The sequence below is a fragment of the Oreochromis aureus genome, linkage group 2 (genome assembly GCF_013358895.1).
Source record: "Oreochromis aureus strain Israel breed Guangdong linkage group 2, ZZ_aureus, whole genome shotgun sequence".
NCBI classification, from domain to species: domain Eukaryota; kingdom Metazoa; phylum Chordata; class Actinopteri; order Cichliformes; family Cichlidae; genus Oreochromis; species Oreochromis aureus.
This window is the reverse complement of record NC_052943.1, coordinates 21,186,129-21,245,194: the sequence shown is the minus strand read 5'-3', so window position 1 is coordinate 21,245,194 and position 59,066 is coordinate 21,186,129. Positions and strand designations below refer to the sequence as shown.

At 38.3% G+C, this 59,066-nt stretch overlaps 2 protein-coding genes and 2 long non-coding RNA genes across 6 annotated transcripts; 3 read left to right on the top strand and 1 right to left on the bottom strand.

Moving 5' to 3' along the window:
- Positions 1-35,905: 35,905 nt before the first annotated feature.
- LOC120432878 lies at positions 35,906-37,937 on the top strand. The gene is made up of 6 exons (XM_039598216.1): positions 35,906-35,920; positions 36,015-36,341; positions 36,946-37,299; positions 37,425-37,562; positions 37,660-37,718; positions 37,803-37,937. The coding sequence occupies exons 2-6, from the start codon at positions 36,020-36,022 to the stop codon at positions 37,935-37,937; spliced, it is 1,008 nt and encodes a 335-aa protein (XP_039454150.1). The 5' UTR covers positions 35,906-35,920; positions 36,015-36,019.
- A 4,284-nt stretch (positions 37,938-42,221) lies between these two features.
- LOC116325048 lies at positions 42,222-43,310 on the top strand. Its single transcript, XM_039598212.1, has 3 exons — positions 42,222-42,326; positions 42,595-42,924; positions 43,039-43,310. Exons 1-3 carry the CDS (start codon positions 42,284-42,286, stop codon positions 43,308-43,310), a joined length of 645 nt encoding a protein of 214 aa, XP_039454146.1. The 5' UTR covers positions 42,222-42,283.
- Positions 43,311-44,929: 1,619 nt separating this feature from the next.
- LOC120443085 lies at positions 44,930-47,578 on the top strand. Its single transcript, XR_005615120.1, has 3 exons — positions 44,930-44,997; positions 45,742-45,899; positions 46,887-47,578. It is a non-coding gene; the product is annotated as an uncharacterized LOC120443085 (long non-coding RNA).
- A 2,303-nt stretch (positions 47,579-49,881) lies between these two features.
- Positions 49,882-52,196, bottom strand: LOC120443081. Of its 3 annotated transcripts, XR_005615119.1 has the most exons (8): positions 51,946-52,196; positions 51,734-51,847; positions 51,374-51,579; positions 51,137-51,259; positions 50,677-50,812; positions 50,335-50,521; positions 50,129-50,230; positions 49,882-49,986 (listed from the first exon to the last, which is right to left on the bottom strand). It is a non-coding gene; the product is annotated as an uncharacterized LOC120443081 (long non-coding RNA). The 3 variants fall into 3 exon arrangements; XR_005615117.1 differs by lacking the exons at positions 51,734-51,847; positions 51,946-52,196 and having other exon boundaries at positions 51,374-51,727; XR_005615118.1 differs by lacking the exons at positions 51,734-51,847; positions 51,946-52,196 and having other exon boundaries at positions 50,335-50,518; positions 51,374-51,727.
- Between the last annotated feature and the right edge of the window lie 6,870 nt (positions 52,197-59,066).

Genomic DNA, 59,066 nt, shown 5'->3' with positions numbered 1-59,066 from the left:
ACTAAAATGAATAAGACAGAGCAGGAAAATACAGAAAAACACAAGTCAAACAAGAGGAAAACAAAAGAAGAGAAGAGTTGACGCAAGTACATCTCAAGTAAAGAATTCACACCAGTCTTTTTTGTGGTTTCCGTTTTTGAGCTTATGTTTTTGTCTTTCAGCTTTCACTGCATGCATGCACCTCGCTGTTGGTGAACACTTCACTTCAACATGTTTGTGCTAGATGTCTGTGTTAGCACTAGCCTCTAGTCTTGGTTAACATTGTTAAACCTTAAAGTAATTTTATCTGTTAGTTTTACTATTTGAAAAAATGTGATTTAGGGACACATGTTTAGGTTAAGCAGGTAACCATGTGCAACAAGGCAAAATGCAGCCTGAGGTCCCTTGTTAGATAGAAAGTGCTTAAGCATAGAAAAAAGTCCTTTCATTAACGGGTGAAAGAGGCATGTTTAATAAAGCTGTTGGAGTGCTCCAATAGAAAAGTGCTACATAAGAATCAGTCCATATCATCATCCTCTCTCTCTCTCTCTTCTTTCCTGTCTCATCTTCTCATCTGCATAACTGTCCTCTGAGCCTAAATCATTTCCTATGTATGACTGAACATAGGAAATGATTTAAGAGTAAAAATCTAGATTATAGGGTGGAGTAAGTGTTTACATTAAGACATCAAAATTCAAAATTTAGACTTTCTGGTGGTCTAGCTGATGCTTGGATTACCAACATCAGCAAGGCGCTTCCTCTAAGCACAATGGGACTCTACCTAAACCATTATTAATGGTAATCAATTCAGGAAAAAGACGTGCACGGGAAATAATTCGTCATCCTTACCATCAGTGACACCATGAAATCCATCCGTAAACCTACAAGAAACCCATACATCAAATATAAATAAAATATGAAGAAATCTATCCTAGGTGCTATGAAACTGACACTGATGCATGTTAGAAATTAATGACCAAAAAACCGCCATGTTAAATAACCTCCTACACACCTTATATTTGGTTTATAAAATCTCATAGAAAGAAAATCTAAACAATGTATTATACACTCTATTACATAACCAATTCATTATCAATACCCATTATATTAATGATTAAAAAAATGAATCTGTGTTATCATTAAAAGCTCAGGGATTTTAAATATATAAGCCATAATATTGTCTATCCATATACTGTCAGCATCAATCTTTTTTTTTTTTTTAAATAAAGCAACAGCGATCTGTTTCTATTCTTCAGAAAAGAGTAGCCTCAAAGCACTGTGTAAAAGTGCACAACAGTGTAGGAAACAGAAAGCCAGAGTGTGCAGCTAACCTAGTAAACAAAGTTGTGGTTGACCATTCCTCAGCTTCCGAGCAAACACTGAGTGTAATTACTCAGAACAAGTGTGACCTGTAACACAGAATGCTCAAGGTTCATAAAGACGATGATGTACTTTATGTTCTCTACTTGAGATTGTGGGTCGGGTGGTTACAAATTGTGATACATGAAGCTAACTCTCAGCGGTCTTAAAGAAACTCCAGAGTCTCACAAATCCATCAAACAAATCATTCTAGCATGGTCTATTTTTTGCCTCTGTATCAAATGGATTTGAACTCATTCTGTGATACTTGCTGCTAACATAGCCACGAACCGATTTACTGTCACTTTTTGGTGATCTTTGCAAGTACAAACATGTATAATGAGCATACAAATTAATTGTTTAAAAAATGTTGAAAGTAAACTGTTTTGAATGTTATGCATTTATTGATTTGGACAGTAACTTGGAAATAATGAAGTTGCATGCAGCTGCAGTGTTGACCACACCTGTGGTTGTTTTTGTGTCTTAAGTTAACAATCAAACATTTGTGAACTCATATTTTAAGAGTAATATCGGGTTAAAGAGTAGAGGTGGGAAAAAATGACTGTAAAATGAATGAAACCAGTATACATGTTTAAACATTTACCTTGTCTGTATTCTGTGTGGACTTATATATGATATAAAAAGGATTAGGGTACCCTCTAGTGGTAGCAGCATCATCAGCCATGTGGAATGCATATGTGCAAAAAGGGGAATGATAGGATATCCATTTTAACCATTTTTTATATTTTCAATAAGTGGTTATGTGATAGCATAAAATCAATTTGGTTTAGAATTAATAAACAGTGAGATTAATAGTGCCACTAAAGTCAAAGCTGAGTGTTACATATATCATGGATATTGTTTACTGTAAAAATAGTGGCAAATGATATCAGCAAACTTGCTGAATAAGGTGAAAGAAATAAAAAAATAATAATATAGACAACTGTTAACCTTTCAATCATTTTAAAAACCTTATTTTCATGCAGTCAAAGTGAGTGTCGGTTGAGGTGTTGCTTATCTTCAGAGGGTGTTATGTCTAGAGAGAGGGAGGGGAATTCACACAGGACACAAGTAGAGAACTGTGTGAGAGCGTTAGCAGTTTGTGTGTGTGTTGTCATGGTCTGGGCAATGACAAATACTGTTTCCTTAGTTCAAAAACACCTTGAAGAACATAGCCATGATTATGTATATTTTTAAAGATATATATACTCTTTATTGATTGTATTCATTATTTACACATAACTTGTGTGTGTGTGCATGTGTTGGCACAAAAGAGATAGAGAGAGAGAGGCACTGGGGTACTCCATCGTGTACTGACTAGACCGCAGATGTGTGAAACTTAGCTAGCATGCTAACATGATCATGTCGCACAATAGTGATATATTTGTTTTTACTGTATACATTTTCTAATTAGCATAAACTTACTTCCTGTGTCTTAGGGGACCTAAAACCTAGCACCAAGATGTTGTTATCATTGTGCTCATAACCTGCTTGTTGAGACCATCTTTTCTTCTTCCCTTTATTCACAACCTGTTTATTAAAACAATTTTCAATGAACCACTGTTAATAGATATACATGTGGAAAATGTGCTAAATTGAGGTGGAGAACCTTTGCTGTCAGAAATACTCAGTATAAAGTCCTGAGTAAACTTGCCCTTGATTTAGGTCAGAAATGTTTACAGTCCACTGGGAGTTTAAACATTTTATCATTTACTCAAACTGAAACTGAACTATGATCAGCAAATATTTGGATCAGTCAGTGTACCTACTGCCTTCTTTCCTGTTAATATAACCCTTTCACCAAACATTGTAAAGCATTATACAAGCAGAAGAGGGTGTTTGTTTGTTGTTCCCACAGATGGTTTAGTACTCAGGCCATGTTGATTTTGAATGGCTTTATTAAATGTAAATGTTGTCAATTTGTGATTTGTTCATTTAGGTTAAGCATTTCAGATTCCACCCCACAGAAACAGCCTGACTGATATTTTGGGACGTAATCAATGTTCAAATTGTTTTCTTCAGGGTTTTCTTCAAGGTACAATATATTAAATACAATACATTGCTTTATCGTTACTGTCTCAGAGTGTCCTTTCAAAGGTATGTTTAGTTGGGTAAGAAACCAAATTTGCTCAACCATTTGAAATTAAACTACACATCTGAACATGACTTATGTTTGCCTGTATTGTTTAATACATACCTGACTACACACCCTTCATGCAAAAATCCTTCATTCTTCTTTCATTCACACTTTAATTTTATTTCATTTATCTTTGAAAACAATAGTCTGATATATAATAAAAGTTGTACCAGTCTCGAGGGGTTTGGTGTAATTGTAGAGCACCCCAAAAGTGAAAAAAGTACATTGTTTCCTTCTTTTCCCTTTGCCCAACTGAACTATTTTATCTAGAAATCCCTCCCCTTGTATTGCTGAGCCAAGAAATCAAAGTTCAAAATGAGTTCTATAAATGATTCAGCAGGGAAGAGACTTGACACTGATCACCGTCACTGTGCTCCAGGTACGAGTAAGTTATATTTCTGTGATGTAGTATTGATATTGTAACATTTTTAAATCTTTTTTTACTGTTTTATATTCCATTGAAGCTTCACAAGCTTAACAAAGGAACGGGAGAACTGAGCAACCTGACAACGTTTCTGATTTAAACTCGGAAGGTTGGTTTGTTTTTTCCTTTTTTTTTTCTATTTAATTTTGGTCTGCCTTTATGCAACATAAATTAATTATGACTTTATTAAAAAATGTACTTTTCCACAGTGAGTATATATCTAGAAAAACTCTCCAGGAGTTTTATTTGTTGATATGTGTGAGCACTCTACATTTTAATAAAACAACAACAAAAATATGAACAATATCCAGTCAATATACAACTAAATTGAGGAAATGTATGCATTTACTCAGTGCTCATGTCAGGTGCCACACATTGTCTAATTTTATTTTTTTTTTTACATTTTCTTCAGCAGGGAGCCATGAGGATCCAGTTTGCATTTGTGCTGCTGCTTTCTGCCACTGTACTCTGTCAGAATGTTGAGCGTTACCAGAAGTTTATAAATCAGCATATTTATCAGCAGATGAGAGTTGGCATGTGTACTAGCGAGATAGCTAAGAGACGCATTAAAACCAACAACAATGAGTGTAAGGAGACCAATACCTTTATCAGAGCTACCACAGGTCTAGTGACACCCATTTGTAACGATGCAGGAGAGCCATATGGTGATATGACCAAAAGCACAAAACCTTTTGACATTGTTGTCTGTAAACTAAAATCGGCAAGGCCAGGCTACTGTGAGTACCGTGGGAAATCTTACACCAGGAAAATTGCTATTAGATGTGAACAAGGCTTACCTGTGCACTTTGACAGAGACATTGTGAACTTTGAATAAATATTGTCTCTGCACTTCAGTGTCTTGCTCAATAAAAGTACCTAACAAACAATAAAGCTGTATGGTGTGTTGCATTAAAGTTGCTAGGTTGTGACTGCAATGTCACGTATCCTCACACAGTGTTATGGGATTATTGCGATTGATCTTTCACATGTTTTATCATGTGTCAACAAAGAGGAGTACTGGGAAGAAGGGCCATGTTTTAGCAAAAAAAAAAAAAAAATCTTTTAAATTAAATAAATCTTACCAGCTCTGAAAATAAAAGTTAAAGTGATTTCAAAAATAAATAAATCAGCAAATTAAAAAAAAATATATACGGAAAAACACAAGGTGCCAATGGTATGCAAACAGCTAGCCCTCCAATGTCCCAATATGGACTTTGACACAACACTGCATTAAACTATATAGAGTCTGGACTGTCTGATTGTTGGGATTTTCTAAATATTAATGTATAGTTACAATATGAAGCACCTAGGACTTCACTCCTCTGGACAGAGATCTTGGATGTTGTTCCTGGGATCTGTCAGAGCCACTCTCCCACTTTAGGAATCACTGGCCTGGGTGCTTCGATTATCATGGGGACAACCGTTGCCTTCACTCTCCACATTTGCTCTGGCTCTTCTCTTAGTCCTTGGTATATCTCAAGCATGGGCGACATGGGGCATTGCCCAAGGTGGGATCATGGTGGGGGCGGCATCATGGGCGTTGACAAAAAAGTTGCTCGCACCCATGCTGCTCCTACATCATGCCAGCTAGTGATGGTAAATGCTATTATTTTTATTGAATCAAGTTTGAATAAGTCACCCACCATAATAAATCAGGTTTTATGAGTCATTTGAGTCACTGAGTCCATTGCCCAGAGAGTGCAAAGAATTTGCAAAATAATTTGCAAAAAAACACACAGAGCCACTTTGCATGCCTCATACTTGAAGGGTGTGCACTTCCCACACAGCTTTCACTTCCTGCGCCCCTTTGTGGCTTTGTTTTGACCAGGTACTGCTTCAACAATGGCAACTGGGATGTGTTGGTAGCTCTTCTGGGCTGGTTGTGAGGACAGCCTACAGAGCTCAGCGATCAGCTGTTCCTGGAAATCGTGATGTGTCATTGACTGCTGCTCCAGTCAGCCACAGAGCTCCTTGCTGACCAAATATCTGTTTGTGACAACAATGTCAATAAAGTGATGCAGCACTGTCACATACCACTTCCTGCTCTTTCACCATGAAGAATAGGAGCCAATCAGCTGGTCTCCTATAAAGCGGTTGTAGTCTTTTACAGCTGATGGCACTGGCACCTTAACCCTTCAACCTTTTCAGAGTGTCCCCTGAGAAAGCACTGTGCTGAGTTGAGCACACACTCATCTACCTTGAGTCCATCCACTTGATAAAAATGAGAGGCCCTCTGATCCATCTGATGATCCCTCATGGAGATTTTTTTGTCAGGGCGTTAAGTTTGGTTTTTGGGACTCCAACTCATGTGTTCCGAAATGTCCAAAATGCTCCAAACCCCAGATCATGATTGTGGTGAAAAAGTGCTGGGCTTGTATAAAAGTTATCACAATAAATATGATATTTTACCAGGTAGTTTTAGTTGTTTATGATTGCCATCACAGCATCAAATGACAGCCCCTTTCCAGTTACCAGAGTTGACCTCCCTGTATAAGTCCACTGTGTAGCCTGTGTTGTCAGACAGCACAAAAAGTTTTATCCCCCACTTTCTTGGCTTTCTTTTTATGTATTGCTTCAGGGCAACTCTGGCTTTGGTGGAGACCATGTGCTCATCCACAGAGACGTTTTGCTGTGGGTGCTATACAGCTTTGCGGGCTACACATAAACTGTCATACAGGGGACGTAGTCTTTGCAGGCAGTCATGGGCAGTTGCCTCAAGGCGCTTTATATTGTAAGGTAGACCCTACAATAATGCATACAGAGAAAAACCCAACAATCATATAACTCCCTATGAGCAAGCAGTTTGGCAACAGTGGGAAGGAAAAACTCCTTTTTAATAGGAAGAAACCTCCGGCAGAACCAGGCTCAGGGAGGGGCAGCCATCTCCTGCGACCATTTGGGGAGAGAAAAGGAAGACAGGATGAAAGACATGCTGTGGAAGAGAGTCAGAGATTAATAACAAGTATGATTCAGTGCACAGAGGTCTATTAACAATTAGTGAGTGAGAAAGGACTGACTGAAGAAATGCTCATCATGGGAATCCGGCTGTCTAGACCTATTGCAGCATAAGGATTCTGGGTCGTCTGATCCAGCCCTAACTATATGCTTTAGCTAAAAGGAAAGTTTTAAGCCTACTCTCAAAAGTAGAGATAGTGTCTGTCTCCCGAATCCAAACTGGAAGCTGGTTCCACAGAAGAGGGGCCTGAAAACTGAAGGCTCTCCCTCCCATTCTACTTTTAAATACTCTAGGAACTGTGAGATTATTCTGTTATCATATGTTACCTTATATCTGTAATCAAAGTAGTTGAATTATGATATTGCTGTAGATCATATTATACCCCTTAATATAGAGTGTGTGATCAGTATGTAGTTTTAGTTTGCATTATACTTCTGACTTAAAAGAGTGTGAAAATCATTAGATCTATTGGATTGACCTGTATTATTCGACACTGTTGAATGTGTTACACTGTTTCTTGACATTTCATACTGCTGAATCATGAAGAGAATGTTGTGTGCAGAAGACCTTGTGCCGATAATAGAAGAGAAAAGACCACATTCCATACCCCCACCTTTACGGAGAGCAGAAAGATAGGGAGCCGAGGTCATAACTTAGGCGCCGTAAGAGAGAAAACATGTGAATGTTTAGGCTTTTTATGACTAGGTGGGGGCTACTAGAGGCTATAAAAGGCTGAGTAACCCGTCACCATTTTGAGACATGCTGTGACCCTCTTCAAGCATCTCTCCCCATCATGATGGTTCTTATGCTCTTAAGTGTTGAATTATATGGAAATAAAATATTGTTGATTGAGCATTTATACACCGAGTATTGTCCTTCCTTCAGCCCAAAGATTAAAAGAACTGGGAGATTTTAACAGAACAACAAGTAAGCCTACAGTGCGAGAGCGAAGTGCTGTAATGAGGTGATATGAAGGTCATTAAGATAAGATGGGGCCTGATTATTTAAGAGCTTGTATGTGAGGAGCAGGATTTTGAATTCAATTTTAGATTTGACAGGGAGACAATGAAGGGAAGCCAGTATAGGAGAAATATGCTCTCTCTTTCTAGTCCCTGTCAGTACTCTTGCTGCAGCATTTTGGATTAACTGAAGACTTTTCAGGGAGTTTTTAGGATAATAATGAATTACAGTCACTTGTATCCGCAAACTCATTCTTTTAGTCACTGAGTTTTTGACCATAGGTGAGGATAGGGATGTAGATTGAGCAGTAAGTCAAGAGCTACATTTAATGCTAAGCTCTAGCTTTACCAATGCAGTATCTGCATCACTGAAGCCACGGCCCCAATTTGTCTGTCAACCTCCTGCTCCTTTCTGCTTTCACTTCTGAACAAGACCCGGAGATACTTAAGATCCTCCGCTTGGGGCAGTAACTCAGAGTAAACCCGGGGTAGGCCCTCTACCCTCCAGCTCCTTTTCATGCTTGTAATTCACACTCACGCTCAGGTAGCCCAGGGACGGGCAACATGTGTGGAACCAGGGAATATAGACAGACAAGAGAATCAACACTAGGAAAGCCACGAAGGAAACACTGGAGATAATTTTACAGCCGGGCGTTTAATGTCATTTAATGTTCCAGCGACCAGAAACACTGAGCCACCGTCTTAAATGGTGGCCGGGAGAGGCAGGAATAATGTGCCACTGGTGAGCAATTGCTTGCAGATGTGTTGGCCAAGAGTGGAGCCCACAGTGAGCTCCGCCAAGGCGAGAGGGACGGAAGAGAGAGAAAGAGTGAGGGAGGAAAAACAACAAGAAATACCTATAGCGTGTTCGAGCCGGCCGGGGAGACACAGGGACCATGACAGCAGAATTGTTGTAATTCAGCAACATTGAAGGGTTTTTGAGGATCAGCTACCTTTTTAAGGTGATGCCACAGTATCACAATCGGTTTCAGGTAAGGATTTTGACTAGGGCACTCCCAAGTTTTCATTTTTTTTCTTAATCCATTCAGAGTTGGACTTGCTGGTGTGTTTTGGATCACGGTCCTACTGCAGAAACCAAGTGTGTTTCAGCTTGAGGTCAGGATGTTTTGGTAGACAGCAGAATTCATGGTTCCATTTACAACAGCAAGTCATTCAGGTACTGAGGTAGCAAAACAGATCATCACACTACCGTTGGTATGATGTTCTTTTTCTAAAATGCTGTGTTAGCTTTATGTCAGATGTAAAGGTACTCAAACATTCCCCAAAGTTCAGCTTTTCTCTCATCGATCCACAGAATATTTTCCCAAAAGTCTTGGGGATTATCAGCATGTTTTTTTGGCAAATGCAAGCTCTTTTTGGTCAGCAGTGGTTTTCTGCTTGAATGGATGCCATTTTCCCAGAGTCTTTTTTATTGTTGAATCATGAGCTCTGACCTTAAGTGTTACATGTGAAGCCTGCATGTGAAGTTCTAGGGTCGACGGATGGGGCAGCGCGTACCTCTTTCCTGACATTTCCTCCTTCCGTACATATTGAGGACACTTTAAAACAAATTGGGATTCATCACTTCATTTTTTAAGTGGCCCCATCCCAGGAAGATATCAGGATTTTGTTTTTGTTTTTTTTTTGTGACATCTGGTGACTATTATGCCTCATAGCAAGGCGGTCCTGGCTTCAAATTGACAGCTAGCTAAGGCCTTTTCTGTTTCCATGTTTCTATTTTCTGGTGTTTGATAAAAAGATGATTAACTACTTAGAAGTACAAATGGGTAGACTAAAAATGACTCAAACTATGGCTGGTAATTGTAATAGTAGTTGTTTTTTTAAAACTTTTAAAGTAATCAAGGGTCACTTTTTATGAATTGTCTAGTATAGATGCAGTTAGAGACCAAGAAAACGCATGTAAACAAGCAAAAAATTAAAAGTAATCTGTAGGGATATTAAAGACAGATTACTTTTGGTCCAGTGGGTTCAAAGATTATCCAAAATAATGTAGATATAACATCTAAATCTACTAATATCAGCTAACATCAGTCAGAAAAGCATCTCAGTAAGAAAAAACCTGCTACTTGAATTAAAGTTTCTTAGTGAATTAATAAACCAGCTTCCACCAAATGGTGGCAGCAGTGCAAAGAGAAAAATAGACTCGTGTGTAAGATGTTACCAAAAGAAAGTTCTGACATCATATAAATTCTCATGGTTTTAGTTTAGCCCAAAATAAACGAAGCAATATTTTCTTTTCATGTAGCCTTTTTACAGTTTGGACATTTTGACCTTAGCATTGCTGCAAAATCACAAAATACTACTTTTTCTCAGGACATACGATTGACATGGAACCTGTATTGTCAGCCATATTTTGTGTTTTTTCGCCTCCCTGTATTGATGATGTTGTGTTTATCAATAATCAAAATTATATCATGAATTATGATGTAAAATCTTAGATACAACTTTCCACTATTGCCTTTTTCTGGTAATATTTAGCCACTTTTTTGGCCCAATAGAGCAACTAAGCAAAAAGTGATGTCTCGGAACTTTTCTCTTTGTAACATGGCTGGAAATTTTGAACAGGAAATCTTTTCCAGAGTGTTGCTTATGAGTCTTGTTACTGCTCGTGTCGTGTATGTTCATTGGAGACAATGAGATACTTTTAACTTCGGAAAGACATTTAAAAGCTAACACTATTACAGACCAATCAGATTGTTTTAAAATGGTTACCTCCCATCTCACTGTCCCCTCCCATTTGATAAAACCACATTAAGATTAATCATCTTGCAGTGAAATCTAATTAGTGTGAATGCTTGTAAAAGCATTCACAGTATTGTTCTTCTAATCTTTATTAGTGTGAATGCTTGTAAAAGCATTCACAGTATTGTTATTCAAATCTTTATTATTATTCTATTTTATATATTCCGTGACGTTTTTTTGGCATCTAACTCCTTCAAAACCGTTCAACTTAGAAAAACCATTCAAACACCGTTAGATTCCTCTTCTTTTGGACATGACTGCTTCTATTTTTCTCATTTTTAACATTTATATTTTTAAAATTATTCAACTTTTTCAACAAAAATTTCCCATGTATTTCAATGGGGAGACCCTTCAAATCCTCATTCAACTTACTCATTTTCAAACTGTATCTACTTCAACATACGTTGACATAGAGCCACCATTCAAACTTTAAAACGAAGACAAGACATTCAACTATTCAACTTGTATTTATCTTTTCAATATCTGTTATACTTTTTCTTCAGTTCCAGTTTAAGTTTCATGATGTTTTTCAGCCGTTTCAGAGTTTATAATGGGTGTGTATGGGACGGAATGTTGGGGCTAGAGTGAGACAGCTGAACTGCTAGAGTGAGAGGAGCGAAAAAATTAATCTTAAAATCTTTTTAAAACTGCTGCTGTGTCCACAGCGTTTGATCTACAGGTATGATTTTACCCTCAAAACGTAGCCATCGCTGTCCTCTTTCATCCAATGTGTTTACTATTGTACTAGGTGTTATGGTTCTTTCATAAATGTCACCAAAGCACAGCCTCCTCCTCCAACTCCTCCATAGACTCCAATGTTAAAATGGCTCAGAAAGTTCCTTTGAAAATCAGAAGAGCAGGCTGTCTTTACACTGTCACCACGTCCATATAATAAACTCCACAGGCATGAAAACTGAGAATTAGGTAGACTAGACATTGCTGCCGCTCACGGTGAAAGAATTTTGTCAATACGACTTATACTTTTCATTTGGGAGCGATTTGTTTCGCCTGACTTTTCTGTTCATTTTAAGCAGCAAAAGTGAGGTGCATGTCTGCGTGTGTATGGGGCCATTGGGTGCAGTCACTATAGCAACCAGGCTCACACCTGCCTGCTTAACGAGCTCTCTCTCTCACTGTGCCAAGATTCATTTTAAACACTTCTCTTTCAACTGCTGCTGTGTCCACAGTGTTTGCCCTACAGCCATCATTTTACCCTCAAAACGTCGCCATCGATGTTCTCTTTCCAACAGCATGTCTTTCAAAGCTCAGAAATATAAACTTTTTAAACTGTGTGGATACAAGTGGAGGGATCACACATTTCAGTCATTCAGTGATTCAAAGAATATGAACTTTTAATATTCATTCAGATGTTTTCTGACTCTAAATAGTCTTTTCTCATTACTTAGGTTTTTCTAATTTACATTTAAAACATTTTCAGCTATTTTCCAACTTCTTCTCTGTGCTTGTCAGCTTTTAGCAGTTCAGCACTTTTGTTTTCAGGTGAAAATTTCTGTATTTTTCATCTCATTCAACATTTTTAACTTAAAATTCAGCAATTAATTCTTTTCAGTGCATATATTCAGATTCAAGCATTCACACTGCAGTTTCTTCAGAAAATGCACTTTCTAGTTATTATTATTATATCATATTCCGTACGTTTTTTGGCATCTATCTCCTTCAAAACCGTTCAACTTAGAAAAACCATTCAAACACCATTAGATTCCTCTTCTTTTGGACATGACTGCTTCTATTTTTCTCATTTATAACATTTATATTTTTAAAATTATTCAACTTTTTTCAACAAAAATTTCCCATGTATTTCAATGGGGAGACCCTTCAAATTCTCATTCAACTTACTCATTTTTAAACTCTTATTACTTCCATATACGTTGACATAGAGCCACCATTCAAACTTTAAAACGAAGACAAGACATTCAACTATTCAACTTGTATTTATCTTTTCAATATCTGTTATACTTTTTCTTCAGTTGCAGTTTAAGTTTCATGATGATTTTTCAGCCGTTTCAGAGTTTATAATGGGTGTGTATGGGACGGAATGTTGGGGCTAGAGTGAGACAGCTCAACTGCCAGAGTGAGAGGAGCAAAAAAATTAATCTTAAAATATTTTTTAAAACTGCTGCTGTGTCCGCAGCGTTTGTTCTACAGGTATGATTTTACCCTCAAAACGTAGCCATCGCTGTCCTCTTTCATCCAGTGTGTTTACTATTGTACTAGGTGTTATGGTTCTTTCATAAATGTCACCCATGCACAGCCTCCTCCCTCCAACTCCTCCATAGACTCTAATGTTAAAATGGCTCAGAAGGTTCGTTTGAAAACCAGAAGTACAGACTGTCTTTACACTGTCACCACGTCCATATAATAAACTCCACAAGCATGAAAACTGAGAATTAGGTAGACTGGACATTGCTTTCGCTCACGGTGAAAGAATTTTGTCAATAGGACCTGTACTTTTCATTTGGGAGCGATTTGTTTCGACCTGACTTTTCTGTTCATTTTAAGCAGCAAAAGTGAGGTGCATGTCTGTGCGCGTGTGTATGGAGCCATTGGGTGCAGTCACTATAGCAACCAGGCTCACACCTGCCTGCCTGCCTAACGAGCTCTCTCTCACTCTGCCAATATTCATCTTAAACACTTCTCTTTCAACTGCTGCTGTGTCCACCGTGTTTGCTCTACAGCCATCATTTTACCCTCAAAACGTCGCCATCGTTGTTCTCTTTCCAACAGCATGTCTTTCAAAGCTCAGAGATGTAAACCTTTAAAAGTGTGTGGATCCAAGTGGAGGGATTACACTTTAGTCATTCAGTGATTCAAAGAATATGAACTTTTAATATTCATTCAGATGTTTTCTGACTCTAAATTTTCTGTTCTCATTTCTTAGGTTTTCCAAATTTTAATTTAAAAACTTTTCAGCTATTTTCCAACTTCTTTTGTGTGAACATCAGCTTTCAAAAGTTCTGCACTTTTGTTTTCAGGTTAAAAACTCTGTATTTTCCAGCTCATTCAACATTTTTATTTTTAACTTAAAATTCAGCAATTAATTCATTTCAGTGCATACATTCAGATTCAAGCATTCACACTGCAGTTTCTTCAGAAAATGCACTTTCTAGTTATTATTATTATATATTCCGCGACGTTTTTGGCATCTATCTCCTTCAAAACCGTTCAACTTAGAAAAACCATTCAAACACCGTTAGATTCCTCTTCTTTTGGACATGACTGCTTCTACTTTTCTCATTTATAACATTTATATTTTTAAAATTATTCAACTTTTTTCAACAAAAATTTCCCATGTATTTCAATGGGGAGACCCTTCAAATCCTCATTCAACTTACTCATTTTCAAACTGTATCTACTTCCACATACGTTGACATAGAGCCACCATTCAAACTTTAAAACGAAGACAAGACATTCAACTATTTAACTGGTATTTATCTTTTCAATATGTATTATACTTTTTCTTCAGTTCCAGTTTAAGTTTCATTATGTTTTTTCACCCGTTTCAGAGTTTATAATGGGTGTGTATGGGACGGAATGTTGCCGCTAGAGTGAGACAGCTCAACTGGTAGAGTGAGAGCAGGGGGGGAATTAATCTTAAAATATTTTCTTAAAACTGCTGCTGTGTCAGCAGCGTTTGCTCTACAGGTATGATTTTACCCTCAAAACGTAGCCATCGCTGTCCTCTTTCATCCAATGTGTTTACTATTGTACTAGGTGTTATGGTTCTTTCATAAATGTCACCAAAGCACAGCCTCCTCCCTCCAACTCCTCCATAGACTCTAATGTTAAAATGGCTCAGAAGGTTCGTTTGAAAATCAGAAGAGCATGGTGTCTTTACACTGTCACCACGTCCATATAATAAACTCCACAGGCATGAAAACCGAGAATTAGGTAGACTAGACATTGCTGCCGCTCACGGTGAAAGAATTTTGTCAATACGACTTGTACTTTTCATTTGGGAACGATTTGTTTCGGCCTGACTTTTCTGTTCATTTTAAGCAGCAAAAGTGAGGTGCATGTCTGTGTGTGTGTATGGAGCCATTGGGTGCAGTCACTATAGCAACCAGGCTCACACCTGCCTGCTTAACGAGCTCTGTCTCACTCTGCCAAGGTCAATTGTAAAAATGTCTGTTGATTCATCTTAAAAATTTCTGTTACAACAAAGCGGTTGGAGTTAGATTAAGTCAACAGGTTCAACAAGTCAGATTTGACAGGGTTTTGCCACAGATTAAAAGTATGTCAGCAGTTAGTATAAGCCGACTGAATAGAGCATTCTCCTTGGCCTTTTAAATTCAAGCTTATTGTGTATTGGTGGACTTGTCTTCTGCACACAGGTTTTTCAGATCTGGGCAGTTGGAGTCAGTTGATGACTTTTAAATAATCCTTTCTGACTGGATAATTAAAGCTCACAGCATCTACCTGTCTGTAGTGGATTTTCCCACATTTTAAATGATGTAATCTCATTTAATGTCTCTGTTTTTAGTCTGTATAGTTTTTCTCCCTACGAATACACTCAAAGTAGTCTTAAAATAAAACCCACAAAACAATTCAAGATGAAATACTTTTTATTTTCTCGTTTAATGCCAGTTGGCCTCTTTCTCTGTATGTCACTCATTCGCTAATACTCAGGCAAAAAGTACCAATTTGTATGCTGATGAGTCTTGTGTATTTTTTTTTACCTCTGTCTCTCTATGACAGAGAAATGTATATGCTCAATATTGCTGTTCAAACTGATGCTCAAATTTCCAAGCACTACCTGAATGCCTCATCGGTCTTTAACGAATCACTGCACCAACTGTCGTCATTCCGCTTTGCTCTCTGCTGTGGTAAGTACAATACGGTACTGCACTGTTTTATTTTTATGATGGTAAAATACATGTTTGACATTTAAACTCACATATCAAGTCTTTTTAAAGTTCAATAGAGTTCAAAGAATAAAGAAAGCAAAAAAGAATAACCTTCGCTATCATTTATATCGGTTTATGACGTTTTGCTGTTAGCAGCAGTGCTAACGCTAGCTTCAATGCTAATGCTAGCAACAATGCTAACGCTAGCTATAGTGCTAACACTAGCCTTAGCAGTTGTTAACGACAAAAAGAATATTCCTGTGATATTTATTGGTGATCAGTGAGACAAAAGTAACGAATGAGCTTTATTATTACCATTGTGGCTCAGTTTTAACAGTAAGAGTACTAGCACTACCAGCAGTTCTAACACTAGCTGCAATGCTGACGCTAGCTGCAATGCTAATGCTAGCTGCAGTGCTAACACTAACTGAAGTGCTTATGCTAGCAGCAATGCTAGTTTGAATTACAAAATGGTTGCTGTGTCAGCTGGTGTGCTATATTACTCTATAATTACCCTGCTGACTATAAGTTCAGTATATCATGTCGTGTGGGCTTTGTATTTCTGTTAGTCTGATAACACTGTACAGACAACTAACATATTATTTCTCGTCTTACACTTTCAGGAACTTGACTGACATCTGTGCTTTGCCTGGTAGGTGTGCACATACTGTAAGAGAAGTATACCAAAATAAAAAAATAATCTGACTTATATAAGCTGTAAAGTGATGGGTTCAATCTTTCATTCAAACTAGACCTTTTAAACACAATTTTATAATAAATACACATAAGTGCAGCTTAACAATTGGGCTAAAATATTTTTTCATACATTTTTGTAGTCACACTACATGTGATTAGTTAATGATTCACTCAATCATATTTGTATTAAAAATATTATTGCTGAATTTAAATAAATATTTATTATTTTAAAAAGTGCCCAATTATGCAACTTTTTGCACATGGCAGCCAACAACAGTTTAGCTTCAATATTTGTTTTGTCCTTTTTCAGTAGTCACAATTAGTTCATACAATTACCATGTGATATAATTTTAATAAAATTATTATTTTTTCTTCTTTTTTTGTTCACAGTGTGCAGAAGAACAAGGACCAGATCTCCAGTCTTCTCTGTCACATCCCAACCCCCATCCCTCTATCCTCTGTCCTGCTCCACCTGTTGTCTCTGCCTTCTTTCCATCTGTATTTCACCCTGTGGTTTGTGAGAAATTTTGCCAAACCAAGAATCTTATTGCGGTTTGATTTCAAAGCCGTGTCTCTCCTGCTCTGTCTGTTCTCTCTGCTAAATTTTCTCTCTACCTGTTTTTTCACTCTTTGGCTTGCTGCTGAGAAATGCACAAGCCAATAAAGCAATAAAGAGTGCATATTTTGCCTCAACCTTTGAACAAACTGAACAAACAAAGAAAACTCTACGGTTTGATTTCAAAACCGTGTCTTTCCTGCTCTCTCTGTTCTCTCTGCTAAATTTTTCTCTACCTGTTTTTCACTCTTTGGCTTGCTGCTGAGAAATGCACAAGCCAATAAAGCAATAAAGAGTGCATATTTTGCCTCAACCTTTGAACAAACTGAACAAAGAAAACTCTGCGGTTTGATTTCCAAGCCGTGTCTCTCCTGCTCTGCCTGTTCTCTCTGCTAAATTTTCTCTCTACCTGTTTTTCACTCTTGGCTTGCTGCTGAAAAATGCCAAGCCATTAAAGCAATAAAGAGTGCATATTGCCTCTACCTGAGAACAAACTGAACAAATAAAGAAAACTCTAATTCACGGTTTGATTGTCATTTCCCAGCCGTGTCTCTCCTGCTCTGTCTATTCTCTCTTCTAAATTTTCTCTCTACCTGTTTTTCATTTTGGGCTTGCTGCTAAGTTGTGCCAAGCCAATAAAGAGAGTACATAATATTCTCTCGACTGACAAACTGTCAAACAAACAAAGACATTGTTTCTGAGAAATAAAAGCTGAAATATAAAGACAAAGAAAACATCTCCTGCTGTGTGCCACTCTTGTTTTTTGAATACATTTTCTAAAGACTAACAGAAACACTTAAAGGTGTGTAAAAATGCCAAAAAAGGAGAAAAAGTCACAAGCTGCAAAACAACGCTGGAAGAAGTTCCATGAGTTTCACAAAGTACCAACATGTGAACAAACTGAGTGTGATTTTCCTCAGAGCTCTGCAGAAGACCGTGTGTCTGCAAAGACCAATGCTGATGGTGTCAAACAGGCAGGTCAACATGTTCCTGCACATGTACAACATGTATCTTATGCTGATCCTTTAAAGAGTGGACTGCAGCCTGAATTTAATGAACAACATGAGGTGTCAAGTGCCCCACAGGTGGGTTATGCTGATATTGTGAAAAGAGGCCATCACAGTGATGTGGCAGGACCATCTCATGCAGAAAGAGTGAACCTTGAAAACCAGCCCTCTGTAACACATGTCTGTGCATCTCACAGCCAGGCTCATCCCAAATATGGAGACTCCAGAAACAGTCAGTGCACATGTAACTCACTCACATTTCTTGCTTTCCTTCATGAGAATGAAAACATAACTACAGCTGACCTTAATCTGGTCTTGGATAAAGGTGATGTGATGTACAAAGAGGCCAAGAAAAGATTCCCCAAGAGTATTCATTTGGCAACCGATGAGCTGCCAGACAAAGTTGATGCTCGCAGGTCTATGTATCATGTCGACATGACACAGCCTTCCGGTATGGGACATTTGAAGAACCTCCAGAGGAGGCAGTAGATACCTTTCTCAGCTTAGAAGCAGGACTGAGCTGCCTGTTGTCAGATGTGCAGTATGCCTTATTGATTATGAGTGGATTGTGTATCGCAGTGTTCAGATCCACATCAGGCAAATATGGTTTCTTTGATCCACACTCCAGAACAGCCAGTGGTTTTCCTCTACCACTACAGTCACGTAATCGTGGTACAGCTGTGATGCTGAAATTCACACTCCTCAGTGACATGATTAAGAGGCTCCAGGATTCTTATGAAGGGATGGAGATATCACCCTCTTGTACCTATGAGCTGAAGCCTGTGCAGTTTTACAGTATGAGCACAGTCAACCTGAATGATACTATCACAGACACAGTCTGCAGACCAACAGCTGCCACTGCTGTGGCACCTACTCACTCTGATACAACTGTTGATGAAGCAAACTCCTCTACTCCAAGGAGAAACACAACCACTGATCTTACTGAGATCTCTCAAATGTCCATTTGTACACCACTGGTGAAACAAGAAGTCCACATGACTCAGTTCACATCACACAAAGCTCCTCAGAATGAATTTACTTTTATACCTACCGAAGAACTATCCAGTGACTTTAATTTCCTTCCATCAAATGATGTTTTTTCCTGTCAGTCAAGGACTGCAATAAAAAATGGTGCTAACTGTGATCTTTCTGATACAGTTTTACAAAAAATCTGTAACATGTCAAAAGTTACTAAACAGCAAAGGCGCAAAATGAAAAAAAGATTAATGGCATCAGACAAACCGAGAAATCGGAGAAAAGAAAATCAAAAAAGGAAAGAACGACAAAAGTACGCATCAAATAAAGAGTACAAAGAAAAGAAGAAATCTTCCACAAGCGAGGCATATAAAAACAATCCTGAAGTCAGACAGAAACATCAACAGTATATTAAAAGACGTTATTGTGAGAATGCTGAATTCAGAAAGAAACAACAACAATATATTAAAAGACGCTACTGTACCAATGCTGAATTTAGACAAAAACAAAAAAACTATATCACTAAAAGGTATCAAGAGAGCCCAGAATTCAGAGAGAGACAGAGATCTCGAGTGACTCAGCGTTATGCACGTGACAATGCATTCAGAGTAAGACACAGACAACTAATGAAACAACTAATGCGAGACAGGTATCAAAGTAATCTTGCATTCAGGATTATGCACAATATGAGATGTGCCATGAAAATAAAAAGGAAATACAGATGGGTGAACAGACAAACCCAAGAGAGTGACAACAGTGTGATCAACGAGGCCATATCTGTGTTCAAATCACAAATCAAAGTTGGACCATCATACCCATGTACCGTATGTTTCAAGGCTTCATTTCCGAACCAAGTGCGACCCTGCAGAAGGTCAAATTATGTCAAAAACCCACATGTGGTTGCAACATGTTTGACAGGAAAGTTTGTTCATGTTTGTGATGAAAACTGCAGAAATGAGCAGTGCAATGTGCCTGATGAGAAAAAGAGAGTGGATTTGTCACACCTGCCACAATCATCTTAAAATGGATCCATGCCAGCACTTGCTGCTGCCAATAAACTGGAGCTTGCTGATATTCCACCTGAACTGTCTGATCTCAACATACTGGAGAGACATCTCATAGCCAAGTGCATACCATTTGCCAAGATTATTCCTCTTCCCAAAGGCAGACAGAGAGCAATTAGAGGAAATGTGGTCTGTGTCCCATCAGAGGTACAGGAAACTGTTGAAGCATTGCCTCGATTGAGAATTAATTCTCAAGTCATGAGAGTTAAACTGAAGAGACGCTTGTCTTATAAAGGTCATCAGCTGTTTCAGACTGTAAGCTGGTCTAAACTTGTGCAAGCACTGCATAAACTCAAGCAGATTCATCCACAGTATAAGGATGTGAGCATCAGAGATGATGCTGAGCTGTGTGATCCAACACTTCCTGATGAAGATGAGGAGGAGGAGGAGGATGAAAACATGAATGAGGACGATTACGATGAGGCTGATTTAATGGAAATTGACAGCTGTGAGAAAAATGCACTGAGTGAAGCACAAAATAAAAATGAACAGGATATTGACATGTTACCCTGTGATGGTGAACAACCACATGAGCAGATGAGAGATGATTCAGACCAAGCAGATGGACTGACTAATGGTGGTTTTGCACTTGAGTCCTGTTTGCAGCCCCCTGATGTGGCTGAGGAGATATTATGTTTCAGTGAAGGAATCTACTCTGTTGCTCCTGCAGAGAGAAACAATCCAATAAGTTTTTTCAAAACACCTAAACTGGAGGCCATGGCCTTCCTGTGCAGTTTCCTACAGGCCAAAACACACTTGATGAAAGAAGGCTGATCAAAGTATCCCCCAGTGGGTATTTCAAATCAAGACTTTTCTGCATTGATGATCGTTTTGCCAGAGACACAAACTATTTGTTCTTTGCACAGTTTGTGACTGAAATACATTTGGCTACTTCCAGCATGACAATACAGTTAAGGAAGGCAAAGCCTTTGACCAGAGATGGGAGAAAAATAACCTCAGGCATGTTACAAGATAAACATGAGGTGGAGAAACTGGTGCGAAATAAAGACGCAGTGAGATTCATGCAGCCTCTGAGAGGAACCCCAGCCTATTGGGAGAAAACAACAAGAGATCTTTTTGCCATGATCAGACAGTTGGGAACTCCCACGTTCTTTTGCACATTTTCAGCTGCTGAAATGCGCTGGCCTGAAGTGATTGAGGCAATAACAAGGCAGCAAGGTGAACAAGTGAACTTTGAAGGACTCGACTGGTCAGCAAAGTGTGACATCCTGAGGAGCAATCCTGTCACAACAATGCGCATGTTTGACAAGAGAGTTGAAGCATTATTTAGAGATTTACTCTTATCTCCTGCAGAGCCACTTGGCAAAGTCATTGACTACTTTTACAGAGTCGAGTTTCAGCACAGAGGAAGCCCACACATACACTGTCTCCTGTGGGTAGAAGGTGCTCCTGTGTTTGAGGAGGATGATGATCAAACTGTTGTTGATTTTATAAACAAATACATCACAGCTCAGCTGCCTGATCCACATAAACAACCTGAACTGTACAAGAAAGTAACAGAAGTGCAAAAACACAGTAAAAAACACACGAAGACGTGCTTTAGGAGTTTAAGCTCTGGGTGCCGTTTTGGTTTTCCTAAACCACCCTGCAATGAGACAATGATCACAAGACCCAGTGAGGATGATGAACTGGAGGTAGAAACAGCAAAGAACAAGCTCAGGCCACTGAACCAGCTGCTGAATGAGCCTGAAACTGCTTCCATGAGTTTAGAGCAGCTCTTGGCAAGATGCAAGTTGACACATGCAGAATATGAGCGATACCTGAATAAAATGAACACAAGGAGTACGATCATACTAAAGCGTGATCCAAAAGACTCTTGGATAAACGGCTATAATCCACATCTGCTTGAAGCCTGGAACAGTAATATCGACATAAGCTTTGTTCTAGATGCTTTCGGCGCAGCAAATTATTTAATGAAATATATATCAAAAAAAGAGGGTGGGCTATCTGAGTACCTGAAAACTGTCATTGAGAACTCCCATAAGGACAGTGTAAATGAGTGCGATGAAATGAGAGCTGTCATGCAGGCATATTCAAAGAAGCGAGAGATCAGTGCACAGGAGTGTGTTGCTCGTGCATGTGGTCTTCACATGAAGCAATGTTCACGTGCTGTAATATTCATACCAACTGATGATAATCCTGTGAAAATGAGTCGTCCCCTGTCAGTTCTGGACAACACAACTCCTGAGTCTTCCAATGTTTGGATGACATCTTTGAATGACAAATACAAAGCCAGACCTGAAACACCAGAGTATGAGGAGATGTGCATGGCAGACTTTGCTGCTACTTGCAGGATTGTCTATGGCCAACAGACAAAAGGTAAAGATGTTTTGCCCTTCTCAATGAGATGGGATTTGTGCAAAAGCGCAAAAACAATAAGCCTGCTATCATCAGATTTCACCGCTGCTCACAAGAAAAACATCCAGAGCAATATTTCGGAAGACTGCTTAAACTGTACCTTCCTCATCGTTCAGACCATGAACTGAAAACGCCATCTTTGCCAACCTATCAGGCTTTCTATGGTGCTGGCTGTGTACAGCTACCAGGTACTGACCGTCTTGAGTACGTGCAACACATTGTCAAAAGAAACAGAGAAAAATATGAGAAAAACAGTGAGGAGATCGAGGCGCTGTTGAGGAATATGAGCAGAACAGAGGTATGACTGATGAATGGTGTAATCTGGCACCTGAATCAGATCTCGTAAGGTTGCCACTTGTTGAACAAGAAAGAGAGCGAGACAATGAAAATGAACAGGAAGATGTGCCCGACTATAGCCGTCAGGCTGATGCTTCAACAGAAGTCAGAGCCATCAGGGAACCCCTGCTGTTGATCCCACATTGTTACGTCAGATGTTTCAGAATCTGAATAAGAAGCAAGCCTGCATATTTTATGCAGTTAGAGACTGGTGCATTAAAGAGTCTGTGCTCTAAATCCAGAGCAGTTTTCTTTTATATTAATGGTGGTGCTGGAACAGGAAAATCACATCTTATCAAATGCATCTACTCAGAAGCATCTAAGATACTAAGCAAAGTGCCCAGATATGCAGACGACGTTGACATATCAAAACCCACTGTCCTGTTAACTGCTTTCACTGGGACTGCAGCATTTAACATTTCTGGAACAACACTGCATTCTCTTCTCAAGCTCCCTAGAAGCTTAAAACCTCCCATTCAGGGACTTGGCAATCAGCTGGATGAAGTCAGATCAGAACTTTTGAATGCTGAAATAATCATCATTGACGAAGTGTCTATGGTGTCAAGACATCTCTTTGCATATGTAGATGCAAGACTCAAACAGATCAAAGGGAGTCGGAGACCCTTTGGAGGCATGTCAGTCATTGCTGTTGGAGACTTCTATCAGCTACCCCAGTGCGACAGTCTAAACCTCTCTGTGTGCACGACCCGTCCGAGATCGACCTGTGGCGGGAGCATTTTCAGATGATCACTCTGACTGAGATTATGCGTCAGAAAGATGATGTTGTCTTTGCTGAGATGCTGAACAGAATCCGTGTGAAAGGAAAGTTGGATGAGCTTTGCGAAGCAGATAGAAATTTGTTGTCACAGGCCATAACTGAACCAGCCCGTTGTCCGACTGATGCGTTGCACATTTTTGCAACTAATAAAGAAGTGGATGCGCACAACTCTGCAACACTGGCTCTGCTCCATACTCATATCATTGACATCCATGCAGATGATTATAGAAAAGATCCTAGAACTGGCAGAATGGCATTACAAGACAGACCATTGAAAGGAGGTAAAAACGAGTTACCAGACACACTGAAAGTTGCAGAAGGAGCTCGTGTCATGCTCACCAGAAACATTGTCATACAAAATGGTTTGGTTAATGGAGCTTTTGGAATACTACTTAGAGTAGTTTACTCTGAAAATGACCAACACATCATCAAGCTTGGACTTAAAATGGATAATGAGACATCTGGAAAGAATAACCGCACACCAGCAGACGACATGGTGTACATTGAGAGAGCTGAGGAGAATCTAAAGCAGAAAGGAGTGGTACGAAGACAGTTCCCAGTGAAGCTGGCCTTTGCATGTACAATACATAAGGTACAAGGTATGACAACCACATCAGCTGTTGTCTCTCTTAAGAGCATTTTTGAGCCCGGCATGGCCTACGTAGCTGTCAGTAGAGTGACGTCTCTCAGTGGACTGTATCTTCTTGATATGGAGGAGAAAAAAATATTCACCAACCCAGAAATCTCTGCAGCACTTGAGAACATGAGACAAGCCAACCTTGATGACATGATGCCTCTTCTACACGTGAGACAAACACTGAGCAGGTCAGACGTTTTCACCATTGTTCATCATAACACAGAGGGACTGCCAGCTCACATTAATGACATCAAGAGTCACCATGAATTGTGTCTAGCAGATGTTTTGTGCCTAACAGAAACACACCTGCGGGGCTCTTTTGTCGCAGAGAGTCTCCACTTGGAAAATTACAATTTGTTTAAACGCAACAGACACCTTTCCTACACAAACTTTCCCCAGATGGCAAACAGAAATGGTGGTGGAGTTGCTGTTTATGTGAAGAGTGACATTCAAGTGCATGAAAAACAGTACATCCATAATGTAACTGACCTTGAATTTCTGGCTTTAAAGGTTGAAGCACCAGTCAGTGCTCTGATTGCAGTTGTGTACAGACCTCCAGACTACACTCTGAGGCCATTCCTGAAAAACCTGGTAAGCCTATTAGACTCATTAGAGATCATGGACTGTCATCCCATCATAGTGTGTGGGGATTTTAATGAGAATGTTTTATCCAATGCAAACAAACCAATCATGGAGCTGTTTGAGTCTAGGGGATATGCACAGGTCATCACTGCCCCTACCACAGAGAAGAACACACTGCTTGACCTCATTTTCATTTCTCAGCCAGAGCGATGTCTCCATTCTGGAGTCATGAAGACCTACCATAGTTACCATGACCCTGTATACTGTGTATTGTCCTGTGATGATTCATGATCTAGATCTTTGACTACAGTAAGTAATTTCTATATTTTTGAATGACTTAAGAAAGTAGAGCGATATTCAAAAGTTGACTTAAGAAAAAACGCCCTGCATTGCAGTATAATGTTTGAATTTTTTACATAAAATACAATTAAATGAATTAAATAATGATATCAGTAAAATCTGACAATTTTATTTATTACAGAAAATCTAAAAATCAGTAATCTATGAATGTCAGAAAAATCATATATAGCAGTTTAAAACGAACAGTGTAGGCATATCCTCTCTGCAGCCAGGCTTCAAAATCCTGCCAGGCTGCCCCAGTCTCACTGTGGCTGGGAGGGAGGGAGGGTGGACCAGAGGATTGCCCACACAACACATAAATGTTCAACAGCTTCTTCATTGTTTCTGAGAGAACAACACAGACTAACGTTTGCTTTCTAAAAAAGAAAAAAAAGAAAAGAAAAAAAAGAAAAAGAAAAACCTAATTACAGCAATAATGACAGTTAAGCCAGTTTATCTGTGCCTCTATTTTGAAATAATATTTACAAAAATGTTATTGATTTCAATTTGTTATAATCTTTAAACTTTTTCAAAAGTATATGATTATATATTTGGACAAATCTTACGATGAAACATACATTTTTATGAGCTTTTATCATGTTTCAGCCAGTGCATTTATCAGGGTGGTTCTGGGTCTGGGATGATAAATGCACTGGCTGATAACTGCACATTTCTGGCCAGAAATGTTTCAGCAGTGTTACATATGCACTACATATGTTACACTTGCTTTGGTTACCAGCTGATACCCTACATTTGTATAGACATTGGATGGTGTGAGGCTGGGGAGTTGAGTGGAGTGGGTGGGTACGGTGGGAGGTTGTTAGGCTTCTTTCTTTTCTTTTCTTTTTTGTTAAGAGAGACACAGTCCTCCTGTGTCTTCTCCAAGCTTCACATGTACAATCCAACAGTGTGAAGCACATAGCAGCCAGAAACTGTAATGCCACAGATCAGAGAGGCTTCATCATCACCATCTTCGCCACCGCGACGATCAGAGCGTGAGACTTCACATCTGAAGTCCTCCTTCTAGCTTGTCCCACAAGCAGTCGGTGAGATTTACTCACAACAAAAAGGGTTAATGACATTATTTCCATGAAAACGTATTAATTCTTTGTAAAGTGTTTAAATTGTGTTTTCACTTGACCTTAGGAGTGTTATTTTGAGTGTATTTTAATATCTGTACTCAGGTGTTTCCTCTGTGATCCATCCCTTCAGAGCTGAGACACTCAGGACTGAACAGACTGCACAGTTACTGTGACTGAGCCTCCAAAACATCTTCTTTGAAACCACACATGATAGAAGGGCTTTATATTTGCAGCAGCACTACTAAAGGTATTCAGTTTATTACAGGATGTGTTTGTTTCTTAGGACCAGCTCCAAGTGCACACTACCTAACATATACACCTTTCTGTTCATTACAAACAAACTACTCTGGATCATATGGCCAGTTGGCAGGAATGTTGCTGCAGGAAAACATCCTGGAGATCACCATCATTGTCAGACTGACTGTGCCTCCTCTGTGCAGTGTCAAGATCCTCCTTAAATGAGTGTGTAAGTTAACATTTTCATTATTTTATTCCCTTTGACAAGACAAGTATCACTGATATTTACAACTACATATGTTCCTGTTTTCTGCTTTTCTTTTAAAGTCCTCAGCTATCCTGCTTCTGTACTGGTTGCCACACATCAAACATTGGCCGGATGACAGGGAGGATCCACTCTAATGTCACTGGACATGATGAGGATCATATGGGACTTTATGGTTTCACAAAGATGTTGTGCTCTTTGATTATAGGTCTTGCATAATGACTTCCTCTCTGATCAACAGGCTAAAGGATCATTTTCATTGTTAGGGCTCTGTAAAATGAATGCTTATTCAATAGTTCATTACAGAGCCAACCTTTATTTATTTACTTATTTATATTTCGTTTTAATTATCAGGGAAATGTTGAATTAACTGTGGGGATTTTTTTTTAAGTGGGCACTTGGGATGTCATATGACCAGAAACGTCAGCAATGTGGTAGCTTAAATTCAACAGTATGTAAAAAATCTGCTAAGAACAAAACAAAAACAAACAAACAAAATCCAATACAAAACAAAGCCAAACAGAACTCTAATTCATTCCATGTAATCCATTTTCAAACATTTTAAACTGCTGAACAGCAACACTGTGTTAACAGTGTTTGTTAACAGAATGAATGATTATGACAAATTTTTACCAAAGTTTCAGGTCACATGGCACACCTAGTGTATAGTGTGGGGTATCAGCTGGTAAGTAAAGGTTTTTTCATATTTGTGTCCTTAGAGTTCAAATTTAACCTGAGCCCAGGTTAAAGCACTGTGTAAAAAATATTTAGTGCCATGGCTGAACAATGTTGTAAACTAATGGTACTTATTTAGCAATGTTCACAAAAGGACTAATGTGTTTATGTGATTATAGACGTGTTAAACTGTGTCACCACCTCAGGCTTTCATTTGAGTTTAGTTAAAAAATCTCAGTTTCTACAGTTCTCTTTTACCACTGTTTTATTTGGACACTCTGTTTACAACAAAACATAAAAAGAATGAGTAATAAAAACATGTGCAGATAGATTAGTAAATTAGGTAGATTGATATAAATAGCTGTTCAGCCATGTTCTATGTAAACAACAAAGTTTAAAGGCTCAGGATTGAGGTTTTTAAAGTAGAATTTTCATGCATTTCATATGTTGCTTATTTAATTTATTTTTATTTATATTTATAAAGTGTTTGAAAAAAAGAATTGTATTTGTTTATATGTTAATTCATAATTGAGTCTCTGTCAGAAGCCAAAGTTCAACAAAAATGAAGATCAGATTATTAGCACCAAAAAACATTGCAAACATCTAAGCAGTTATTTAGAAGAAGAAAAAAAAAAAAAAAAATCACACTTACCTGTGAAGCACCAGTTCCTCTCAGATCTGAACACATATGTGTAAATTACATGCTTTCAAGCCTTTAGACAGGTCTACTCAGTGTTCCAAATTATGTTGTGATCAAATTGAATGCATTTAATATTTGCCTGTTAGTACTCCTTGTACTAAAAGCAATGCAGGCCAAAAATCATCAAAATGTCTCTTTATTCCATTAATGTAATGCTCCTCTTCCATTTACTTTGCCAAGTTAGACTTTCTATCTGTATAACTATCATAACAGTTACACCACTTAACATTTACAAACAATACCTCTTCACAAAGAAACGTCTAACACTAGGTAAACTTGATTTGCACATAAGATTTTAAAAATATTTTTGATTTCAGATTTTTGGTTTCTCTTTTAAAATTATTTTTATACTATATTTCTGTCCTTTTGGAAAGAAGCTGCCACATTTATCCTACGATTATGTTATTGTTTATGACATTGTGATTCTGTACAAAATAAATTTGTCTGTTATACTATGGAAAATAATATACACAATATGTTTGAAACACATTATGCTGTAACCAAAGTTTTTCTATTGTCTGACAGTTATAATAACCAAAATTAAAAGAAATGAAAACTTGAAAGATATCACTGTGGAACGATTGTATACACCATACAACGCCTACTGGTGTTGGCCAGAGGGGCCGATGGTGCGATGTGGCAGCCTCGCTTCTGTCAGTCTGCCCCAAAGCAGCTGTGGCTACAACTGTAGCTTGCCTCCACCAGTGTGTGAATGTGAGAGTGAATGAATAGTGGAATTGTAAAGCGCTTTGGGTTCCTTGAAAAGACCTATATAAATCCAATCCATCATTATTATTATTACTACATTATACAAGTTTCTCTTTTGAATGGAATTATTGAAATAAATTAACTTTTGATGGTATTCTAATTATATGAGCATCACAGTTTTTCTAAAGGTGCACTTACAGAACTTTGACAGGATTTGGATTGTGTGAGATGATCATTCCTTCACTCTACCTTCTCACTCTCATACTGTATTTAGAGATTAAACTTTTATTATTTCAATATCTTTTAGAGTTTTTCCTCTGGTGAATTTGGCTTCAGCAAACAGATCATTTAAATCTGGACATTTTTGGTCAGTAGATGACTTTCAAATAATTTTATTTTATTCTATTGTGATTACATGATTAGATGATAGATGATCGCATATATGTGTCTGTCACTAGTCTAAATATTAATTCAAGGATATTAAACAAAGACTTGTAAAATGAAATTCCCAAAACGGTTACAGGAGCTGCTATGGAAATGTGAAACAAATGGATTTACACAAACAGGCTGTCTTTCTGAGGTTTTAATTCAACTTTGCAAAATTAAATTAAGGAAACAAATTATTAGAAACAAGCGATCTACCTACCATATTCACATAAAACAATCAGAACAATTAATATAAAAGAACACTTGTATATTCACAAAGAACTGTAGAAAGCTAAAACGTGATACTAATCCATTCAGCTAACACAGCTTAACAGTCACTTGGATGAATGGAATTTGAAAGCATCAGCTGTATGCTGAGAAGTGTGCCCCATCCAGGTCAGTCAACAGTTGAAGGACGAGTGAGGCAACTTCTGGGGCCACCCACCACTTTGGTGTAAATGCATCTGAGCTGCTGATCTAATTCAGTATGTCACAGTCAGTGTTTTATAGAAGTTCAGTGCTGCGGTAGTATTACTGTGTACAGTTTGCTATCTGATGGGAGGAATTGCCTAAATTTATAATATTTTAAAGCCTTGCATCCCGAATAAAAAGAAAAAAACACCTGATCGTGGCCTGGCTTCATTTAGAATTTAGAGCATTGAGAGCCAAATCCTAACTATGTACAAGTTAAAATAGATAGATAGATAGTTAGATATCTAACAATCTACAAAAAAACAAAAAACAAACAAACAAACACACATCCATATGGCTTTGCACTGCATGATCCCTACAGTGAGGGTTGGTAAATTACTTGAGTGCAGTGTTTGTTATGCAGTGTTTTGATACTCTTAGATGCTGACCATGAAGTTCAGGTTCTTGTCTTCTACTTATGTTTCTGTGTACAGCTTGGGCCATCAGCTCATCAGTTGTTTGGTTGAAGGTTTTTCCTCACACCCGAACTCTGCGATCCTGGTTCTGTGAAGTGTGGAAAACAGAAAAAGATACTATGAAGATTAACCAAATAACACTAAACTCTCACTCTCTCAATTATTCTGTTCATTACAAACCAATATATGGTTTGTAATGAACTGAGATATATACACACACACATTTGTGTGTGCATATATACATACATACATACATACATACATACACACACACACACACACACACACACACACACACACACAGTGTAACTACTGACATTATTTTTCTCTGTGACAAATCCCTGTCAAATTTGTAAGGTGAATTAAGGTCAGGCACAAAACATCTGCTAGATACAGGTCATGGTGACTCTTGATGACATTAATATGAGCTGGCAGTGCCTCTGTAATATGGTTAACAATGATGACATTTTTTAACCAGCTGACTGTTTGTCTTATGAGTAGACACCACTCTACACACTAAGTATCTCGAGATAAACGGCTTTTGTCTCGAGCGCATCACGCACTTTGATGGGCGCGAGCAGATTCCTTCTAGAACATCAGACCGTTGGCTGTTATTTGACGTCTAAAACATAACTGCAAAAGGTAGGTGAGTTTTATTCATTTAAACGTACAGTTAATCTCTCAAATCAAAATATGTAGTCCCGAATCAATAACACAACTCCATAATTGATGTTATTGTATAAAAACAACAACAACAACAACAACAACAAAAACCCAGCATGAACAATTAATAACTACGTAAAACCTCCGGTTATAAAAACCGAAATCTGCCGTTAGCAGGCACTCCTTTAGCTAAGCTGTCAGTTAAACATTATCAAAGGTGACAAAGAAATCACCATAAACATTTTTTAAAAATTTCTGTGAAATAAACCAATTTTACTGGTTTGTTAAAAGATTAGCCGTTTTTTTTCTTTTTTCATTTTTTTCAGTTATCGTGACATATGCAAAGACAAGAACATAAAACAGTGATGTGGCCTACAGAAGGCTATATGCCTTTTAACAGATATTCTCAGCATATAAATAACACAATGCGACACACTTCTTGTAAAGGCTCCGTGTAACTCTGCTTACGTTAACTAAGCCATGAACACCTGTGCGACTTGAATTTCTCATGTTAGCAGCACCGTAGCAGGTACACTGACCGCTAGCCACACAGCTTATACTCTTAAACTCATGTGCTCTTTGTACACTCTTGGCTAATTAACTGTGAAGTTTACATTGCAAGTTATTAACACCGAGTATTGAAAACGTATAAGTCTTACCTGCATGTTCGGGTTTAATTTTTTCCTCTGTTGCCTCGTTTCACGTTATGAGCTCCCCCTTGTCTCCGCGGGATCCGAAACTGCAGCACTTATTCTGTTCCTGGCATGTATGAATCCAGAGTTAACGATATGTGGCGCCTCCTACTGCACGGAGTGTGTGATATCACGAAAGACGTCTTAAGACACAAAAACACGTTTTTGTATTTGTCATATTTGATTAAATGGAAATTATGGTGTCTCATAAAACTGTGTGTGTCTTTGTGTGTGTGTTTTTGTAATTTCAGAATGGCTTCATCAAAGCATCATCGTCATCAAAGTACCAGTGAGCCGTACACGAGGCTGCCACCCCTAACAGTCAAAGTGATTGGTCTGAAGGAAAGCCCAAAAGTCACTGGCTGGCATTTCAGTAATGGAACTGCAAGTCCCAAAGCCGTCCATAATAATTTGACTGCGGCAGTATGTGACGGGACAAATGTATTCAAATTTGTTATATTTGAAAGTTTGGCCTCTCAAATGAAAGAGGGTAAAACTTATACAGTTAGAAATTTTAGAATAACAACATTTGGAACCACAAGAACAATGCTTTCTAGCAAGGATACGGCAGTATATGTAAGTGCACCCATCCAGGTCTCTCAGCAGCTGGAGGACGAGGCAAGGCTGCTTCTGGGACCACCCACCACCTTGATCCCACTGTCCAACGTCAGCCAATCACATATGATGTATGTGACAGTGAAGGATGGGTAACAGCTGTAAGTTTTCCCACATTAATTTGCTACTAACACATTAAGATTTAGCTTAAGGTTTTGACTGTTTCATTTTACCGTTCCAAGTTAAAGCTAAAGCACCAAACAATATGTTAATTTTAGTGCACTTGCAAAACAAAAATCAAATAAATGAAAATCAGAGAATGACAAAACAATGAGGATGGTTCTTTTGAGTTTTACAGCATGTAGAGCCAAATCGGAACTATGTAGAAGTTAAAATAGGATGGTTACCTATATGGTTACCTTCTGCAATACACAGATTTATGTCCATTTTTAAAATAAATGTCCTTCTCTGTCACATTTAGATGGAACCCTTGAAAAAAATTCAAAAGGAGCAAAATCCAGCAGTCCCTTTGCAGATCATCAATATCAAAGAGGTAAGGAATATATATACAGATAGAGAGGGGGGGGATAGAGAGAGAGGAGAGAGAGAGAGGAGAGAGAGAGAGAGAGAGAGAGAGGGGGAGAGAGGGGATAGAGAGAGAGAGAGGAGGGATAGAGAGAGAGAGGGGGATAGAGAGCGAGAGGGGGGCTAGAGAGAGGATAGAGAGAGAGAGGGGATAGCGAGAGAGAGAGAGAGAGCGAGAGAGAGAGGGGCTAGAGAGAGAGGGGGAGAGAGAGAGAGGGGAGAGAGAGAGGGGATAGAGAGAGAGGGGATAGAGAGAGAGAGGGGAGAGAGAGGGGGAGAGAGAGAGAGGGGGATAGAGAGAGAGGGATAGAGAGAGAGAGAGAGAGAGAGATAGAGAGAGAGAGAGAGAGAGAGCTTACAGAATGTTTTAATTTTACAGGATGAGTCAGAGGTGAAGGTGGCACTCTGGGAGAGGCTGTGCTCACCCAGTCTGTATTGGATCTCCGGTAGAGATCAGTCACTTAAGAGGCAACGACTCACAGTCATATGGCTTTGCTCTGCACACATCACCATTTACTGTGATTAAGGTTGGTAAATTACTTTATGCAGTTTCTTGATGCTCTTAGTACTGGTCTTAAACTGGCCATGAAGTTCTTTTTCTTTTCTTCATCTTTTATTATCTACAGCCTGGAAGTGGGATCTATGACATCAAGCCAATAGGTTACAGAACCATTGGACAAGACCAAGAGGTCCTAGACTCGAATGACATTCCACACATCATGTCATCTGATGTGTGGATAAAAGTCTTCCCAGACGACCCAGAAATACTACCTTCAGTGATCCAGCTGAATTATGAAAAGGGCATCGTAATAGATATTCTGATGCCTGAGGAGTAATGATCTTTATTATTTTCCCAGTATTTTTAGTAAATTATCTAATGTATTTCTTTTTTTAATCTGTTGTTTATCTGTAAGTAATTAGTTAAAGATAAAAATTAAATAAGTTGGAAAAAAAATCAGTTAATTAGTTCATTGTTTTGTGGTGGTTTGTTATTCCTGAATGTTTTAATAAATGCTTTGCAAACTTTAAGGGTCTTATTTAATTTAATAACATAATGTATTTACATATACTTAAAGGATTTGAGGCAGCAGCACTAAATTAGTAAATTCCAACTGAAGAAAATGGAGTAGAACAACAAGGAGAAAGATGAGGAGTAAAAGAACAGTTTTTACTGTGATTGCATTCCTGTTTTGAGCAAAGGTCCTTGTTTTTACTGTTATTAGCAGCATCTTGAGGCTGTATTTGTTTCCAAGTCTTGACTCTTCAGAGTTTTAGTGTTTCGGTGAATTTGCTCTAACAAATGTAACAGTTGCAGGGTTATAATATCTAACAACTGCTCCACTATATAATGTACTAGAATGAATAGAAACACACACGCACTCATTAGGGTAGATTGTGTCAACTAATAACTTTCCAAAGATTTAGGTACACTCTTTTCTGACAGAGAAGATGGTCTCTTAAAGAACTTATGCTAGACTTTATTTCCACTTTCAGGTGGATTACTGACTTCCTGTTTGAGAGGAAGGAATAAAAGCAGACTACATTGTGCCATGATCGCTACTAAGAAGATACTGATGACCCAACACATAGACTGTTTGTCACACTGTTCTCTGGCAAGAGGCTGCTGTCCATCACTTAGGCCTTATTTTACAGACTTCCTGCCAGACAAGAAGTCACTGATCTACAAACCCAGCACATTAGAGTAGACATGACGATGTTCTGGTTTTTCGTTTAAGAATATAAGATTCTTGAATTTAGACACTTAAAATGAATAATTCCACTCTTCTAGTGATAAAAAAGAATATCAACTTTCAATATAAATTCAGATTTTTCTGACTCTAAATTTTCTTTTATCATTTCTTAGGTTTTTCTAATTTACATTTAAAACATTTTCATCTATTTTTCCAACTTCTTCTGTGTGATTGTCAGCTTTTAGCAGTTTACCACTTTTGTTTTCAGTTTAAAAATTCATTTTTTTTATATCTCATTCAACATTTTTAACTTAAATTCAGTAATTATTTCATTTCAGTGCATACATTCAGATTCAAGCATTCACACTGCAGTTTCTTCAGAAAATGCACTTTCTAGTCTTTATTATTATTATTATATATTCCGTACGTTTTTGTGCATCTAACTCCTTCAAAACCGTTCAACTTAGAAAAACCATTCAAACACCGTTAGATTCCTCTTCTTTTGGACATGACTGCTTCTACTTTTCTCATTTATAACATTTATATTTTTAAAATTATTCAACTTTTTTCAACAAAAATTTCCCATGTATTTCAATGGGAGACCCTTCAAATTCTCCTTCAACTTAGTCCTCTTAAAACTGTATCTACTTTCATATACATTGACGTAGAGCCACCATTCAAACTTTAAAACGAAGACAAGACATTCAACTATTCAACTTGTATTTATCTTTTCAATATCTATTATACTTTTTCTTCAGTTCCAGTTTAAGTTTCATGATGTTTTTTCAGCCGTTTCAGAGTTTATAATGGGTGTGTATGGGACGGAATGTTGGGGCTAGAGTGAGACAGCTCAACTGCTAGAGTGAGAGGAGCAAAAATTCATCTTAAAATATTTTTAAAACTGCTGCTGTGTCCACGGTGTTTGGTCTACAGGTATGATTTTACCCTCAAAACGTAGCCATCGCTGTCCTCTTTCATCCAATGTGTTTACTATTGTACTAGGTGTTATGGTTCTTTCATAAATGTCACCCATGCACAGCCTCCTCCCTCCAACTCCTCCATAGACTCTAATGTTAAAATGGCTCAGAAGGTTCGTTTGAAAACCAGAAGTACAGGCTGTCTTTACACTGTCACCACGTCCATATAATAAACTCCACAAGCATGAAAACTGAGAATTAGGTAGACTGGACATTGCTGTCGCTCACGGTGAAAGAATTTTGTCAATAGGACCTGTACTTTTCATTTGGGAGCGATTTGTTTCGACCTGACTTTTCTGTTCATTTTAAGCAGCAAAAGTGAGGTGCATGTCTGTGTGCGTGTGTATGGAGCCAGTGGGTGCAGTCACTATAGCAACCAGGCTCACACCTGCCTGCCTGCCTAACGAGCTCTCTCTCACTCTGCCAAGATTCATCTTAAACACTTCTCTTTCAACTGCTGCTGTGTCCACAGTGTTTGCTCTACAGTCATCATTTTACCCTCAAAACGAAGCCATCGTTGTTCTCTTTCCAACAGCATGTCTTTCAAAGCTCAGAGATGTAAACCTTTAAAAGTGTGTGGATCCAAGTGGAGAGATTACACTTTAGTCATTCAGTGATTCAAAGAATATGAACTTTTAATATTCATTCAGATGTTTTCTGACTCTAAATTTTCTGTTCTCATTTCTTAGGTTTTCCAAATTTTAATTTAAAAACTTTTCAGCTATTTTCCAACTTCTTTTGTGTGAACATCAGCTTTCAAAAGTTCTGCACTTTTGTTTTCAGGTTAAAAACTCTGTATTTTCCAGCTCATTCAACATTTTTATTTTTAACTTAAAATTCAGCAATTAATTCATTTCAGTGCATACATTCAGATTCAAGCATTCACACTGCAGTTTCTTCAGAAAATGCACTTTCTAGTTTTAACTGAGGTCTGAACCAGAAAATGTTGATCATATTGTGCATAGCTCTTTTACTGACAGCTGGGCGTAAGTATGCATATGTGTTCAGTTTTCACTGTGTTTCAGTAGTTGTTACCTTTTTACGCTTGGATAAATGTAAAGGATTGACTTTATTTTTCAGAATGCATGGATGACCAAAGCTTTGTAACAAAAAATGTTCCTCTTGGAGAAGATGTGACTCTGACGTGTAGTCGCCGGTCTAACTTGTCAGGATTACTTTTTTGGATCCGAGTTGTTGCTGGAAATCTGCCTGAAGTCTTAGGGGCGACCTACACTTTTGATCATGGCACTGTTAACAAAACTCCTCGTATTACAACAAAGCAGGGAACAGGAACATTTGTTCTCCATATAATTCAAACACAGCTCAATGACACTGCCTTCTATTACTGTAAAGAAGTGATTGAACTCAAAACAACACAGTGGAATATTACTTTCCTAAGAGTCAAAGGTAAATGACACAATATTCTTCTTATTGATGCTCAACTTTTAATTTATTTTGATTAACACATTTATTAAACTACCACTCATTGTAAGGTTATACCAAAGCTGCCCTTAATTAACAGTACTTACTAATTATTACTAGTTATTACCAAAATGATTTTTCATGTTTCTCTGTTGGATAATGCACCAGTATGCACAAACATATGTTTATAATAAAATATCAATATTATACATGCATTTTTAAATGTACTGTTTTACAAAAAAGCTGAAAATATAGTAAAGTACTTTACTATATTTTGATTAAGATACCCAATCTTATTTACTTGCATTCCTGAACAGAAGTCAGCTTAAATGAGTGTATAACAACATGAATTCAGTTTGCTGAAATAACAATATAACTTTTGCTTTTAAACAAATTTGTGGCAGATTGCTAAAATATTTCTGTTAATTGTTTTCATGATGGGTGGAATAATACATTTGTTAAGAATCATCCATAAGTTTGAGGGACAGTTGGTGTCATACGTTTAGCTTAATTCATGGCTGTGAAAAATAACAATTCTTGCAGTGGTTTTAATTACCTGCAATTTTTTTTTTTTGTTATTATTTTCCAGGACCAGAACCTGACATCCCCATTGTCATTCAAGAGTTGCCATCAGCTCCGATATATCCAGGAGACTCAGTAACTCTACGGTGTTCAGTCCTCTCTGACCCGCAGAAGAATACATGTCCAGAGGATGTGTACTGGTTCAGAGCAGGAATGAATGAAACATATCCCAGTGTGATTTACGTTCATAGAAGCAGTGGTGATGAATGTGAGAGGCAGTCTGATGTTCATTCTCCTCGAAAATGTGTCTACAACTTCTCAAAGAACAAGATCAGCTCTTCTGATTCTGGAAACTACTATTGTGCTGTGGCAACATGTGGACATATCATTTTTGGGAATGGAGCAAAACTGAATATTGAAGGTAACAACGTTTTTGCAATATATACATCTTCAAATCTACAAAATGTTTCTAGTTTTCAGGAGGGACATTTAAGGAAATGTTTTCATAGCGATTAACCTTCCCTGTTTGATCCTTTTGTTTTTCAGACAACATTTGGTCATTTGTTGATTCTCAGGTGGTCAACACAGTTGTGTTTCTATTGTGTGCTGCTTTGGCAATAAGTTTGATGGTTATAGCCTTGTTGAGTTATATCATCAAGAACAAGACATATAATTGTTCGAATGGTAATTAATTTTCTCTTATATTTATCTATATTTAATTTTCAGTATATTATGAAATTCATTGCATCTGTACTTATTATTTTTGGGTAATTTATTCCAGCTGCTGCTGCCGTGGAAACACATTCTACCATGACCACAGGCAACCACCAACATCAGCAGGTAGGCTGTTTTAAAACTACATTGTTTCACTGCAACATTTATGTTTTTTTTACATTTAATCAAGTTGTCACATTATCTCAACAGGTAATTGAAGAGCCCTTAGTTTATTCTGTGCCTAATTTTACAAAGAAGAAAGTCAGACAAAATCCAAGGAGGGGTGAAAAATCTGTCGATGGACAGAGCATCTACGCAGATGTCAGAGTTTTAGGGCATGAGTAGATACATTTACAGTGAAGGTCCTAATCAATACATTTTATTTATTGATGGCCTTTAATGTGAGAGAAATTTTGTAACAGAGCGTATTTTCCCAAGAGACATGAAACAGTCAAGTATTCATTTAGGCCTAATATTTATATTAACCTATTAAGTCGATCATATATTTGGGCCTTCTTTTTGGGATTTTGTTTGTCTGTAGTTTATTGGAGTTGAAATGTCTTTTTAGTATAAAAACCACTTTTTAGAATGGGCAACTTTTTGGTATAACCAAGTATAAAATACAATAATTAATACATACAATCCTAGAAAATTTATTCTGTTCATCTGAACAGTATTCTCAGTAAGGGAAATGTTTTGTCACCTGTTCAGTCTCAGCTGACTCTAAGTTTCCCAACTTTATCAACAGTTGCATAATGACTGATACTAGTATCATTGCAATCAGTGACCATGAGAGTTTTGGATTGGTTGCAAACACAGCAGTGTAAGGTGGTGAAAGAGGTCCCCTGCTTGACTCATCGATGGTCATTCCTCTCTAAAATAAATGGCCTCTTTGACTAAATAGGGTTTTTCTTACTGAGATGCTAACTAGCAGGGATTATAATTTCCATCAGCTTTTTGGAACTTAACCTACACCACATTGCTTTATTTGTGCTATAGAACCCAATCATTGGGATAAACAAGTATTTGGCATTGTGTGTTTTGGGGTTTGACAGTCACCAAGATGTGGTATTTTGAAAAACTAAAATTTGTTTCAGCTATACAATACTTCTGACACACAAGGATAGATGACAGATGTAACTGAGGGAGAATAAATTAGTACATGAATATTTTTTTTAATTGATTTCTGTTTTCCAAAGCGGTTGCTGACCTCTGGGATAGGCAATGGTTATTGTTAGGACAGGTTATTATGCAGCTGTAGTGAATACTCCTATATGGTTGGGGAAACCTGCAGCCAGTTGAAACTAATTATTTTTTTTTTGTTAGCAGTAAATTTTATTTTGGAGATGAAAAAACTGTTTATTTAGATTTATAGAACTGATTATTTATGTTATTAACAATAGAACAATTTTATTTATGCTTGAGCTCAGTTGGCAAGTGTTTTTTTTTCTTAATTTGGTGATTTTTTTTTAAAGCAATAATAATGAAATAATCTTTTGTTGCTGTTGTTTGCATTTATCAAAATACGTTTTTATTATTACCTTAAACCTGGCACAAAAAAATTATGTAATGAATTACCTAAGGGCTATTGCAGAGGTTCCCAAAGTGTGGGGAGCCATTGCAGGGGGGGGCGCGGTATGAAAAGAAAAAAAAAAAAAAAGAAAGAGCGCTTGGACACTGTGGACAGGTTTTTGACGGGGCTCCCACATAAACGCAAAGCAGGAGATGAAGCATCGCCAAATATGTTTCCAAACCAACTTCCTTCCAAGCCAAAGAAAATATGGTGAAGCATATCTTCCCTTTGGCTTCACCTGCACAAGTGCCAAAGTAGGTCTCCCCTGCAAAATTAGTTTCCCTGTGTCGGGAGCACGCGCTGGGCTCTCCAAATCACGGACAAACAGTATCCCACATTCTTGATTTTTAGTTCACAAACACTTCTTGTAATGACTAACTACTCCTGACATTTTGGACATGTTAGCTCTTTATGCAGTAAAGTTACAGTGGGATACAAATAATATCAGGCTGATCCTGCCGTAATTTGTTCCCCCTGTTCAAATCACGGACAAACAGTATCTCACTGCTGTTTATGTGTTTAAACCCATTTTGCACAGAGAGGCATTTTTTGAAAAATGTATTGATAGCAATGTTGAATATTATTACACAGGAAAAAAAACAACTACACCTAAAATAATTACACCATGACGCCTCTGCCTTTTTAAATGGAGGGACAGTAACTGCGTGTGTATGTAAGCGTGTAAAACCTGAAGATAGTCAGATTAACAGTAACAGTATTTTGTCTCTATCTGCCATTCTGCAATTCATCTCATGTAAACAATAACGTGGCGCACAGCGTGACGTGAGAAGAGGCACATACCTTTGACGTTGCGTGATGAACTCTGTAATCCTCGTCCACACGTAAACGCAAAAAAGGAGTTTTAAATAATCTCCGTTTTCGGTGAATCGCAACGCCGTTTGCGTGTTGACGAAAAGCCCAAACGCATAGAAACAGCTGAGTTTTCAAAAATACCCGTGTAGGTGTGGACGCAGCGTAAAAGAGTTAGTAGTATATTTTATCACCTGTTATTTATTGCCGTTTACTTGTATTTGCTTAGTTGTTTACTAAATGTTTGAGGTGTGAAATAAACCGGAATGGCGTTTGTAAACAAAATATGGGTGTGTCTGTTTGGAGGATGTGTTCGTGCGGGGTGGTGGGGGGGCGCGAACATTTTTCTTGTAAAAAAGGGGGGCCTGGCAAAAAAAGTTTGGGAACCACTGGGCTACTGAATTGTGTTTATCCTGTGTGGGTTTTTTTGTTAAGCTTTTGAGAATGTTTTAATAAATTCTTTCTTTAGTTCACTAATTTTGTCTCTATGACTCCTTATTAACATCTCTTGTCAATTTGCTAGTTATGCTATAGTCACACTACAAAACTGTAGAATGACCAAAATTACTGTGGCCGCCATGTGCAATTAACTTGAAGTCTAATTGCCTTTGAAATGGTTGCTTCAAAGATGAGTTCCAGGTCTGCCAGCACGTGTAGCCAGCTGCTATCTTCAAAGGGATTTGTTATATCAAGATGGAGATAACATAGCAATAAGATGGGATCAGCTTGGTATCAGTTTGCTGTATTCAGAAGTATCTGCATTCAGAAGATGGACATAATCATTATGACATCACTCACTGGTTTATCAAATCTTGTTCTGAAGCTTTACCTTCAATTTTGACAGTTAGTATTTTCTTGTTTTGTTCTGAAGCTTTAACTTCAATTTTGACTGTTAGTATTTTCTTGTTTTTGATTTCCAGCTGTTAATCTGACTGAGAAAGTGAGGGACACGACACAATAAACTATAATAAGCAACGTGCCAATCACAAGACAGCCCCGCTCTAAAGCACAATGACTTACTGTTCAACATTATTCTGAAGTGGAACATAATTTAAAATAAATGATAAACAGGCTGTTCTGGTTGCCATACACTTATATAGATATTTCTATTCCTTTTTTTTCTCCATTCCTCCCCTCACATACAACCAGTCATGGAAGATGGATGCCCCACACTAAGCATGGTTCTGCTGAAAGTTTCATCTCGTTAAAAGGGAGATTTTCTCTAGCATTGCCACCAAGTGCTTGCTCATAGGTGATTGTCTGATCGTTGGTGTTTTCTCTGTATTACTGTCGGGTCTTTATTGTAAAGCAACTTGAGGCAACTGTTGTGATTTGACACTATGTTAATAGAACTGAATAGAAATTGAACTGCTGTGAGGCAGACTTCCTTCAGTAAGAAAACCGTAAGAAAAAAAAATTGTATTCTTCAGCATTAACACTTGTGGATTGGAGAAAGCTGTTAAACTATAGTCCTCTAAACAAGTGATACAGAGACTGTAAAGTTTCGGTTTACTTACAGATGCTGTATGTGTTAAGAATGCACATTTGGTTCAACCACAGGACTAACAGTGGAGAACGCATGCAAGTTTTTTCATAAAAGGCTACTATGATCAGTACATGGGTGGGTATTTCCCTATTTCTCAGGAAATCAAAAATGAAAATCAAATGTGATACAAGTTAAAAAGAGTAACCAAACTTTACAGAACAATTGTGCAAAACCCATTGCTCCAGGAAAAAAAAGATGCACTGATTTACAGTTACAAATAATGTATATGTGTATAAAAAAATAAATACCTTAATACCCTTTATTGATTTTCATCAAATGCAACAAGCAAGTCATTTTAGAGCTGATATTTGAAAACAGATAATGCAGCAAATGACCTCTACCTTTCGAACAGAAGCATTATTTAAATTGTGAATGTGAGCATACTGAGCCTTTAGCCTTATAACTGCAACAAATTCATTACTTTATTTATCTGTAAATTTCTGCAGGATCACAACTCCCCAGAACTGTTGACTGGATATTTTAGCTGTCACCTCAGCTTTTTCACTTCAGCTATATTCTCTGTTTACATAATTATTATATTATGCCATATATGTTTATGAGCATATTAGATTATTAAAATATTTTTGCTGAAGGTTGACCTTTTTGAGCAAACCACAAAAACCTCCAAAGGCATGTTACACAATGCAGGAAATGAACTTCTGAAAGCAGCTACCAAGTGGCTTCTTTTGACAGTCGGGACTATCACATCAATCTTGCATCACTCACTTAAAAACCAAAGCCCACATCACAAAAAGCATCAAGATGTTGTATTTATGGATTATACTGATTCTGCTTCATCAAGGATGTAAGTGCAATCTACCGATGTCCCATTTTAGCGTTTTGTAGAGGTTTTACTCAATTGTCATTTTTTGTAGTAAAATAATTCAATTTGCCTTCCAATTGCAAGTAATGCACTTATGCTTTACCTGTGGATATGCTGTTTCATGAGACTGATGATGTGTATGCATGTACAGATTTTTTTTTCTTCTATTTTTCTTTCCTAAATCTACAATATTATGATTCTTATCTAATTGCATTTATATAATCTACATATCTGTTGTGCTTTCCCTCAGCTGCTCTACTCTCAGTGACCGAATGTCAACTTGGTAACTCAGTGACCTTCACATGTTGGTTCCCTGATTTGGAGTATAGTAACACACGAGTCAAGTGGTACAAACAGAACATTGGTGGTAGCCTTAAACTAATTACAACGCTGATGAAAGCTACTGAAAAGCCAACATTTGAACGAGGCTTTTCTCAGTCACGATTTGATGCAAACAGCACACAAGTAATGAGCATGCTGACCATTTTTTCAACTGTCCGAGAAGATGAAGCACTCTATCATTGTGCAGCCTCTACCTGGAGTAAAGATCATTGGAATTCAACCTACTTGTCTCTGAGTGGTAATGATGTCTTTTCATTGTTTTTGTTTTTTTTTAACCTTCTTTAGAGTTTTTTATACACTTTCACCCTTTGCAGCCCTTTTTTAAGTTCCATGTTATTATAATTTTTTATAGAAAACACTCAGTCAAACTACACTGTTGTTCAGTTGCCGGCAGGAACTGATCCAGTTCAGCCAGGAGACTCAGTGACTCTCCAGTGTTCGGTCATCTCTAGTTCTGGCAACAGTTCTTGTCCTGATGAACCAACACGTTCTCACTCCCAACTCGTCAAATGTGTGACGCATGGTCAGGCTCCCTCTGCTTCACTTATCAACGTGCAGGGTACCCCCGTCGCGTCGAGAATTGACGTGCAGGGTCCTCTCATTGAATACTATAGAGATCCCTAAACGTTGTTTATTGACGACAAGAGATTGCCGCGGAAGAGCCTGTTGTCCTTATATTTATACATTTCCGAAATCACATTGTAGTGACGTGTACTGAACACAATATATTATATAATGTAAACAACTACCTGAGAAACATCAGATACAGCAGATAAATTAATTATAGGCTATTACTTTTGTATCGTTTATTGCATTTATGGAGGGAGAGGTGTATGCTGGGTAATGGCACAGCTAGCGACCGGGTGACTTTATTCACCCGCTTCGGCTCTTATCAGTCCATACAATGGGCGTTATTAGCAGAAATCAGTCCCATAGATATGGGCCATCCACCTGCTAGATTGTTCAGAAGGTTGTTATCATCCATCCAGATGGAGGATCAGTAACAGGAGCGTGGAAGACTCCAGAATCCACTCTGGCTGGAATCCGGTGGATACAGCAGTGTTTACAGGTAAGACCATTTAACCGGACAGCATTTATAGAATGACTATTAAAAGTCAGCGAGTGTCAATAATGTTAATGTGGTTATGTTAGTAATACACCGAGTGCTAATATAACAGCTTTAAGATGCATTTGTAGATATTATTACGTGTTTTACCGTCTTTATGGTGCTAGCTTAAAGTTACGGTGTAAACGTTAGCTTATATTGTAGTAAAGCTGTTACTGTTTAAACGATGTTAGGACAGAAATGTTAGCTTCTGTCATGACTGATGAAGTTACTAGTTAATAAAGTTTCCAGTAAAGTGATTAATCGCAGCCACAGATTAACAGTAAATATCCCGATTAGCTTCAATGCATCTGTAATAAATATGTGCAAGTTTCAGTGCTTCGTTTAAACTGTATGATACTTATACTGACCCAGGGTCAGTGTAAAATACAATCCTAGCTGTGTGAACAAAGCCTGGCTCCTTTAATCCTGCATGACAAACCTCAGGATGCAGGTTATTATTACTCTTTCCTGCTGGCACACCTGTCACACCTGAGAGTCAGCTAGAAACTTACAGTGACCTGGACATCATGCAAAGACTGCCAGACTCTGTAATACTGTAAATGATCAGTGACTCAGGTTAACACTAAACTTTAAACAGTACCTCTGTGTCTCTGTGTGTGCTGAACATCTAGAATCAGGATTTCATTCAGGCTGCATTGACTGTGGGACTTTTCTCTGTTAAAAACAGGTTGAAGATTAAAATTTAGCGTTATGGCTGCTGGTGGTGTGTAAAGCTTCTACTCAGCTGTATTTTTGTTACTAATTTATGTTTGTTGTTGTTTAACACAGATTTCAGAAGAGCAAATATGAGCACTGTTGCTTAATCCTTAATAGTTTAAAGCAGGACTGGATTGGAAATAAAAAAAAATCCAGATTCTTCTTCCACAGAAGTTTCATTTGTCAGTGTGGGACTGCTGAGTCACCTGAAGAACTCATTTCATTCTCCATGATGTTCATTTACAGAAATGTTTAACAGGAACTGATTCCTCCCAAAGGGTGAACTAGTGTGTTTCCATAATGATATGTTTTTCATATCTCGTTATGAATGTACTTCTTAAATGAAGGCAAGTGTTTGTCCTTTTTGTTCCTCAGGTACAGCACGTGATATTAAGGGCAGGCAGTCATCACTGGGGAAGACAAGAAGCAGACGTACTTCCAAGAGGGAGCTGCAGTGAGGACACAGCCTGGTCACTGAGGTCAGAGGTCAGAATCTGAAACAGCTCAGGTTTATATTCTAGGGGTTATAAAAAATTCTAAATGTATTTATAAAGAAACCTTTAAATAATATTTTAAATAATAATCATAATTATGATTATTATTAGAAATATCAAACATTTAAGTGGATTTTCTGTCACACGTATTGTGTTAGCCCTGCGATAAACTGGCAGCCTGTCCTGTCTTTGTCCTGTATCAGCTGGGATAGGCTTCATCCTCCCGTGACCTTGAATTGGATACATTGTATTCCAATTATGTAATCTCATTATTTACAAACTCAAGGTATCCAATCAAAATATAAGCATTAATGGTAAAAATGGGAAAGCAGAAATAAGTGTGACATGAATGTAAATGTGTTAGCTGACATAGAGGACAGCTACATGTAGTCTGAAAAACCTTTGTTGTCAAGTTTGCATGTCCATCAGCACGAGACATTCTTACATAGAAGAGACTGTTAAAGTCTCTAACTCAGTGAAGCATTATTGGTCCAGTCTGTTTGGATAAATATAGTAAGCTGATGTATGTGCATTTATTGACACATTTTCTTAAGTGCTTATCCAGTTCAGGATCACAGTGGAGCTGCAGCTGGATATGTTCAGTAAAGAAACCTTACAAAAGTTAACATAAACCTGCATCTCTGTACGTTGTTGTCCACAGGATGAGAAAATCAAACTGGAAGACTGTGGAACATGTTAATAAATGTTTGTGTGTTTATGCCTGTGTCTTTCACAGGAGGCACTGAAAGGTTTCCCTAATAGTTCCTGGTGAATCAAAGCAGAACCATAAAGGTTGCTGGACTGCATGATGGCCTTACCCCTGAGCAGTCATCCTGTTAAAGGAGGAACCAGTTAGAAGCTGTTTTCAAAGTAGCTGAGCAGATTTTATCTCAAGTAAGTGATTAACTGTTTGTTCATTTGTTCTGCCACTTAAAGAACATTTAAGGACGTCTTTTGAGTGTTTAGTTGAATTAATTCTACTGGCTCTCATGGTCATTTGTGATTATGGACATATTTTTCATGTTTTCAACCATTTAGTAAATTCTATCTATTTAGTAATATCTGTCAGCTATAAAATATAATATAAATATAAAAATGTCTAAATATCTCCTGCCCTTTATATTTTAATGATGTAAGACCAGATGTCTGTTATCGTGTTACATTAGCATTCCTCACATATGAATGAGATGCTGTACAGTACAATCCTACTGACACAGCAGAGGGATAACGACGGCTATTCAACATCGTTGCACGACACATTCGAGCTGCATGATGCAGATAAAGTGACTAAATCATCTTTTTGTGGTTTATTGTCTTATGTGTCCCAGATCATTTTTAATCATCTAGTCCTGGCAGACCCACCCCTTCCTCCCAAGTTAACTGCAACCCAAAAGAACTAGTGGGGCTATTTACACACTCACAACCAGTGTGGGGTAAAAAGAGCCACTAAAAACCTGTCAGCCTGCACAGCTACAGATGTGCTAAAAGCTATAAGACTTAGAAGCTGTGCTTATGGAGAAACTTTCTAAGCCTAACAGGGGACGGGTACTCCTGCCCAAATAACATGATATAACCCCACATACAGCCCAGCCATAAAATGAACCAAGTCATTTGGTTAAAGACAGCATGGGACCAAATGCATGTAACCAGCCTACACCAACCTGACATTTCTTCCTCCTGAATTAAATGAATGAATGGATGAAAGTTAAATGACTACAAACCTAAAGCCACTAGTTCCCACACTGGAGTTCCCCGACACTGTGTTAACTGTACTGAGCTTGTATCAACAGTTGCAGCAGGCTAAGCTACCTGAGAGACTGCATTGAACGATTGTTTCTATCTTAATGGTTTCAGCTCAGATGTTCTGCTTTTTCCTTTCAGTAGATCAAAGCAGCTCGTGCTCTTTCTGCTTCCATTTTGATGGCAAGAAGAAGAAGAAGAAGACTTCAGCGAAGTGGCGTTCATGGCCTCAGTGAACAGTCATGGTCACACACTGCATGTGGTTTTAAAAGCAACATGTCTGTTCACCACAACAATGGAGATGTGTAATATTAGTGCAGCTACGGTTTGTTCTTGAACATCAGTTCTGTTTTCTACTTTGACCACTTAGACCAAAAAAAGTGTTGTTTTCAGATTCTTTCTTTTTAAATCTATAAAGCACCTGTTCATTTTTTATTACAATTAGTTTCACATAAATGTTAGTGTTTCCTTTATGATCTTTTAATGCTTACACTACACTGTACACGTCTACATTAGAGACATTTCTGTTACCTATGTATGAGACTGGGCTGCTTGACTACGATTTGGAAATGGATGCAAAATCACACGGATCGTGCTATTGTTTGTTTTTTAATATGATGGACTGAACACAGGAGGTATCTGACTAAGCAAAGATTAGTCTGATCCCATTTCTACCTGTCTCTGCTGTTTCAACTGTAACTGTCAGGATATATATTTATTCCAGCTCTCATAGGGCAAAGGAATGACTCAGACTTGTCAAATGTTCTTTGATTTGATACACAATATGAAGTTCACAATTTTCTTACAATTAAAACTATAATGACAAACATGAACAGCTGTGCTTATTTCTGAGACATGATTTTTTTGAATGTGTTCATATTTAACAGTGTACATTTGTATACTGAAACTGTAATGGTGAACCTGAGGTGATGGTCAGCAGAAGGCAAATATATATAAATATAAAACAGTATTGAAGTAATGTCTTTACCCTGTGCAGCGTGTGGACGCTGTGCACACAATCACCTTATTCACTGTAGTAAACGTGCACCGCTAGCTCACGTGACTGACTGTCTCCATGGTTACATCGTATATTAGCTATGTAAACAGCTTCCAAAGATACCGCCATAGCTCTCTGCAGCTGTAACACTTTCACACTTTACAAATCATTTCACGTTTTTGATAGTTATGAATAAAGAATGTGTTTTAAAGACATGCTAGGCTGTTGCTATGGTGGTTGCTGTGGACTAGGGTGGACCGCGTCCGATTCCTGTTATTAGCTGTCCGCCGTAGGAAGGCTGCGTTCCGTTTAGAAGTAGCGCCAGTCTGCCGTAACTCGAACTCAAACCCCGCTTTGTTCTGTAATTAAAGGGCTTTTACAGCCGTTCATGACACGCACGCACACACACATAAAGCACTTTGCCTCACCATGAGAATGCAACTTTACTAAAACCTTTAAAGTATCTGATATAGGATAGAAAAATGAAGCAACCAGAGATTTAATGATGAAGACTCTGGGTTCTGTAGTTCACGTTTTACAGTCCTGAATGACTCTTTGCATATAATTTAGTGAAGAGGAGTTTAGAATGCACTTTACATTTAGACTGTTGCTGTTTAATTTTTTACATTGTTACCATGTCATGAATAAGGTTCACCTGCTGGGGGTTTGATGGGTCAGCTGGACAATACAGTCAAAGACAGACTTCACCCATCATATGCAAGAATCCTAGTTGGATTTTTGTTTTCACTCATATTTTAGAACCAAATATTGAAAACAATTCTGACAGACTGGATACCTGGTCAGGGTGTACATTACCTTGTACTCAAGCATCCCAGGACAGAGCCCTGCCCCACCATGAGCCTGGGTGGATACGTGGTTATAATATAAAATGACTGATACTGAATATGAATATTTCATGAAAATCAAATTATAATATGAATTCCTAGGTGTTTGTTATATCCAGCAAGAGTAATATTGATTACATATGTCTGAATTGTTAACCCTAACCCTAGCTCAACAGACCACAATGCCCTGGACTGTCACTATTATTACATGCTGTGAACATAAGTAGCTTTGATCACAGTTTATGTTGTAAAAGGAATATTGAAAAAAAGATCAACATTGTGATATTATTTCTTCCAAACTGACCAGAAACATGCTTGTCAGACTCTCACAGCAAAGGATCAGACTCACTGTGCATGATGGCTCAGGCCAATAATGTTTGTTAGATTGTCAGTTGTTTAGTGCTTCTGTACAGTTATGGTCACCATCTCTATTTCAGTATAATTAATATGCAGAAAACACTAAAAGTTGATTGTCTTCCAATATTCTAACATAATTAAAAAAACTTTGACTTTGTAAGTACATATTGTTACAGTCCTAATGCCAATATGATTCTTCATAACGCCTGCTTTGAAATACTGAACTTTAAAATTGACCTGATGAAAGATAATTTACAGTGGCAGTCTGTCAGGATAATTCTGACTATAAGATCACTGTATTAATCTGAATCCTTCTGAAATGTGCTGTGAGTGAATGCTGATGCAACTCACTGTGGGAAAGCTGTTAATAAAATGAATCTGTGACACATGCAACACATTCACAGAGAAAGAGGACACAAAGGGAGGACACGCAGAGGCTGTGTTAAAGTCAGAAATCAAATCTTTAGTCAAAAACAGGCGGTGGTTACAAGACAAGCAGTCCATTAAACAGTCTACAGGGTCAAACATGCAGAGAATTCAAACAGCAGTAAAAAAATAACTGGACACTGAAAAACTTAAAGCAATGTGTGACGCAATAAAAGGAAGCAGCGCAGTATATTCACTGAATTATCATCAATTACAAAAGAGAAAAACGACGATTTCTAAGGATTATTTGCTTAATTGCAGGTAGAGTGTGGCTGGTAATGATGGAAACATACAGAATGTAAACTGTGTGAGTTTGGTGAACTTTGTTAGTAACAAATGAGGTAAAAAACAAAACAAAACAAAACAGACAAAACACAGAAAGAGGCTCTCAGTATTCATTAATAATTAGAAAGCATCTAAACATTCTGGTCATGGATTTTACAGTTTTAGTTCCGCTTCGCTGTCATTATTATAATCATCATGATCAATGGCGAGGTCCTGAGGTGGGCGGGCTGTCTCTGGTGATGAAACCATGAAGTTACAGCGTCTGGCACGTGTTGGTGAAACATCCCAGTACACTGGTTTAGTCTCCTCTCCAGCTGTTTGACATTTGACACTTCAATATTAAGGGGAAGAAGAAGAAACAGTGTTAGGTCAGGTGACCACATGGTTTCTAAAATAACTGACAGGAAGTAACCAGGCCGTTAGAAATGGATGGCATGTGTTTAGAGTTACTGTAGTTAGGTAACTCTACTTACCAAAAGCAAAGCTGCTGAATGTTGCAGGAACATGCTCATGTGTGGTGGTCATTCAGTACTGCTCCGGCAGGTTAGACAGTCCAATAGTGATATCCTGCCCATCTGAGAGTTTGAAAACACACATGCAAAGATTTAATTGTATTACAGTCAAAGTGGGATGTTCGATTTTGTCCTTTAAAAATGTTTGTGTATTTGAAAGCACTAACATTTTATGATGACTCGGATCGTCTCTCTCTAGTGTCTCCTTTAAAGGGGAGACAAGTGTATCCACTGATCCACGTCACTTTACCTGGATGATGACTCCTCTCTCCCTCACCCAGAAACTGGAGATTTACTTACATCATTACAAAAACATCAAAAACTTCTCCCTTTGATTCCATTCCTCCATTCCTGCTGAACATCAGGCAACAAATATCTCAATAAATCACAGTGAAATGTAAAGCACATATTTTCTCTGCTTTGTCTAACCTCTGCAGAGCTTCTGTCAAGAAAAACAAATCTGTAAGCATAAAACAAATATACATTTCATAACACGTCACTGGACAAACCTCGGTCAGTTGATTTCCTCTGTGCAGTGCAGACGAGCATCAGTCAGCAAGTCAAGGTGGTGAGAAGGACTCGTGCCCTTTGTGACTCTGCTAGTTCTTCTGAGGAAACACCACCGTCTCTCCACACCATCACCATCTGTGAGCATAGATCAGTAGCATAGATCAGAATACATATATATATATATATATATATATATATATATATATATATATATATATATATATATATATATATACACACATACATATATATATATTTGCATTTAACAATTGCAACTGAAAGAAATTAAATATTGAACAAAAAATATATTGTCACATTCTGCATTCTCAAATACAAATTTCACAAAGTAAATTTTTAATTAACAGAAAAATATGAATTACAAAAAATAATTGTATATTATTAAAATATTATGCAACTGTGACCAAAGTCAGAATCATCATTACAGTACTGTGGACTTACTGCTTGTATAATAGTGATAAACTTCAGGGGAGATCATGATGACAGAAAACTGTAAACAACACTCTGAAGTCAAGCTGCTTTTCTTGTTTCTGTGACCTCAGCACGCTGACAGACCTGAAGTTGCTAAAGATTTTAAAAGTGATAATTACAGGAAGAAACTTCTCTTTTCATCGCTTTAATCAAACATTTGATGCCTCAGCTGTCTCAGTCCTAAAGCATTCTGCAACTACAACTAACCTGAGGAGGCTTGGATTTGGCAGCAGGTGCCCCTGTACATCCTTCTCAGCAGCACACATGTGGGTACAATTTAATCACACTTCTTCCTGAGCTTTGCTTCATCACAAGACTAAAGGTGGCATCCCATGTCACAGTCTTATCATCATCCAATTGGAGAAGAAACATTTACAGGCCTCCTGGTTTTGTTTTCTGATCCTGCAAAAAGACTGAGGACAACAAAGCCCAGAGAACACGAGATACACAACATCCAACATTCAGACTCAACAGCCTCCATAAATGAAGAGCACCAGGTTGGTCCAGTTATACTAGATATGAGCATGCTTCACATTACTGTGTATGAATAATAATCAAGAGACAAACTTTGAAGATGCAGAGCATGGTGTCCCATCATCAGACTGCAAACAAATATCCACCAGGCCTCTTTGTTGGCAGAGGTGATGATTCTCCCATCAGGGATCAGTAGAGTGTATTAACCTGTGGTATAAGCAGCAGTCACTGAAATATTACTGTTTCAGATAAGAAATCTAGCACATAAAAGCCAGGGTGGGAGGGATCTCTGCAAACTGACTTACCTCTGCAAGTGTGAGGCTGTTCCTCCAGCCTCAACAAAAATCTGACTCTCCAGTCACAGACAAACAAAAAAACTCCAGCTGGGAGATAGAAAACGCTCTCTGGGTCTTGCTGGATGTTGCTGGTCAGAGTCCACACATTAGCAGAGTGCTTCTTGGTCCCACTGACCCATGTGGACAGTGACTGTGGAGAACTGTTCTGGAAAACAGAAAAGAGAATTAAAATGACAAAAAGCCAAACAGGATTTCCACAAAGACTCTCTTGGAATCAGCAATCAGAAAATCATTGGTTCATATTACAATTAAATACAGGGAGTGCAGAATTATTAGGCAAATGAGTATTTTGTCCACATCATCCTCTTCATGCACGTTGTCTTACTCCAAGCTGTATAGGCTCGAAAGCCTACTACCAATTAAGCATATTAGGTGATGTGCATCTCTGTAATGAGAAGGGGTGTGGTCTAATGACATCAACACCCTATATCAGGTGTGCATAATTATTGGGCAACTTCCTTTCCTTTGGCAAAATGGGTCAAAAGAAGGACTTGACAGGCTCAGAAAAGTCAAAAATAGTGAGATATCTTGCAGAGGGATGCAGCAGTCTTAAAATTGCAAAGCTTCTGAAGCGTGATCATCGAACAATCAAGCGCTTCATTCAAAATAGTCAACAGGGTCGCAAGAAGCGTGTGGAAAAACCAAGGCGCAAAATAACTGCCCATGAACTGAGAGAAAAGTCAAGCGTGCAGCTGCCAAGATGCCACTTGCCACCAGTTTGGCCATATTTCAGAGCTGCAACATCACTGGAGTGCCCAAAAGCACAAGGTGTGCAATACTCAGACATGGCCGAGGTAAGAAAGGCTGAAAGACGACCACCACTGAACAAGACACAAGCTGAAACGTCAAGACTGGGCCAAGAAATATCTCAAGACTGATTTTTCTAAGGTTTTATGGACTGATGAAATGAGAGTGAGTCTTGATGGGCCAGATGGATGGGCCCGTGGCTGGATTGGTAAAGGGCAGAGAGCTCCAGTCCGACTCAGACGCCAGCAAGGTGGAGGTGGAGTACTGGTTTGGGCTGGTATCATCAAAGATGAGCTTGTGGGGCCTTTTCGGGTTGAGGATGGAGTCAAGTTCAACTCCCAGTCCTACTGCCAGTTTCTGGAAGACACCTTCTTCAAGCAGTGGTACAGGAAGAAGTCTGCATCCTTCAAGAAAAACATGATTTTCATGCAGGACAATGCTCCATCACGCGCGTCCAAGTACTCCACAGCGTGGCTGGCAAGAAAGGGTATAAAAGAAGAAAAAAACTAATGACATGGCCTCCTTGTTCACCTGATCTGAACCCCATTGAGAACCTGTGGTCCATCATCAAATGTGAGATTTACAAGGAGGGAAAACAGTACACCTCTCTGAACAGTGTCTGGGAGGCTGTGGTTGCTGCTGCACGCAATGTTGATGGTGAACAGATCAAAACACTGACAGAATCCATGGATGGCAGGCTTTTGAGTGTCCTTGCAAAGAAAGGTGGCTATATTGGTCGCTGATTTGTTTTTGTTTTGTTTTTGAATGTCAGAAATGTATATTTGTGAATGTGGAGATGTTATATTGGTTTCACTGGTAAAAATAAATCATTGAAATGGGTATATATTTGTTTTTTGTTAAGTTGCCTAATAATTATGCACAGTAATAGTCACCTGCACACATAGATATCCCCCTAAAATAGCTAAAACTATTACAGGAGCCAGAGCCCTTCCCAGTAGTCATAGGTAGAGCACACCTGGACAGGTACCAGTCTGTCAGAGGACTAACCTTTAAGCTAAAACAAATAAGAAAATGGGAAATGAAGCAACAAAACTCACTGCTGACGAGCAGTGGTTAGAGAAAAAATGTCCAGGCGCTGGACAAATTAGTGCATATAGATAGAGAAATCCTAAGAAAACCTAAATGTCCCACGTGGGAGGGAAAATGTATAACTAAATTATAAGAAACCCTCCAAGCAGAAATAAATACTGAAAAGGATGCTAAAAAGAAAACAAAGCGTACACAAGAGGTGTAATGTTTTAAAGCATGGAAAGCAGAATGAAGTGGAATAAACAAAAGGTTAAATTAAAATAGAGCCTATCTAATGTATTCAAATTGATAATAGAAGGATAACAACCTGTAAACTGGTATTAACAATGAAACATAGTTGGCAGGGCGACCGTGCCTAGAATGGATAGAATGCATGAAACCAGATAATTCACACGAAAATATATCAAATAAATAGAGAGATGCATAAGGTATATTAAGGTTGTGTCATTGTTCAGCCAAGGAAAGTGTGTGAAAAGGTAAATGTCTCCAGCTTGGGAAGGGGTGAAACTGCAGATCACCCCCATCCCTCGATGGATGCAAAATAAAATATAAATAAAATATTGTAATATACTATTGCTGTTATATAAAAAGATAATAACATTAATAATGAAATAATATTAATATGAAGAGGCACCTCAGTCAGTTGTGATGTGAGGTGGATAATTGTTAAAAGTAGTCTGCATCAAGCTTAAGGTTTGCTCAAATTCAGTATAATGACATATGAGATGAAGAAAATAAAGAAAATATGTAAACTAATTAGGTGCATAGAGACACTTGACCCGCTTGTAAACCTGTCATCCTAGATGAGATTTTGTTAAGATGAAGAGCAAACCTATACTACCAAGCTAATGAGCAAGATACACACTTTTTATATTGTATTAATTTTTTTGTTTTTCAGAGCAGAAGCTGCATGATATTAAAAGCTTTTGTTTGTTTGTTTTGTTGGTTTGAAAAACAAATTTGTGATCATACTTGAGGATCACAGTGACACGAAATGATTAGGCACATGATTTACTGATGCCTAGTTTTAGAGCTGTGAGCTACGAGCTGTAAGCAATGCAAAGTTTTTCCCAACTTAGAAGTTTGACATATGTAACATGTATGAGATATATGAATTATTTTAAAACGAAATAGAAATTGTCCAAAATGCCTTAAGAAAATATGTAGTGCTGTATCTACAGAGAAAAGAAGAAGAAGCATTCAGTAACTTGGAAATAGCCTTTCTACTTACATGTAGATGGAAGTGCAGGTTACATGAAAGCTGTTTTAACACAGGCATTTGGAGAAAAACAACGTCTGCTTGCATTTTACTTCTGCAAATTAGACTCTGTTGTGTGCAGGCCGGTGTAGCTGCAGCAGAGGCAGTAAAAAGTCAGCTAACATTGTTTTAGGACACACTTTAATCATCAAAGTGCCCCATGCAGTGACTTCAATTTTAAATCTAAGCCAATTTGTCTTACCTGACACATGTGAGACAACTCTCAAATGTTGGACACTTATTGTCGCTATATGGAAAGTTCAACAAAGGCTTTGGTTAGTCTGGAGAAACAGGAAATATGTGTGCCTGTGGTGTGTGTGTAACAGGAACTACATGCCCATAAAAGGAGCTGACTGTGTCAAGGACGCAGACAGACAGAGAGACACACAGACAGTTAGTATGTTTTTTCAGCAGTACATCATTTTGCAAAAATTTGGCAGAATAGAGGTATGATTACTTCTACTGGAAGTCCAGTGCAACATGGAAATCTTTTAAAGGCACTGTTGGAAGTGATAACATTGCCAAAACAGTTAGCATTATGTAAATGTGCTGCACACCAGAAGGACAACTCAGAGGTTACTAAAGGCAATAACTTCGCAGATCAAGCCGCAAAAGCAGCGGCACAACAAACAATAGACACATTAATGTCTGAATCCTCAATGCAAATACCACTTGATGTGCTTAAAAACGAACAAAAAGCTGCACCGACTGCAGAACAAAAGAAATGGTTAAAATGTGGTGCACAGCTAAAAAATGATTTGATGACCTGTAATGGTAATCCAATACTACCAAAATCCCTACACAAAACAGCAGCATTAGTGACACACGGTTCCACTCATGTGTCAACCGGAGGGAGATGGTAGATATAATCTCTAAACATTTCTTTACTCAAAATTTCGAAAATTTCGAAAATTCAGCAAAAGAATTTGTCAGAACATGCATGATTTGCCAAAAACATAATTCACAGGGAAACCTCAGACCAAGAAGAGGTAACTTTCCCACACCACCTCATCCTTTTCATACCATTCACATGGATTTTATTGACCTAAATGAAAGCCAAGGTTCAAAAATATGCTCTAGTGATTATAGACGTGTTCTCAAAATGGCCAGAAATTTATCCTGTGAAAAAGGCAGATGCAATTTCTGTAGCAAAATGCCTATGCAGCCATTTTGTTCCAACATATGGCATCCCCACTCTGATAAGATCAGACAATGGGACACATTTTGTTAATGAAGTAATCAGCAAGGTCTCTGTAGCACTAGGATTCAGTATCAAACACCACTGTGCTTACCACCCTCAAAGTGCCGGACTACTGGAAAGAACTAACGGCACGATAAAGCAGAGACTGAGAAAATGCGTGGAAGAAACAGGGAGACTATGGGCTGAATGTAAAGGTCTAGTGAAAATGTGGACGAGATTAACACAAGGCAGGCTCACAAAAATTGACGCCATTTGAAATAATTCATGGAAGACCTTTTCCCACTACTAATACTGAGTGAACCAGTAAACAAATCAGCTAGAGAGACTACTCTAGCAGAGTGGATGGCAAAGTTGCTAGAAAATACAGAAACTGTGTTGAACAACAAACTGCTGTGTGACTCTTCTCCAGTATCTTGCAGGTTGAAGGCAGGTGATTGGATCCTGATAAGGGTGCTCCAGAGGAAAATGGGAGCTCACCCGTTGGGAAGGACCCTACCAAGTACTCCTGACCACACCAACAGCCTGCAAAATAGCAGAAAGACCATCCTGGATCCATCAAAGCCACTGTAAAAGAGTAAGCGAGAGCATAGACATATTACACTGACTTCCTTACCCTTGGGTGATTCGTCAGGTGAAGGAAGTGCCGATTGGGTATATCCCGCACTTTTTCTTCTTGCCTAAGTCCCCTGAGACGTGAGGTAAGCCAGGTAAACATGAAGTCGCTCTTAATCTCACTAACCCTGACAGTCCTAGTGGCAGGATGTCTCATCCCATTGAAGATGGATCCGAGGGAACGAACAAAGAAAGCTTGGACACATGACAACTCACACCTGGACAAGATGACGCAGGACCACAATCATCCCTGGATGAACAACACGTGGTACAGATATGTATACAACCGCACGACAGAAAAGAACTACTTTGTTTGCTCACACATGCCTGCAACTTCTGTCCATGCAATTATTTATGGGAAGGTTCCGTCACTTGAAACGAGCATGTGCATTCACATGAAAGTCATAAATGGAACTTGTTCACATAGAGACATGTTTATAGTGAGAGCCCTAGCGTTTTCACTGCTGACCTACGACGTGAATAACCTAACAGCTACAAACTGGACGTGTGACGAAGCATACTGGGTGAATGGGTCAAACAAAAGAATAATGACATTTCCAGCTTTCTTGCAGAGTGAAGAACGTCACCCGATATGTTTCGACTTCTCATACGGAAGGACAAAACTTGGTCAAACCAAGAACTGCAGTATAGTCTGGAAGGACAATGCCGATGCAGCTATGACTTTTAAGCGTGCCCCCCAACGCAACAGACGACGGCGTTCAACTGACACCGGTCCAAAACCACACGATCGAATATGGGGCTCCGATGTCCCACAGGAATTCAAACTCTGGACCACTGGACAGAAAGTACTTCATGCCCTGTTTCCTTGGGTGGGCACAGGAAATAGATGCTTTAAGAATCTCAGTAATGCAGCACAGAGTGGCTCTAGACATATTACTGGCCGGAAAAGGAGGACTATGTGTCCTCTTTAACAACACATGCTGCACGTACATTCCAGATAATGTACACTCATCCAACATGACTGATGCTTTGAAAATACTTAGAGAACTCAGGGATGCACAACAACAAGACTATGTTACAAACACAGAAGACTGGCTCACGTGGTTTTTAAGTGGCTCTTGGAAATCCCTGCTGTTTAAAGGACTTGTTTTAGTTGGTGTTCTACTATTGTTATTGTGTCTTTCTACTTCATGCGTCATACCTTGTTTGAAGAACATGGTGTCAAAAATGGTAACTGCTTCAATTAATGCTTACATCACCCTACCACAGAATGAAGAAGATGATAACGAGATAGACATTTGGATATAACATATTCACAAAACCCACTAATTAATGATGTCCTGGCTAAAAATGTTTTACAAGTGGCCATAGACTGATACAGTGTTAGTGAGTTGCTATGTATATATATATATAGGAGAAAAGATCAAACAACAGGAGGGAATGTTGAAAGATTTTATTATGTTTATGTTTAGAAGTACATTTTGTTTAAGCTTTTCTAGATGTGTTTGCTCTTTTTTACTAGAGAAGTTACGTTGTGCAAGCTTTGTGTGCATTCCAGAGCTCTCTGACTTTCACACATACATCCTGGGAGCATGAGAGAGGTTGTACCTTCTCTTACTGATTTATGGTATAGGAGGACACCTACTCTGTATCTGTTTTAGTCTAAGAGCCTTTTGTTTAGATGGGGACCGCTAGACTCCTGGCACCAGCTTTGGGAGTCTTCACGGGTCATATCTCGACCCCCCCCCCACACACACACACACACAAGGTATACGTCATATGTTAATGAACCTATGCATATTCATGTAACCACAATAAAAGAGCAGTGTTACGGGAGAGCGGACGAGAGCAACTGAGGTCAAGCGAAGGAATGGCGCCTGTCCAGTTCTCTCCCGTGCACGTTAATTTGTAAAACCTGTCTGAGTGTCATTTATTCCAATCTGAGTTGCATTACAGGAAAACTCCTTACACAGCTAGAGATCATTTATTACGTACAACTAGAGATCGCTTATGGCATACAGCTAGAGATCATTTATTACGTACAGCTAGAGATCGCTTATGGCATACAGCTAAAGATCATTTATGGCATACAGCTAGAGATCGCTTATGGCATACAGCTAAAGATCATTTATGGCATACAGCTAGAGATCGCTTATGGCATACAGCTAGAGATCATTTATTACGTACAGCTAGAGATCGCTTATGGCATACAGCTAAAGATCATTTATGGCATACAGCTAG

Coding starts and splice junctions, on each gene's coding strand:
- LOC120432878 (XM_039598216.1), top strand. CDS start 36,020: ATGGATGACCAAAGCTTTGTAACAAAAAATGTTCCTCTTGGAGAAGAT. Junction 37,300..37,424: donor AGCAAAACTGAATATTGAAG/GTAACAACGTTT, acceptor TTTGTTTTTCAG/ACAACATTTGGTCATTTGTT. Junction 37,563..37,659: donor GACATATAATTGTTCGAATG/GTAATTAATTTT, acceptor AATTTATTCCAG/CTGCTGCTGCCGTGGAAACA.
- LOC116325048 (XM_039598212.1), top strand. CDS start 42,284: ATGTTGTATTTATGGATTATACTGATTCTGCTTCATCAAGGAT. Junction 42,327..42,594: donor GATTCTGCTTCATCAAGGAT/GTAAGTGCAATC, acceptor GCTTTCCCTCAG/CTGCTCTACTCTCAGTGACC. Junction 42,925..43,038: donor AACCTACTTGTCTCTGAGTG/GTAATGATGTCT, acceptor AATTTTTTATAG/AAAACACTCAGTCAAACTAC.